At 42.5% G+C, this 71,161-nt stretch overlaps 2 protein-coding genes across 5 annotated transcripts; one reads left to right on the top strand and one right to left on the bottom strand.

Annotated features, from left to right (window-relative positions):
* Nucleotides 1–11,514: 11,514 nt before the first annotated feature.
* On the top strand, nt 11,515–41,990 carry RAB1A (RAB1A, member RAS oncogene family). The gene is made up of 6 exons (XM_019437979.2): nt 11,515–11,753; nt 29,550–29,622; nt 34,049–34,144; nt 37,935–38,030; nt 39,562–39,693; nt 40,178–41,990. The coding sequence occupies exons 1-6, from the start codon at nt 11,731–11,733 to the stop codon at nt 40,373–40,375; spliced, it is 618 nt and encodes a 205-aa protein (XP_019293524.1). The 5' UTR covers nt 11,515–11,730; the 3' UTR covers nt 40,376–41,990.
* On the bottom strand, nt 33,172–68,095 carry CEP68 (centrosomal protein 68). Of its 4 annotated transcripts, XM_053890745.1 has the most exons (8): nt 67,952–68,095; nt 56,857–57,262; nt 53,712–55,235; nt 51,946–52,068; nt 49,439–49,535; nt 45,919–46,091; nt 44,949–45,018; nt 33,172–40,130 (listed from the first exon to the last, which is right to left on the bottom strand). In XM_053890745.1, exons 2-7 carry the CDS (start codon nt 57,217–57,219, stop codon nt 44,995–44,997), a joined length of 2,304 nt encoding a protein of 767 aa, XP_053746720.1. In that variant the 5' UTR covers nt 57,220–57,262; nt 67,952–68,095; the 3' UTR covers nt 33,172–40,130; nt 44,949–44,994. The 4 variants fall into 4 exon arrangements, with proteins under 4 accessions (XP_053746720.1, XP_053746719.1, XP_053746717.1 ...); XM_053890744.1 differs by lacking the exon at nt 33,172–40,130 and having other exon boundaries at nt 41,834–45,018; XM_053890742.1 differs by lacking the exon at nt 33,172–40,130 and having other exon boundaries at nt 41,834–46,091.
* Nucleotides 68,096–71,161: the final 3,066 nt, after the last annotated feature.

The raw sequence follows: 71,161 nt of genomic DNA, 5'->3' as shown, positions 1-71,161 counted from the left end.
CTCAGTGCAAAGCCCAATGTGAGGCTCCATCCCATGCCCCTGGGATCATGACTTGAGCTGAAATCAAGAGTTGGATGCTCAACCAACTGAGCCAGCCAGGCACCCGAAGCCCATCACTGTTATACACATATTAGAATATAAGTGACCAGGGGTGCCGGGGTGGCTCAGTTGGTTAAGCATCCAACTTCAGCTCAGGTCATGATCTAGTGCTTTGTGGGTTTGAGCCCCAGGTGGGGCTCTGTGCTGACAGCTCAGAGCCTGGAGCCTGCTTGGGATTCTATGTCTCCCTCTCTCTGCCTCACTGCTGCTCACGCTCTATCTCTCCCTCTCTCAAAAATAAACATTAAGGGGTGCCTGGGTGGCTCAGTCAGTTGGGCGTCCGACTTTGGCTCAGGTCATGATCTCGTGGCTTGTGGGTTCGAGCCCAACGTTGGGCTCTGTGCTGACAGCCTGGAGTCTGCTCCGGTTTCTGTGTCTCCTCCTCTCTCTGCCCCTCCCCTCCTCATGCTCTATCTCTCTCTGTCTCTCAATAATAAATAAATGTTAAAAAAATTAAAAAAACATTTAAAAATTATTAAAAAGAAAAAAAAAAAGAATATAAGTGACCAGAAGACTGTGACTTGCTTTTCTATAGGGCTTATTTAGAAGCTTCACTCACTCAACATTTACTTAGCGCTTAAAACATCTTAGGCACTATGTAAAGTGCTTTGAAATATGAATATTTTTTGAAGAGCACTTTAAAATCTTTGTCCTGGAATGCCTGGCTGGTTCAGTCGGTAGAGCATGTAATTCTTGATCTTGGGCCGGTGAGTTCAAGCCCCATGTTGGGTGCAGAAATTACTTAAAAAAAGAAAAGAGAAGAAAAAGAAAAGCCTTGTCCTGAATATATTCTATTATGGAGCAAGATGACTGATGACTGATGACTGTGTGTTTAATATAATTAACTATTTATTAAAATATATTTTTTGATTTGGGGGTGCCAGGGTGGCTTAATGGGTTGTGTCCAATCTTGGATTTGGCTTAGGTCATGATCTCAGGGTCATGGGATCGAGCCCCATGTGGGGGTCCACACTGAGTATGGAGCCTGCTTAAGATTCTGTCTCTGTCTCTGTCTCTCTCTCTCCCTCTGCCCCTCTTGCCCACTCATGCGTTCTCTCTCTCTAAAATAAAAAAATAAAAAATATATATATTTGTTGATTTTATAAACAAACACTAGTTATTTATAGAAAATCTGTTATGGGCTAAGCGCTGGAGGCACCAAGTAAAAAAATCCTCAAGATGCCTAATGGAAAGCAACAATATTCATGCCAACAGAGTGTTGAGGGGCTCAGCAGTGTGGTGGTGGGAGTTCAGAGGAGAGAGGGATCATGTCCTGGGTGGTCAGGAGAGAGTTCATGGAGATAAAGGAGACTTTAAAATGTACCATTAGAATGGACAAGACTCTAAAATGTACCTTCCTGGGGCGCCTGGGTGGCGCAGTCAGTTAAGCGTCCGACTTCAGCCAGGTCACAATCTCGTGGTCTGTGAGCCCGAGCCCCGCGTCGGGCTCTGGGCTGATGGCTCGGAGCCTGGAGCCTGTTTCTGATTCTGTGTCTCCCTCTCTCTCTGCCCCTCCCCCGTTCATGCTCTGTCTCTCTCTGTCCCAAAAATAAATAAAAAACGTTGAAAAAAAAATTTTTAAATGTACCTTCCTTGGAGGAAGAGAAAAAGGAGCTATAGCTCAGGGCTAGATGCCCAAATTTTGAGGTGTCTTTGGAGACAATTTTGAGGCGTCTTCCACAGCAGTTGTTTTCACAAACATCACCTTCCTTTAATCATCTTAAAAAATATAGGGGACAATGCTCTGTCTCTCTCTGTCTCAAAAATAAATAAACGTTAAAAAAAAACTGTTAAAAAAAATATAGGGGACAAGGATGACAATGAGGTCTTTCCTCTCAGGACATAAGTATTACAGTTGGAACAATCAGAAAACAACAGAAGATGATAGGGAAGGAAAACACTGGACTGAATATAGTCAAGTGTGGTTCAGCTCTGGCTTGCTGGAGGATTTCTGGGAGAGATTAGCCTTCGGTAACTAAATCCAAAAGCCTCTCTGATTGAGATCAGATAGGTAGGTGAGAGCTGGGGAAGGTCAGGCTGTGAGAGGTGAGCTCTGAAACAGGTTCAGATAGGTGCACCGAGCCCTTAGTCACAGGTGTTACACTCGTCTGTAATGGTTCTGAGACCTATTTAGGGAATTGTTTTTATCTGATTATTTGACACACCTGTGGCGTGGCCCCTGCCCTGCCATTTGCTGAACACTGTGGTGACCTTGGCAGCACCTTGACCTGAAAAATATTCCAAATTGGGGACAACTCCATGGGAGGTAGAAGTCAGAGAACTAGCTGTGCAGACAGAGGTTCTTTTTGGAGTGTTGAAGGTCTGGAGTTCAACATCTATGGCAGGCATAGCACATTTTAGCCAGTCCTTTCCTTTGCCCTTTCTTCCTGCTGACCATGCCTGTGTGGACTGGAGTTTCTTATCTATTAGGCTTTGACACATTGTTCTTCTTTATGGAAAGATGGACTGAGCTTTATTTTTGGTTGAGAATAAAAGAAAAAGATTTGAGTAATCCTAGAGCTTACTAATGAGGCAATTCTTTCCTGAGGACCCAATCAATGAATATGTTGGATATTTCTTAGGTATAAGGCACTGTGCTAAATGCTGGTGGGGAGGGATATAGAGTTGATAAAGGTGTGGTCCCCGCCCTCAAGGAGCTCATAGTCTATCTGGGAAAATAAAATATATACATACAAAATTATAACTAGGGGCATCTGGGGAGCTCAGTCAATTGAGCATCCAACTCTTGAGTTTGGTTCAGGTCTTGGTCTCACAGTTGTGAGATTGAGCCCCGCATCAGGCTCCACGCTGAGTATGGAGCCTGCTCAAGATTTTCTCTCTCCCTCTCCCTCTGCCCCTCCCCACGTGTGCATGTGTGCTCTCTCTCTCTCAAAAAAAATCATAATAGTATATAGAGCTGTCTAATAGAACTTTCTGTTCTAATAGAACTAATGATGGAAATGCTCTTTAATGTGTATTGTCTAATATGGTAGCCACTAGCCTCTTGTGGCTGTTTAGTACTTGAAATGTGGATAATGCAACTGAGGAACTGACCTGAATTTTTAACTTAATTTTAACTCATTTAAATAGCCATATGTGGATCATGGCTTCTGAATTGGATAGTTTTGTATGAGGTATGACATGAGCACTAACAAAAGAGCTGAGGTAGATAAGAGAAGACGAAGGTCATCTACTTCAGGTTGATGTGGACAGGGAAGGCTTCCAGAAAGGGGTGTGATTACAGGTGGTCCTTAGGAATACGTAGCATTCTGAGAGAAGAATATGTAGAAGATAGCACTAGCTTCTGGGAACTTTCTCAGCACTGTTGGGGGTACCAGAGAGTAAATATGGAACAGAGTAGAGTCCTATTTTGGTTTTCATTCGTCTATTGTGTTAAAAAGATGGTTGGATTTTATGAGGCAATTGTCTCTCTTTCGTGCCCTTTGACATTTCCTCTCCAGGGGTCTGAGCAAATAATCTGAAGGGCAATGTGAAGAGCACGAGAATGGGAGTCAGGAGACATGGGTTCTATTTCTGCTGTGTCATTAACTCACACACGAATTTAGGTTTGTTGTCTAAAACGAATCAAGGTTTCTTTACTAAATGTTCTCCAGGTTTCTGTCCTGTGCCAGTGCTCTCTGATTCCTGTTATATTTTAGTGGAACAAAATGGTGCAGTCCAATGTCACCCAACTTAAAGTCTTGTTCAGGGTGGAGAATGGAACTCGATATGGGGGGTGGAGGATATATGGATGCAAGAGTCTACGGCCTCAACACCCTTCTGTTTTGGAGGAGCAAAGCAGAGGTAAAGAAGTAGTAACCTCACTTCTAAAGTCTCTCACCCCTAAGGTAATAGGTGTGGAAAGGTGGAATAGAAGAGGGAAGCACCTTAGAGTGAAGTAGGGATGAGTTTAATGTATATTGAGAGTATATATTTGGGGTAAGATTGGGTATGGGAAGAGGGTGTCTGAAAGAAGGGGGTGGTGGTAGCTGGGAAGTTCAAGTCCTGGAAACATTTTCCAACTTTGCAATTTCCCCTAAGACTTTTCGCCATTGCTGCCTGCAGATCAAATGTGGTACATTGGAGCCACTGACATAAAGAAATGTTTCTTACACAATCACTGGACATCTTAAATGCAGGATTCTGTCTTTGACAAAGGCTCTCTTTGACCAAACTCTAGTCAGGCTCCTTTGAGCCCTCTTCTCAAACAGGTCTCAACCTTGGCTTATAAAAATGACTGACTCTCAGCATAAATGATTTTATCTGCTCCCATACACTAAGAGATTTGAACAAACACCAGGATAGTTTCTAACTGCTGAAGGCCATGTCTTTGGGATGACCCAAGCCTGCCTGAGAAAGCTCAGTGCTGCCTGAGGAATTTATTGTTTGTTCTAGGCAAAACATGGTGGCAGGGAGAGAGGTCTCCAAAACCCCTTTTAGAGTAGTCACTTTAGAAAGCTTGCTATTATAAATCCTTCCTTGCTTCCTGTCTCTTGGAAATGCAAACATTCAAGGAGATAACTCTCACTCTCAGCCCAGTGGGCACTGAGGACCTTGCTTTAATTTGCACTGCTGCTTCCTGTCATAAAGATGCACAAAGTTTGTCTTCTGGATAAGTGCCAGTTAACAAACGCAGATGGCCTAGACACATGGACTAACCCCTAGACATGTGTTAACCCTGTTAACACCTCTCAGTGCTTTTTCCTTAGCACATGCCAGCTTTAAAAAGTGTAGCTTTTATTTTAGTGATGGTGAGTTCAGTTCACACTGGGCCTTTTTCCAACTATTGCAATTGTTGTTATTGATGAAGTCTATTCCTCTTACCACTTTAACTTTTGTCTAGTTTTGTCTTTTTTTTTTTTTTTGGTTTGTTTGTTTTGTTTTTTTTAAGTGTATACATTACTCAGTGCTCTTGATGATAAGTGTACTCTTTAATCTCCATCACTTGTTTCACCCGTCCCCCAACCTCCTTCCACTCTGGTAACCATCAGTTTGTTCTCTCTAGTTAAGAGTCTTGGGGGCCCCTGGGTGGCTTAGTCAGTTCAGTGTCCAAATCTTGGTTTTGGCTCAGGTCATGATCTCACAGTTTGTGGGATCAGGCCTCTGTTGGATTCCATGCTGAGAGCATGGAGCCTGCTTGGGATTGTCTCTCTCCCTCTTTCTCTCTGCCCCTCTCTCACATATGTGCATGCTCTCTCTCTCACTCTCTCAAAAATAAATAAACTTAAAAATTTTCTTTAGAAAAAAGTCTGTTTCTTGGTTTGTCTCTCTCCCTTCCCTCTGCTCATTTGTTTTGTTTCTTAAATTTCATATATGAGTGAGATCATTTGGTATTTGTCTTTCTCTGGGTGACTTATTTTGCTTAGCATTATACTCTCTAGCTCCATTCATTTTGTTGCAAATGGCAAGATTTCATTCCTTTTTATGGATGAATAATATCCCATTGTATATTTATACCATCTCTCCTTTTCTTTTTTAAGGTAGACTTCATGCCCAGCACGGAACCCAATGGTGGGCTTGAACTCAATGCCTGAGCTGAGATCAAGAGTCAGATGCTTAACTGACAGAGACACCCAGGTGCCCTGATATACCACCTCTTCTTTATCCATTCATCTCTCAGTGGACTGTTGGGCTTCCTCTATAGTTTGGCTATTGTAAATAATGCTGCAGTAAACATAGGAGCATGTATCCTTTTAAATTAGTGTTTTGTATTTTTGCGGTAAATATCCAGTGGAATTACCAGATCATATGGTAATTCTATTTTTAATTGTTTGAGGAACCTCCATACTGTTTCCACAGTGGCTGCACCAGTTAGCATTTCCACCAACAGGTAAGAGGGTTCCTTTTTCTCCACATCCTCACCAACATTTGTTTCTTGTGTTTTTGATTTTAGCCATTTTGACAGGTGTGAGGTAGTAGCTCACTGTGGTTTTGATTTACATTTCCCTGGTGATGAGTGATGTTAAGCATCTTTTCATGTGTTTGTTGGCCATCTGGATATCTTCTCTGGAGAAATGTATGTTCATGTCTTCTGTCCATTTTTTTTTTAATGTTTATTTATTTTTGAGACAGAGAGAGACAGAGCATGAACGGGGGAGAGTCAGAGAGAGGGAGACACAGAATCTGAAATAGGCTCCAGGCTCTGAGCTGTCAGCCCAGAGCCCGACGCGGGGCTCGAACTCACGGACCGCGAGATCATGACCTGAGCCGAAGTCGGCCGCTTAACCGACTGAGCCACCCAGGCGCCCCTGTCCATTTTTTAATTGGATTATTTTTTGGGGGGGTGTTGAGTTGTATCAGTTCTTTATATATTTTGGATACTAACCCTTTATCAGATATATCATTTGCAAATATCTCTCCTATTCTGTAGGTTGTCTTTTAGGTTTGCTGATTGTTGCCTTTATGGTGGAGAAACTATTTATTTTGATGTAGTCCCAAAAGTTTATTTTTGCTTTTGTTTCCCTTGCCTTAGGAGACATATCTAGAAAAATGTCGCTTACAGCCAAGGTCAGAAAAATTACTGCCTGTGCTCTCTTATAGGATTTTTATAGTTTCAGGTCTCATATTTAGGTCCTTAATCCATTTTGAGTTTATTTTTGTGTATGGTAAAAGAAAGTGGTCCAGTTTCATTCTTTTGTACATAGCTGTCCAGTTTTTCCAACACTATTTGTTGAAGACACTGTCTTTTTCCCATTGGATACTCTTTCTTGCTTTGTTGAAGATTAACTGTGGGCTTATTTCTGGGTTTTCTATTCTGTTCCATTGAACTATGTGTTTATTTTTATGCCAAAACTATACTGTTTTAATTACTGCTGCTTTGTGGGGCACTTGGCTTGCTCAGTCAGAAGAGCATGCAACTGTTGATCTCAAGGTTGTGCATTTGAGCCCCACGTTGGGTGTAGAGATTACTTAAAAATAAAATCTTTAAAAAATATCACTACCACTTTGTAATATAACTTGAAGTCTGGAATTGTGATACTTCCATCTTTGTTATTCTTTTTCAAGATTGCTTTGGCTGGGGCACCAGGCTGGCTCAGTCGGTAGAGCATGTGACTCTTAAGCTTGTGAGTTCAAGCTCCACGTTAGGTATGAGCCTACTTGAAATAAAATTAAAATAAAATAATTCTATTTAAAAAGTGCTTTAAAAAAAGATTTCCTTGGCTATTCAGGATCTTCTGTGGCTTCATACAAATTTTAGGGGTGTTCTAGTTATGTGAAAAAATGTTGGTATTTTGATAGGGATTGCATTAAATCTGTAGATTGCTTTGGGCGGTGTGGACATTTTAACAATATTTCTTCTTCCAATCCATGAGCATGGAATGTCTTTCCATTTCTTTGCATCATCTTGAATTTCATTCATCAGTGTTTTACAGCTTTCAGAGTATAGATCGTTCACTTCTTTGGTTAATTTATTCCTAGATATTTCATTATTTTTGCTGCAATTGTAAATGGGATTATTTTTTTTCATTTCACTTTCTGCTGCTTCATTATTGGTGTATAGAAATGCACTATATTTCTGTAGATTGATTTTGGATCCCGTGACTTTACTGAATTCATTTATCAATTCTAGTAGTTTTTTGGTGGAGTCTTTACGGTTTTCTGGTTTTGTCTTTGACAATCGTGTGTGTGTGTGTGTGTGTGTGTGTGTGTGTGTGTGTGTGTTTGCTGATATAGAAGGGGAACAATTCCTGGTCATTCTAGCGCTTCTACACCAGGGCAGCTTTAACTTTGCCCTCAAACTGCATAGCACTGCCAGTCTTCCACCTGCACCCTCTCCAATGCCCCTCTCTTCTGTTCTCTGGCTTTAATTGGGGCCTTGGTTTACATGCTGGCAGGTAACCTGGATGTCTCTGAGTCACTTTTAGCTCCTCTCCTCCCTCCACACCTTCAGGTTCTATTCTCTCTGGAGTCTCCTCTCCTTCCATTCTGGATGCAATTTGCCCTAGGTCAGGACACATCATCTCTTGCCTAAGTGAATCTAATTACCTTTTAACTAATGTCCCTATCTCCAGTCTCCACAGAACTCCAAAGTGCTCCTTTTAGAACACTGAGCTGGAAAAAAAATAATAAATAAAAACAATAAATAAATAAATAACTGAGCTGATCACTTCACTTTCCTTCTCAGAACTTTTCTTGGCTCTCTCCATGACCTATTGAACAAAGTTGAAACTCCTTAGCAGGCATTTGGGGGCCCCCATTACTTGCTTTAACCTAAACACCTCCTCCCTTTTCTACCATGGAAACTGTGATTTCTATTTCTTAAACATGTGCATCTTCACACTTCTAGGGTTATGCTCACATTCTTTTGTCATTCTAGGATAAATGGCTCCCTCTCCCCCATTTCTGCCAATAATCAGTATTTTATTTTTTTCAAGGCCTGATTCAAATGTCACTTTCTTCATGAAAACATTCCTAATAGTCTGAGTCAGAATTGTTTCCTTCCTCTGTACTTTAAGCTCATATCGTTTTTTTGAAAGTCAGGTTCATAACTGAGATATAATTTATACACAGAAAAATTCACCCCTTTTAAAGTGTATATTTCTATGAGTTTTGACAAGCATACATAGTTGAGTAACTTACCATTACCACAATGAAGTTATAGAGTATTTTAGTGAAACCAAAAAGTTTCCTGTGTTTCTTTATAGACAATTCCCTCCTCCCATTCCTAGTTCCTGGCAATCACTGGTCTGTTTTTTTTGTCCTTATGCACCTTATATCGTTTAAATAGCATTTCCCCCTATAGGCTTCATTTGTGTACACATCTTTCTTTCACTGGGTTGTAATCGCCTTGCAGGCAGAGAGCTATAATCATTCACCTTTGCATTGCTCATGGTTCCAAGCACAAGTTCCAAACACATTCATTATGTGCCAGGTCACAAATATTTGATAAATGAAAAGGCGAAGAAAAGGGAAAGAAAGGAAGACCAGAAGAAAGGAAGGAAGGAAAGAAAAAATAAAGGAAGAAAAGAATGAGCCAAAGAATGGACAAATAGGCCTAGGAGAATTCTGATTCAGCAGTGGGGCAGTTGACAGGGTACACACTAGTTTAATGAATTATTCTGACTTCTTAATCCGAGCTACAAAAGCAGTTAAACACCTAAACATAAAATATATTGAAGTTTGAATCAGCAAGACAGACACTCTAAGTTTGGGAAGGAAGTCTTTTTTTTTTTTTTTAATTTTTTTGAATGTTTATTTATTTTTGTAAGATAGAACGACAGAGCATGAGCAGGGAAGGGTCAGAGAGAGAGGGAGACACAGAATCCAAAGCAGGCTCCAGGCTCTGAGCTGTCAGCATGGAGCCTGACGCGGGGCTCGAACTCACAAACCATGAGATCACGACCTGAGCCAAAGTTGGACACTTAACCAACTGAGCCACCCAGGTGCCCCAAGGAAGTCTTAATGTAAGTGACCTAAGTTTTGCTAGTGGGTAGGAAACAACCACCCACCAATCCCAGGCTAAGCTGTCTCTGATCTCCTTGCATATCACACCATCATAACTGAGATATGAGATGTTTTGTTCTTAGTGTACAGCACATGCACTTAAAACTTCCGAGGGAGTTAAAGGAAGGAGAAAGGTAATGCTAAGCAACCCATAGTCATAGTGTTATATGCTTTATACTGTTTTATTTAATTCTCACAACTACTCTCTCACTGAAGTTAAAAGTAAGTAGGAAGTAACTCTTTGTTGGGAAAGGAAATAGATAATTAAAGGAAGTTTAGGGGTATACTTCCAAAGGAAGGGGCAGGTTAAAAACTATTTTTAGTTCAGGATAAGTTCTTTGCAGTTGTTCTTCTGTGAAATCACAATAAGCAAGAAAGGACAAGAGTCCAGGGTAATAAACTTTTTTTTTTTTTTTTTTTTTTTTTTTTAGGTCTATCACTGATCAGCTCAAGGTACTTCTTTCTGCTGGTGTGGCCACCATGTTCATTGCTGAAGCCAGTATGATGTGAAGGAACTCTAGTGTGCTATTTGATGAGGTTGTCAGCTGAGGCAACATGGCAGAATTTTGGGGCTAAGGGGTATAGTTAGTAAGTGGATAATAAGAACTGCCTTCCTTCTGTATTACGGTGTCATGGGAATTTAAAGTGATTTTGCAATCGCTCTTGGGAGATAATTTTCTTGGTTCTTAGAACAAGTTGGAAGATAAACTTTGGACAATGTATTATACTATGCCCTTTGCAATTAAATAACCCAAGATAATACGTTAAAGTTTAGTGGAGATTTAAATTCCTGAGCTGATTGAAGAGTTAAGACTATTAGGTTTTTAAAAAGGTTAATATTACTCCCAGAGTTTCTAGGCATTATGTAGTGATGAATTGCATGTTTCCATCGCTTATTATTTTTCTATCTTGCAGAACAGCTCAGCATTAAATAACAACTAAAATTACAGTTCAACCTCAAGCCTTGGGCCAGAGCAGGAAGACCTTGAATTTCTGGCTGACTTTGGGCTGCATCGCATCCACGAAAAGTGGAACCATTGAAAATTAAGGGTTTGTTATGGAACTGCTGTTTCAGGAAGATAAATCTGGCTGCGTTTGCAAATGTCTGGGACAAAGAAGAGATAGAGGCAGTCCACTTGGAGGCTACTGTAACATCCAGGCTGAGGTGATCAGAGCCGGGGTGTAAAGGAAATGGTAAGAAATGAAAAAAGAAAATAGTGTCTGCAACCAACACTAGACGATAAACAGACCCAGTAAGGTTGGGTGAGTGAGGAAGTGAACTGAAAGAACGGCTCCGTGTTCTCCAGAGGCCCGAAGTTGTGAACAGAGGCCCCTCAATTCCTCTTCCGTCCTTAACGCGGACGTCCTGGGATCAACTGGAAAGCTCCAGCCTCAGGCTGGTCAGGCCAGCAAAAGGCGCATAGGCGGAAGGACCCGCCAGGCGGACCCGCCAGGCAGATCCTCCAGCCTGCCCGTCCTCGCAGCCTCCGCTCTAAAGCAGTCCCTCTGGTTTCTACCCTTCTCTCCTCACCTTTGGGAGTCCCCAGATCACCCCCCACCCTCATCCTCCAGCCTTGGCCGGCACCGCCCTCTGTCCCTCCCCTCCCCCTCCCCCTTGGGGGGCTGACTCGTCCGGCTGCCACGTCTCACTGATGACATCACCAGGGCCGCTCGGTCTTAGCCAATCCGCTAGGGGGAGTCCGAGCGAAGTCCAAGCCAGCGAGTCAGCGGGGCGGGGACCAGGGAGGGGCAAGAGGGTGGGGAGGTGAGAGAGTGGGGAATGGGGCGAGCGACAAGCTCTCAAGTACGCATGCGCCAGAGGCGCGGGGTGTGGCGGGAAGTTGAGTCCTGGTTGACACACCGCACCGTCCATCTCCAGCTCCCGCTGTGGGTTCGAACTCTCTTTCCCGGCGTCCCACGCGGTGCGGCCGCCCTTTGGGCTGTGTAAAGACCCCTCGGTCTAAGGCTTTCCTATTTCCTGGTTCGCCAGCGGCCATTTTGGGTGGAAGCGATAGCTGAGTGGCGGCGGCTGCTGATTGTGTTCTTAGGGGACGGAGTGGGGGAAGACGTTTGCTCTCCCGGAACAGCCTATCTCATTCCTTTCCCTCGATTACCCGTGGCGCGGAGAGTCAGGGCGGCGGCTGCAGCAGCAAGGGCGGCGGTGGCGGCGGCGGCAGCTGCAGTGACATGTCCAGCATGAATCCCGAATAGTGAGTGCAGGAGAGCACCGGTCGGCTGGGTCCGTGGGCCTGCTTGGAAAAGCTTAAGAGGGGCGAAGAGGGCTGAGGCGGGAGTGAGGGCCTCGGCCAGGGTGAGGTGAGGGTGGTAAGGCAGGAGATGCTGGTGGCCCGGAGTCGGGCCCCATTGTCTGACGGAAGAGGGGTGGCCGGGGGGAGGGGTCGGGTCGGAGGGGTGAGCCGCCCGGGCCTGGACCGGGTCTGGTTGGAGGCCCTCAGTGCCGGGCCGGTGCAGAGGAATAGTCTGTTGAGGGGGTTGGGGAGTTTGGGAGTCGGTGGTGGGGCGGCGGGAAGGGGTAGTTTCTCGCAGAGGCCAGTGACTTTTGAAGGAAGACTTATTTTTAAGGGGGGAGAGGATAGACTGGGAGAGCTGTCCTAGAGGGCACTGTCAGACCCTGCGCCCGCACTCTGCGGAGCTGTCAGAATCGTCAGGGTGGAAACCTGCTTTACTTGTAAATCTTGAGCTTGTTGGCTCTTTCTTTCACTCTCCCGGCCAGGCTGCAGGTAATATGGATGCTTTTCCCACTGCGTGGGATTGAGGGGAATGAGTAGATGGTGAGAAGAGATTTTATTTTACATTTTTAGTTTAGTTTTGTTTTTTTAACTTATTCCCTGGGGTTCTTCAAGAACTCACGGGGCCCATTGCCTTTTTTTTTTTTTTTTTTTTTTTTTAGAGGACACTCAAGTCATTTTGTCTTGTGTAGGTCGAGAAAAGAAAAACAACTAAGACGTAGGAACATTTTTCTGATGTTATCAAACTAAAGGAAGACTGCTGTCAAGTTGAAAGAGAAACGAATGGGCTCTATGATCTGTAGGTTTTGGATTACCTTCTTGAATGCTCGAAGATAGGGAATGAGGTTCCATGACGTGTCATGAAAAGTTAATGCATTTCTTTTTCTTACTCAAGAAGTCACCACAGCATATGTGACACACCTGGCACCTTTCCTGGGAACTGGTGTTCACTTTTCTTGGGAAGACTTCTTTGGGCTCTCTTTAATGGCCCTTAAAAAAAAAAAGTCCTCCTTCAGCTTACATATATAAATTAATGAATGGAGGAGATTTAATTGGTGTTCTTCAGCATCAGAAGGCTTTGGGGTAGAGAGGGAATTTTTTTTTTTTAAGCAAAAGTCAGTATTTTAAAAGTTGACTTTATTTGCTTCTTTGGTCAGTTAGTGCTAAACAGTTCCCCTAAAAGGTCTACCCATCAGTTTAGCTGACTGTCATGTGTGTGTCACATGGTTCTTGCAAAATGCATTCTGACTTCAAGTTTTGTAATACGGTGGTTTGATGCTGAAATGTCCCCTTTTGCACTAAACAGAAGCCATTCTATTTCATTAACATTTTACATACTTTAAGAAATTGAGGATCGTGTTCCCATAGTGCCATGTTTGCTATGTTGGCAGTTTTTAATTTCTTTATCAGACTCCTAGGACAAAGTTGGTTTTGCACATTTAGGGAGAGTTGAACTTGAGGATCCTAATTTGGTGGTTTTCCTGGCAACAATAAAGTACATGGATTTGTCACTTTATGGAGACCTGTAAACCGTGTCCATTAGGGGAGTTCCTTCTATTTGCTGAATATATTTAGTACTATAAATAGATTTTGAAGATTAGTTTAACAGAACCATGACAAATTATTTGGCCTCTGAATTTGTTTCTCCTTCTATAAAATAGGATAGCAGTCAGTATTCCTATCAGGGTAGTTGTGAGATTCAAGTGTATGCAAAAGAAGAGCACTCCAGGTGGTGTGTGTCATGTCATTATCATGTGTGACATTCTAGTAGTGCTAGGATTTAGGAATATAATCCTTACCCTTAAGGAGTGTATAATGGAATATAGAAAATGGTTTGGTAAATGCCAGTAGAGTTCATTCCAGATGTGCAGCATGGATAGGAACAACAAGAGTTCACAGGAGGGTGGAGGGTTGTGGTTGGGCAGTTGGGTTCAGGAAGAATTCATAGAAAAGAGGCTTGTGAGAGAATTATTAGCAGTAGATTTAGAGAAGCTCCAGGGAGTGGGGAGGATTTTTCAAGGGAGAAGAAAGAAAAATGGTTAATAAATGGCAATGATAGTAATTCGTAAGTAAGTGCCAAACCATCCGTTAGATTAATGATCTCAACAGGATCAAACCCAGAAGTCATTTTTATACTTTTTCTGCTATCGAGTATGCCCGTAACTGGCCAATTAATACTTCTAGTCTAGACTGTGTCTAATAAAATAGGAGTTGGGAAAACCTTTGAAGAGCATTAGTGAAAATTACTTGGAGAGGAGGTGATGGGTATTTTATTAGGGAAGGTCACAAGGGCAAGCAGCAAGCAGATTTTTAACAATGTGACTTGCGTTTTTTCTTTTTGTCTTTAATGAAGTTAACCATCATAAAAGTAGTTAATGAAAAATCGGAAAATAGAGAAAAGAACAAAAATTCTTATAAGTCTATTTACTTTAGTACCTGTTCTAAACTTTAAAATCTTTTATTTTTTCTTAAATTAAAACTTTTAATGGGTGAGTGCTTTCACAATTCTATGGTGTTGTCTTAACAGCTTATACTTATAGCCGTATATGTTAGGTATAATATACGTTACAATACGTGTGTATTTTGGCATACACATATGTTGATGTGAAAGGGTAGAACACTAGATAATGTTTAAAAGTGCTCTCTAAATATTCCTTGTTTTTGGTTTATCATCTAATTTATCTTATTCCTTTTAGAAACTTTTAAAATCTGCTTCATGGGCGCCACTGAATTTGATAAAATGAAAATGGGTTCTTGATAAAAGAAAAAATTTGGTTCTCTCAGAAGGAACAGGGTTTTTTTAGATTATTGATCAACATATAAGATTGCCTATTGCAATCTTATATTACTTATATTACTTTATGATCTTTTAGTTGTAAACTTGGTTTGGGAGGAGGAGAATGAGAAATATAGCAGCCAAAGATTAAATTTTAAGCTGTCCCTTTGACTACTTTCTACATTATTTGGCTAATATGGGAGAAATGACAATCCTGGGTTATCTTTATGGCAGAAATTAAGGGTAATGACTGATTTGTGAATTTCAAGTACAAACAAAAAGAAAAAGCAACTGGAAGTGGAATCTGAATAGTGGGAAAAGTAGGTGAAAAGATCAAATCCTTCTTTTTTCTGGAGATCTGAAGATTTTTTGAGCTAGGTGGTGAAGCAGGCAGTGATTATTTCAGCACACTGGTTAAGAAATACTTAGCATTATTGTCATACCAGAAACATTTTTTTCTAATCCATAAGCTTTTGGTGGATTTTTTAATGTCAAGAAAACCATTTTGGCTACTTCATCTGTAAGGAGTGTGTTAAGAATAAAGTGTGGGTACTTATCATGGATATACCAATTAACTACAATAGGAAGGACTATAGTCGTCTTCTTGGATCACCTGTAGTTCTTTAATGTAGAAAAATTTTATAGTGGGGACCCTGGGTGGCTCAGTCGGTTAAGCGTCCGACTTCAGCTCAGGTCACGATCTCATGGTCCGTGAGTTCGAGCCCCGCATCAGGCTCTGTGCTGACAGCTCAGAGCCTGGAGCCTGCTTCGGATTCTGTGTTTCCCTCGCTCTCTGCCCCTCCCCCACTCATGCTCTGTCTCTCTCTGTCTCAAAAATAAATAAACACTTAAAAAAAAAGTTTTATAGTAAATGCCTTGTTTATGTTTTAACACGGCTTCCGAATGATGTTTGAGATCATGGCTCAGGATTTAATCAGTCTTTCAAACTTTGCTCTTCTAACAGGAGACTAATAATAGTAGACTTAATGAACATTTGCCTTTTGCTTTCTTTCTTTTTTTTTTCTGCCTGCACTTTTAACATAAGAGTTTGAAAGTAAAAGCAACTTAATATGTTTTGTTATCTGACAATAATAAGTATGTCATAATTGGCTTTCATACACTTTTTTTTTAGAACTTTTTTTATTAGAAAAGAAATCAATTAAAGTAAGTTGCCTTTTTTTGGTTGTCTTGATGAGTTTTGGGTGGTGTTGGTAATGGTTTGAAAAATTCAGAAAAGTTTAAAGAAGAAAAATAACCAGTATTCTCACCATCCAGAATATACTTTCTTAATTTCTGTAGAGAATCAGCATGTGTGATTTTTTTTTGGGGAGTGTGTTTCCGGCAGCTATGTAGAATCTACAGCATGAATCTTAAGAGTTTTGTGTGAATATATGATCTTGTCAGGTCATTTGAAGAGAACTGAAATTTGGCATTTAATATTTTTTTTATCATTAAGTTAAAATGAGAATTTTTGACAGTTTCTTACATATTCCAAATAAAAATTTTTAAAAAATATTAAAAGATGAAAGAGCTTCAGAATCCAGTGTTCTCTTGAAAACTCTTTAGTTGACTTTTAAAGAGAATTTTGCTTTCTAATTTTGTTTCTTGGATATTTCAGTCTTTTTTATTCTGAAAGCAGTCTTAGTAATTTATCTATGTGCTACCATTTTGTTATATTCACATCCTACTAGCAATCCTTTGTGTGCATGTATTTCTTTCCTTGGCAACTTTTGACTATACGTTTAGGATAGTTTTACTATTTGCCATTGTAGTAAAGTTTCATTTTTGATAATTAATAGCTTTTTTTTTTTTGCTAATGTTATCTATTCTTGTCTGTTTCTAATGTATGAAAATATTTAAGGTCAAGTAAAATGCTTTTTAAGGTTTCTGAGATTTAAGGTTTGCTAAAAAAATACTTTGAGTGTTTTAAGATGAAAATAAACTAAAAATGGATATAGAATGCCAATGCATGAGGTATTTTAGATATGTAGCTTATCAGCTTTTTACCACTGTCTGAGCTCAACTTTGGAGTTTCAGTAAAAGAGGCAAAATGCCTCCCCCCTTCCCCCACCAAGGAGAGAGGCATGGTCAGACTACTCCTCTCTTTTCCTGTAGAAGGTGGAGCTGAGATTGCTTTTTTGATGTCTAGAATACTATTTAGGGAAGAACACCTAGGTCTTGGCTTTTCTTTCAAACTGCTCTGTGAGTGTTTCAGATAATAAAAGGGTAATGTGGGGTGATATTTGGAAAAAAATAATAGTCCTGAGGAGCGAGAGAACAAGTGTTGGTTTGTTGAGAAATGGGGTACAGAGGAGGAGTAGGAAATGAAGTTTTCCTTGGTAGTTTTGTGACTGGTTGGCTCAGTTGCTAGGAGCACTCTGCTTTATTAAATCCAAGATTGTGATAGGTTCTGATTAAGTTTACACTGTTCCCTGTTTGTAGATTTCCTAATTCTGACAGGTGGTGTTCATGTAAACGCCTTTGTTTATAAGGGGGACCACTCTTTGGAAACATCTTTTTTTTAACAGAAGCTACTATTTAACGAGTGCTTACTATGTGCCAGCCACCTGGCTTCGGGGGCATTTTTTTTGCAGTCTGTGCTTCAAACTAGTGAGCAATTACATAAATTATGTAATTGAAGTTTTCTATGAACAGTGATAGATTCAACTTGTCTGAATATATTTCCTTTGAATAACAATAGTACTTAAATGGAATTATTCTTTGTTTTTTTCACTCTGCCTATAGATATTTTCCAATAACTTGATTTAGGGCAGTTATTCTTTTTTTGTTTTGTTTTTTAATTCCAGTTAACATATATTGTTATATTAGTTTCAGGTGTACAATTACACCTGCAACAGTTCAGCACTTCCATACATCACCTGGTGCTCATTACCACAAATTCACTCCTTAATCCCCATGCTTATTTAAGCCACGCTCCATCACCCTCCTCTCTGGTAACCATCAGTTCTCTATAACTGAGAGCCTGTTTCTTGATTTGTTTCTCATTTTTTTCCCCTTTTGTTTTGTTTCTTACATTTCAAATATGAGTGAAGTAAGGTATTTGTCTTTCTCTGACTTACTTCCCTTAGCATCATATGCTTTAGCTCCATCCATGTTGTTGCAAATGGGAAGATTTCATTCTTTTTTATGTCTGAATAATATTCCATTGTGTATATACACACACACACCCCACATCTTTTTTGTCCATGGATCAATCGATGGACACTGGGCTGCTTTCATATCTTGGTTCTGGTAAATAGTGTTGCTATAAACATAGGTGTACATGTATCCCTTTGAATTAGTGTTCTTGTATTCTTTGGGTAAATATAAAGCAGTTTTTCTTAACCCATTTATTATGGTCATGTACCCCTAGGAGCATTTGATGAAATCTGTGGACATGCTCCCTTTGTGCATACATACTTACAACATTTTGCATAAAAGTGCATGCTGTTTATACTCAGTTTAATTTAAAGTCTGGTATTGAGCTAATTAGCTTTAAAATGTGAGATTTATTTGGGTATGCTTTATTTTCGTGAACTATTCTGTGCTTTTCTTCTCTTTTTTTTAAAATGCTACCTTTCTGTTTCTCATTGAATTACTAATATGAGTTGTTCCCAAGAGCCTTGAAACAGGCACATGAAGTTCACCGAACATTAGTGTTTGCATTAAGAACAATAGATCATTTCTGTAGTATCTTTACTACCTCAGTAAAGGATATAGTTAGGATAATGCCTAGCCAAGTGTGATATAGTCTTAAGTGTTTGATGAAACTTATACAAATAGTCGAATAGCTAGGTTTATAAAAGGACATTTGAAGCAACTTTGTGAAATACACACTGGATAATCATTTAGTGTTTTATTTGTAGATTGGTGGCTAGCACCTGTCTTCATAAAGACCAATTGGATTCATCACTTACTAAAGCTAATGAAGTCTGAATTGTAAAATTTACCATGCTTTTTTGAGCCAAGCTGACTTATTTTCTACCAACACAAATGTTCTAAGTTAATTTAAGCAGTGAATCACACTTTACTTTGTATTTGGTCAGGTCCTGTGTACTAGTTCATAATCGTTTGACTCCTTCTGATAGGTTTTATATGTATGACTTAACTTAAGGTTTTTATCATCTGAGTATGTAAAATACATCACTGAAGGAATATGGTGTGATAAAAAACAGCATTTGGAGTTACAAACCCTAGGTTTAAGTTCAGATTGACACTTACCTCTGCAAGTCATTTATGCGTTTTTAGCCTGTTTCTTTCTCTATAAAATGTGATTAGTACCACCTCAGTTCTGAGTCTCAAGAGTAAACTGTACAGTGCTATAGAGATGTTATTTGACATGTATATTCTAATAAGGGATATTAGACTATAAATGGCCAGTGGTTTCAGTTTTAAAGCTTTTCTCACACATGATTACTCATCACCCAATTAGTCTGTTTTTGTCTACTTTAACAATTTTCTTAATACAAATTTAAAAAAAATCTTCTAGTAAATGCATACCTATGTGTGTGTGTGTGTATATGCATGCACACACACACAGGGGTAATTTCAACCTTACAAGAAAGCTTGGTAAAGAAAACAGCCAGCCCTTTCTCTGTCATTAGTTAGAATATGCTAGGAGTTGGGGCAGGGGATGGGGGGGGGGGGTTTGATTGTGAAAGATGGACTCTGCTCGCAGGTGCATACCAATTTGTTAAGAAGATGACTCATGGGGGCACCTGGGTGGCTCAGTAGGTTAAGCATCAGTTAAGTGTCCCGCTCTTGATCTCGGCTCTGGTCATGATCTCTTCGTGGGATGGAGGCTGTGTGTCAGGCTCTGTGCTGGTGGCATGGAGCCTCCTTGGGATTTTCTCTCTCTTCCCCTCCCCAATCCATGCTTTTCACTTTCGCAAAATAAATAAGTTAACTTTAAAAAAAAAAAAAATGGCTCATGCTCAAACAAGTATAATTGGTATCACAGTATTATCACAGATTAAATCTTGTGATACTTTTAAAAAATAGCATGGCAGAATAGGTGATACAGAAGATTTAAAGAAAGGGCTTATGATTTCTATCATTAACAGGAAGTTTTACTTATGTTTTATTTAGCTGGAGAGTAACAGAGTACTGAGGAGGACTCTCCAGAACCCTTGATGCTAGTCTTGGGATGTAGTCAAGAGCTAACAATTTGAGTTGTCATCAATAGCCAGAAATTTTATTTATGTACATTCTTTCCTTCAGTCCTGTGAAGAAATAGTGTCCTAGGTTTATAGATGTGGAAACAAAGGCAGAGGAGAGTTTAATGGCTTGCTTAAGGGCATTCAATAAGCAGCAGAATTGGAATTTTAACTCAAGGGCCTGTGATTTCACAGTCCTAGTATGCGGTTTCCAACTTACTGTGTGTGGTTAACTCTAGAAATTTAAAATTTGAGCCAGTTAATTAGGCGACTAACATTTTTGTGGTCAGTGTCTTTTAAAATTTATGATTAGAGAGGTCTTTTTAAAAATGTTAAAGGTTTGTGAAATACATGTTACGAGGTACATATTATGGTCTTTGACTTTCTCTTTCACATCTTGGGTTGGTATTTAAAGCTTCCTTAGGCTTGAAGTCAATTACTGTATCCATTCTCAGTTTTTCTACCCTCATGACTATTCTTGAATATTTATACTTGGGGCCTTGGAAGTCATGGATGTGTTTCTGTGAGTAAAGCAAGTGGAGCAGAGAACTGCCTTTCTTTTGCTGGAGAGGGCACCCTTGCTGCAGGCCATGTTACTATGTTGTGTGTGCTAGGCTTTGGGAGTTGTGACTGGTGTGATCATAGTACTTATAACTGTTAGTTGGTAATTTTTAAACCTTTATTTTAGATTATACTAGTAAATTCCTGTGGTATTTTGTCACCATCATCTGAACAGAGGGTTTGGATAAATAGCTTTAAAGTTTTTGTCAAAGCTCTTAAAGGTTTTCGTCAGGTTACCTAGCGGTTTGGAGGGAGGAAGGAAAAATAATAATTGCCACTTATTGTGCTTCTGTAATGTGCCAGATACTGTGCTACAGGTTTTAGAGGCATTTTTTTCTAAATCTGACAAGAAACCTAAGGTAGAGGGTGGAGCTTGAATTCAAATACAGGTCGTTCCAGCTCTAAAACCCGTGCAGGCTTTGAAAGGTAAAAGAAGTAGAGGATATTTACATCTCCTCCCTGGCATATTTTTCAGCAAATACTGGTTACATAGGTTGTAAGACCTATCTACTTTTTTTGTCCTCTTGTATGACTTGCCGCTTTGTTTAGAGCTACCAAAGTTTCCTTCATTTTCAGAATTCCAACTTTGAATTTTTGGAACACTTCTAAACTGAGCTGAAATGGAACCTGGAAAATTAATTTATTGTCTCTAAATATCAAAGAAAAACGTGTACTTTTATGAATAGCTCATGGGGACAATTTTTAAAAAATTGCTTGGGTATTTCGTTAAATTTGGAAGAAAGACTGTTGTACTCTGAGATACTTGATGATTACTTTGACAGTGCTTTTGTCCATAGCTGAAAATTTATTTTTTATTGTTTTTAAGTTTGTTTGTTTATTTATTGAGAGAGAGAGAGAAAGAAAGAGTCCTAAGCAGACAACGCACTGTCAGTGCAGAACCCAGTGCAGGGCTTGAATTCCCAGACTATGAGATCATGATCCAGCTGAAAACAAGAGTCGGACCCTGGTGCCCCTGTTTTGTTTTTTATGTAGTTTAGTCTTCAAAGTAATATGTGCTTTATAAAATTCAAACAATGGAAATATGTGAAGGAACTAAAAGTTTTTACCTCTTTTCTCCAGCCTGATGGTCAATTTTGAATTGTTTTCTGTGGAGCATACTTAAAATGAGTGAAGGGGAGCACCTGGGTGGTTCAGTTTGTTCAACGTCCGACTTCGGCTCAGGTCATGATCTCACAGTTCTTGGGTTCTAGTCCCACATGGAGCTCTCTGCTGTCAGCACAGAGCCTGCTTCAGATTCTGTCCTCCCCCTTCCCTGCTCAAGCGTGCGTGTGCGCGCGTGCGCTCTCTCTCTCTCAAAAATAAAACATTAAAAAAAAGTGAAGAAGAAAAGTTGATGTCAGACATAGTTAACTGCAGCCCAAGTTTTTATTAATCATTCCTTACCCTAGAGTCTAATAGAACAGTGTATAGTTTAATAGTGAATTAAAATTTGGCCACTGTGTCATAATATCATAGTCCTAATTTTGTTTTAAATTTTTTATGTGAGCTTAGGTTATTTTCAAGTATGACATTTATAAAAAAAGGTAGAATAACATTCCTTTCATGCAAGGGAATTTGCTCTGGATGAAAAACACATTTACTTTCCACTTAACTTTTAAAAATAGTAGGCCTTTTCTAAGATATAGGTGACATGAAGTTTGTATTTTGGGAGTACTGTGTGGATAAAAACGACTTTATATTATAGCCAATTGTTTTGCTTTTGTCTTTTCTTCCTAGGTATGTTTCCAGAGGGTGGAATATTGAAAGTTGTGTTAATGTCAGTCAGCTTTCTCTTACATATGACCTATGTTTGGTAATCTAAATTTTATTTCATACAAGAAAAATGTTTATTCTTATTTAATCCAAAAAATTGACTTCATATACTTGTGGCTATATTGGGAATGTGCCAGTGCTATCTTGACTCTGCTCTACCTATTTAGAAATCATTTATGTTATGGTAGTAATGCTGGATGAACTTGCAGAGGTGTTAAGTCTTTGGAAAAAACCTCTGGTTAAAACTTTTCTTCCTCTCAAATAATTTGTTTTTTGTTATAAGAGTAATATGTATTTATTGCAGACTGTGAAAAAAGTAAAGAAGATATCAGTTGTAATCCTAAAATTTAGAAGTGTCCATTTTCTCCCAAATCTTTTATGTATGTGAACATTTTTTAAAAACAAAAGTGGGAAATGAATTATACTAAACAAAATGTAATCTTTTCACAAGTGTTTCACATAAACAGTCTCTACAGGTTTTAGAATTCCCAGTAGCATTTTATTTTATTTTATTTTTATTATTAATGTTTATTTATTTTTCAGAGACAGAGAGAGCATGAGTGGGGGTGGGGCAGAGAGAGAGGGAGACACCGAAACTGAAGCAGGCTCTGGGCTTTGAGCTGTCAGCACAGAGCCTGACTCGGGGCTGGAACTTGGGAATGGCAAGATCATGACATAAGCTTAACCAGCTGAGCCACCCAGGCACCCCTCCCAGTGGCATTTTAGATTCAGACATAAGTGGATTCATCCCTTACTACGCATTTTATGTACAGTGTGGTAACTTCATGAGAAGGAAACCACTTTACCTAAGTAGAATTTTGAACCAAAGTTTGTAACTTGTTTAAAGTATAATCATGTTCTCACGATAGGGACTTTTTTAAAAATACAGAAAATTATCTGTTAGTGCTTGCATGCAAAAATGGCAGAGGTATCAAGATTATATTCAGATCATAAATAATGGAAATAGAGAATTTCCAATATTGCTGAAGTAGACCATGAATTGACTTACAGGAGATAGTGAAAGAATTTTTTTTTCAATCACCGTTATCTTTGATGCCCCACCACCCATTTGTTAAAAAGGCTGTTTATTTCCCTGAATCTGTCTCTTTCTATCCAGCCTTAATCTGTCAGTCTACCTTAACTGTCTTTGCTTTCTCACTGAATTATCTCCTGTTTAAATTAAAATGTAATCTTTGCTCATGTTAATATAAGTTCAAGCAGTTCAAGAGTTTTCTCTAATACTTGTGCCTCAAAAGCAGCTTTTAAGTCTTTATTTTGTAGATTCCAGCAAGATTTCTGATTTGTTGATTTAACTTGAGAAAACACAAAATATGTCTCTCTTATGTTTAAAAAATAACAGCTAGCTTTTCTTTTTCTTAAAAAAATTTTTTTTAAATGTTTATTTTTGAGAGAGAGAGACAGAGTGTGACCACAGGAGAAACAGAGAGAGGGGGAGAAACAGAATCTGAAGCAGGCTCCAGGCCCCAAGCTGTCAGCAGAGAGCCTGACACGGGGCTCAAACCCACAAACCAGCCCCACAAACCGTGAGATCATGACCTGAGCTAAAGTTGGATGCATGATCGACTGAGCCACCCAGGTGCCCCAGGAGATAGCTTTTCAAAGAGATTGTTATTCTGTGCCCATTTCACTAATGTCCTCATGCTTAGTGTTTTTTCAAAAAATAGTTTACTCCTTCCATCTTTGTATTTATCCTGTTTTTATTTTTTTATTATGTTATTTTTTAATGTTTATTTTTGAGAGAGAGAGAGAGAAAGAGAGCGCGCACAGGGGAGGGGCAGAGAGGGGAGACGGAGTATCTGAAGTGGGCTTTGTGTTGACAGCAGAGCCCAGTGTGGGCCTTGAACTCACAAACTGAGATCATAATCTGAGCTGAAGCCGGACGCTTAACCAACTGAGCCATCCAAGCGCCCCTACTTTGTGGTTTTTTAAAAATCTTTTTGTTTTGAAATATATTTATAGAAGAGTTGTAAGAATAGTACAGAGAATTCCTGTATATCCTTCACTTAGCCTCCCCTAATATTAACATCTTGCATACCAAAGTACATTTATCAAAATTAAGAAATTAACATTGGGGGCGCCTGGGTGGCTCAGTCGGTTGAGCTTCTGACTTTGGCTCAGGTCATGATCTTGTGGTCCATGAGTTCGAGCCCCGCGTCGGCCTCTGTGCTAACAGCTCAGAGCCTGGAGCCTGCTTTGGATTCTGTGTCTCCCTCTCTCTCTGACCCTCCCCCGTTCATGCTCTGTCTCTCTCTGTCTCAAAAATAAATAAACGTTAAAAAAATTATAAAAAAAAAAGAAATTAACATTGGTACATTATTAACTAAACTACAGACTTTTATTGTAGTTTCTCCAGTTTTTCTCTTAATGTCCATTTTCTATTATAGAATCCAGTCCAGGATACCATGTTGTATTTACTTGTTATACATGTTAGCCTTCTTCAGTCTGTGTTTTTCTCAGTCTCCTGTTTTTCATGATCTTCACACTTTCGAAGAGTGCTATTAGATATTTTGTAGAATGTCCTTCAGTTTTAATTTGTCTGATGTTTTCTCATGATTAAACTGGGGTTATGGACTTTGAGAAGATACCTTAGAGGCGGAGTACTGTACTCATCACATTGTATCAGAAGGTACATGAAATCAGCGTGACTTCTTACTGATGATATTCACCTTAATCAGTTAAGGTGGTGTCTGTCTGGTTCCTCCATTGTGAAGTTACTATATTTCCCTTTCCATACTCTTAGAAAGCAGTCTTGAAGAGCGCACACTCAACAGAAGGGAATTAAGTCCATCTTCTAGATGGAGGAGTATTCGAAGAATTTGTGGGCAAAGTTAAAGCCACCACAGTAATAAATATTTGAGGGGACATACTTTGAGGCCATGTATATATCCTGTTTCTCCTTAAAGTTTCACCCCCAAATTTTAGAATTCATTGTTGGATTTTACCTGCAGCAGTTATTACTGTGGTGATCTATTGATGATTTTCTACTTCTCTTATTCCTTCTACATGTATTATTTGGACTCCTATAAGGAAGATTGATCTCCCAGTTATTTATTTAATAATTGATACCAGTATGAACTCATGGTTGTTTATTTTATTCATTGGCCTATAACCCAATACATGGTTTATTTTGTGGTTCAGGTTATTCTTCCTTGGCCAGTGAGAGAACTTTCTGTTGGTTCCTGTGTCCTTTTAACATGCCGTGTCCCCATCCATTTTTTACCCCTAGGATTTTGCCAAAATGTTAATCAAGGATGGCCATAGATCTTCTTCAGTTGTGTCTCACAACAAAAGAGACCTGATTAAAAATGCAAATTTAAAATGTTCTCTGGTCTCTTAGCACATGCTTTGTAAAAGGTACAATGCCAGATTTTTGGATATACAGATGAGTAAGTTAGTTTATCTTCATACTCACAGGTATGTCTGTGAAATGAAGGGAATTAAGGAAATGGATTTTCTTTTTTTTGAGAGAGAGAGTGAGAGTGAGTGTCTGAGCAGGGGAGGGGCAAAGGGAGAGAGAGAATCTTAAGCAGGGTCCCATGCCCAATGTGGAGCCAACCAGGAACCAGGGACTTGATCTCAGGACCATGAGGTCATGACCTGAACTGAAATTAGAGAATCTAATTTAGAAGAATGTGGTGATTTTGTAACTCTATAGATTTCTGAACTAGAATAATCTATTTTTTTTGCACTCTGGTCAAAATTATATTGTAAACTGAAAATCCAAATTCTTGGGGAATAAATGAAAACACATTTGCTAAACTGTTCTTGACTCTATACCAGAATTGTCACCTCGTGCTTTCTAGTTATAGATTTTTGTGTTTTTGTCAGCATTTTTACTGTGTTCTGTTTTGTAAATTATAGTTAGAGAAATATCTTTAAGCAGTCTCGAATCTCTGAATTCTCTTGAACATTTGGTATATTAATAATTTAGAAATAAGCTACTACAGTAGTAGGTAATTTTAAATGTTCCAATGCAAGTAACGTGCTATTGATCGCACTCTCCAGGTATGTGTATTCAGTAAGAGGAAGAAGTTTGTGAGTTTGATTTTGTTTGCCATTCTCCTCCAAGTCTCTTGTCATGTTAGTAAAACTGGAAAAAGTTTTTACTTTTTCCAGTGATTAGCTCATTGCAGAGAAGAGTGCTCAACTGTTCATATTATTTATAATAGCTGTGAACTGTAAATTATCAGAAACTCTTAAGTTAACTGTTTTAAAATAACACTGTAAAAGTTAAAAAGAATGTGATAAATGAAAAAGTTGATTTTTAGAAAATTAACTGTTAATTTCTTTTAACCATAATGTAATTTGTAACACACTTAGGAAGCATTCTTGTTTTTTTCCAGCCTTATGTTTATGCTGAAATAGAGAAGGTTGATCTTTAAGGTAATGAACAGTATTCAGGCAACATTTGTGGCCCAGTGCTGTCTTTTATTGTAACAGGGTCCAATACAGCTGATTCAGGGGGTGTTAATTGAGTGTTCACTGGATGCCTGGCACTGTGCTCTGGGAGATTGGTGATTTCAGGGCATTTGTTGTGTCTAAATTTCTGTTAAAAGCTAAGTAAAGTAGTATCAGTGGTGTGATTATTCTTGCTAACTGCAATGTAAATTGTTAACCTGTACTCATTGCTAATGTTCATCATTCTTAAGAATTTATTTGGTCTTGGGCGCCTGGGTGGCTCAGTCAGTTAAGCATCCGACTCTTGATTTCAGCTCAGGTCATGCATGATCTTGCAGTTTGTGGTTTTGAGCCCCATGTTGGGCTCTGCATTGACTGTGCGGAGCCTGCTTGTGATTCATTCTCTCTCTCTCTCTCTCTCTCTCTCTCTCTCTCTCTCTCTCTGCCCGTCCCCTGCTTGTGCACGCATGTGCGCATGCTCTGTCTCTCTCTCTCTAAAAATAAATAAACTTAAATAAATTTTATTTGGTCTAAGCAGGATGTCAGTAGTACTAACGTCAGTTCAGTATTATTTATTATGGGTAAATTTTACAGTCATTATTCCCTTCCCCTCCTTTTTTCTTTAGGATCTCAAACTGGAAAGGATGTTAATTATTTATTAGTTCATCCTGTGCTTAAATCCCCTTTATGACTTAAGAGCTTCTTGTTTCCTTCTATGATTTTTATTTTGTTGCTGAGTAGGGCACTTTGGATTTTTTTTAATTTTTTTTTTTTTCAGATATAATTAGGGACAATAAGTGTACTATGATAACTTGGTAAAACTAGAAAAACATTTTAGGTAATACATAATCACTGTGTAAACCTAGGTAGCAGTTGATGGATATCTACAGAGATAATCATTTCTGAACGTTTTACATATTGCTTACATTTAAATAATTGTAATCTAAATTTAAATTGTGATATTTGGGTTTCACTTTAAGTGTATCATTTTTTAAAATTTTATTTTTTAAATTTACACCCATGTTAGCATATAGCGCGACAATGATTTCGGGAGTAGATTTCTTAATGCCACTTACCCGTTTAGCCCATCCCCCCTCCAACAACCCTTCTAGTAACCATTTGTTCTCCATATTTAAGAGTCTCTTATGTTTTGTCCCCCTCCCTGTTTTTATATTATTTTTGCTTCCTTTCCCTTGTGTTCATCTGTTTTGTTTCTTAAAGTCCTCAAATGAGTGCAGTCATATGATATTTGTCTTTCTTTGACTGACTGATTTCGCTTAGCATAATACCCTCTCGTTCCATCCATGTAGTTGCAAATGGCAAGATTTCATTCTTATTGATTGCCCAGTAATACTCCATTGTGTATTATATATATACATACCACCATACATACACCACCTCTTTATCCATTCATCCATCGATGGACATTTGGGATCTTTCCATACTTTGGCTATCGTTGATAGTGCTGCTATAAACATTGGGGTGTGTGTGCCCCTTTGAAACAGCACTTCTGTATCTTTTGGATAAATACCTAGTAGTGCAATTGCTGGGTCATAGGGTAGTTCTATTTTTAATTTTTTGAGGAACCTCCATACTGTTTTCCAGAGTGGCCGCACCAGTTTGCATTGCCACCAGCAGTGCAAAAGAGATCCTCTTTCTCCACATCCTCACCAACATCTGTTGTTGCCTGAGTTGTTAATGTTAGCCATTCTGACAGGTGTGAGGTGGTATCTCATTGTGTTTTTGATTTGTATTTCCCTGATGATGAGTGATGTTGAGCAGTTTTTCATGTGTCAGTTGGCCATCTGGATGTCTTCTTTGGAGAAGTGTCTATTCATGTCTTTTGCCCATTTCTTCACTGGATTATTTGCTTTTTGGGTGTTGAGTTTGAGAAGTTCTTTGTAGATTTTGGATACTGACCCTTTATCTGATACATCGTTTGCAAATATCTTCCCATTCTGTCGGTTGCCTTTTAGTTTTGCTGATTGTTTCCTTCGCTGTGCAGAAGGTTTTATTTTGATGAGGTCCCAATAGTTCATTTTTGCTTTTGTTTCCCTTTGTAAGTATCATCTTTTAAAATCACAAAGGACAAAACTGAAAATTATGAATAGATTTTCTTTAAAAAAATCTACAAATTCTGGATTTTTTTTTTTTTTTTGAAATTCTTAAAGGAACACAGAAGTAGTCCGAGTTAGAAAGGAGATATGAGGGACTGGGCAGTATGGAGGCCATCTGGTCCAGGAAGGAATCCTGCTCCGTGAAGGAATCCCTGGGGCTGGTTTTTTAGTTAGTCCTGGCAGTTTCATATACATAAATAGAACCTAGCTTTCAGCATTTTCTGAAGAATGCTTTAAATATCAAACTTAGAATGTTGGTAAAGTATGTTGACAGAAGCAGCATTTGATTTTACCAATCTCATCTAAAATACTTTTATTTTTTTAAAGTTTATTTATTTATTTTGAGAGAGGGCAGGGGAGGGGCAGAGAGACGGAGAGGGAGACTCCCAAGCACTGATAGTGCAGAGCCTGAAGTGGGGCTCGAACTCACAAACCATGAGATCATGGCCTGAGCCAAAACCAGGAGTCAGATGCCTAACCAGTTGAGCCACCCAGGTGTCTCTAGTCTAAAATATTTTTAATACAGGTTTCAGAAGTTAAATGATTCTTTTTTTTTTTTAAGGGTAGAATTCCAGGCGGATGTTAGGAAAGGAACATAAAAACCCCTTCTTTGGAGGATTGCTAAGAAATAATGATCTGATCTTGGAATTTGAAGGAGAGATTTATGTTTCATAAATAAAGGAAATTATATTTCCTTTCATTCTTTCCTTGGAAGTAGAAGTTCACTGATAGAGATCACGGGTGGCATTGCCTGTCTTACTTTTATAGAATTGTGTCCTATTCAGTGATTCATGAAAAGGGCTTTTGCTTTTGGTTGCAGTTTTGGCTTCTGAAGCCATTCACGGGCTTTTCAGGAGTCCTCAAGTGAGCTATTATTCTTGGCTTATATTTTGGTTGTAGAGCCTACAGTGCGGTATGCATTTTATTAATGTGATTTTCTTTTTTTTTTTTGCAGTGATTATTTATTCAAGTTACTTCTGATTGGCGACTCTGGGGTTGGAAAGTCTTGCCTCCTCCTTAGGTTTGCAGTAAGTTGAAATTGAAATGCCTTTAAAGAAGTTTATGCTGTGTTTTCTAGGTAGTCAAAGGATTAAACAATTTTATTCAGAATAAAGTAGTTCTTCCAGAATTTATATATTTGAAAGTCTCCAAGTATACATTCCCAGTGATATGTTGGACTCTTAGGCTCTTGATTTTAAAAGAAATTCAGCAAAGTGTGATTATAAAGTTAGAATGTCTAACGCTCTTGGTAGAGTTCAAATAGTTGGCTTGTGTTTAAGTGACTTGATGAGAAATGAATCTTCAAGTAAAATTTTAGTAGGATAAAAGAAAGAGTAGGGCCTGGTACACTTTTTTTTTTTCTTTTTTCTTTTTCTTGACGATGGCATAGTCTGTATGCTACACTTCACAAACAGATATGTAACTTTGAACCTACTGAATAGAATCCACAGTCTTCCATAGTCTTTATCAACTGCCTTCAAATTTAGCTTGTTTTCCTTCTCACTGTTTAGGTCATTGGTTCTCAGAGTACGGTCCAAAGACCCCTGGGGATCATCAAGACTTTCTCAGAGGGTCCATGAGATTAAAACTTTTATCTTAATAATACTAAGCCATTAGTATTTACTAAGTAAGTATTTACTTAGTATTAAGACAAAAGACATTTGCCTTTTTCACCGTGTTGACATTTGCTCTGATGATGCAAATGCAGTGGTGGGTTAAACCTCTGGTGCCTTAGCACCACATCAAGGCAGTGCTAAGTGCCAAACTGTACTCTAGTCAAAGTATTTACTTGTATTTACTCATGGGATGGCGGGGCGGCAGGGGGGTCAGGGGGTGATTTTCACTTAAGAGTGTCTTTGATGAAAACAGTGAAAATGATTAATTTTTAAAAGTCTTGACCCTTGAGTATTCTTTTTTAAATATTCTGTGTGAAAAAATGAGGAGAAATATAAAGCACTTGAACTGCAGACTGAAGTATGTTGGTTGTCTTGAGGAAAATAAAAACACTTGTATAGTTGTTTGAGTTGTGAGCTGAACTAGCTCCTTTTTTCTTTTTCTTTTCACTTGTTTCTTATTTGAAAGAACAGCTGACAAACTGTAGTTATGTAGAATTTGGTGGTATTGGGCAGACATTTTCTCCAATGTACTGAGACTGTCATTTCAAGGAAAATAACTGATAGCATTTGCTGTATGTAATGAAATTTAAGCTTTCAGGGGAAAATTAGAAGTTTAGAAAAGTTGAAATTCACTGTGAACTTGACAGCATGTCATACTTGACTTTTCTGATTGACAGTATTAATACCACTTAAAATATATGTTATATATATATGTATATATGTATATGTGTATATACATATAAAACAGTTAATGAAACCAAGGAACCAAGCTAAAGAGCCACCTATGTTTTATTCTAAGGAACTACTAGAATAGAACATAGGTGGCTCTTTAGCTTGTGTGAAAATATTTCCTAATATGGAAACAAATCAGGAAAGAAAAGATTATTAATTTGATTGCATTAAAATTAATATCAAGCACTTAAAAGTGTTAAAAAACCAGTGATACTAGCAAAAAAATATACATGAGGGGATATTCTCAATATATAAAGCAAATGTACATATTAGTATGAAAAGGATATTTGTCATAATGGGAATATGGGCAAATAACATGAGTGAGCAGTTCACAAAAGAAGAAATAAAAATTGACAAAAGTTCAATTTTATTTGTAAAGACTTTAAAATTAGGTAGTACTTTTTATTAAATTGGCAAATATTAAAATCAGGAATCATCCATAATAGTAAATCAGCAATCCTGGGTATGTGGGAAGAATCTGGCATCTCTTGATGAAAATGGTTATAGCCTGAGGTGTCTGTTTCAAAGAAAATCCTCTCTGGGATGCCTGTTGATCTAAGCCACGGGTTTCAGTACTACCCACCTACATGGTAGCATTTAAGCATTTAAGAGAATACTGATTCCTGGGCCCCTAGAATACAGATGAGCTGCAAAACGTATAATAAAGAAATGTACAGGGACACCTGGGCGGCTCAGTCGGTTAAGTATCTGATTCTTGATTTCGGCTCAGGTCGTGGTCTCTGCAGTTTGTGAGTTTGAGCTCTGCATCGGGCTCTGCACTGACAGTGCGGAGCCTGCTTGGGATTCTCTCTCTGCCCCTCCCCTGCTCTTGCACACTCGCTCACTCTCCAAATAAACTTAAAAAAAAATGTATAATAAGCTATGGGAGCACAGAGGGAAGAAACTCTAAGAATTGGCCAAGGAAGTTGAGGAATGTTTTGGCAGTCAGTATTGCCTGAGCTCAGAATTGAAGAACGAATAAAAATTGTGACCCGGGGACTGGGGATTAGGAGGTATGCAGAGAGAGATGTTGAAAATTTGGACAGAAGGAAGAACATGTGCAGTGGCTCAGAGGCATGCAAATAAGGCACATGTAGGGATTTATAAGAATTCTAACAAAGCATTCGTAAGTATTTCCAACAAAGCATCTATCATGTAGGAGTGCTAAGTGAATGTTCATTGCGCTCATTTTGTTCTCTGTCCACTTTCTGCAGTATCTGATGTTTATTAGACAATCAATTAAAAACAAATAAGATTTTTAAAACGTTTGTTCATTTTGAGAGAGTGTGCACGAGCTGGGGAGGGGCAGAGAGAGGGAAGAGAGAATCCCAAGGAGGCTCCATATTGTCAGTGTGAGCCTGATGTAGGGCTTGATCTCACAAACCGTGCATGTCTAAAAACTGGACATTTTGCGGGGCACCTGGCTGGCTCAGCTTGGTGGAGCATGCAACTCTTGATCTCGGGGTTGTGAGTTGGAGCCCCACATTGGGTGTGGAAATTACTTAAAAATAAAATCTTAATGAAAAACTGGACATTTTATAAAGTAACACTGCCATTGTGAGCTTACAAAATGAATAAATATCCCAGATTGTCTCAGAAATGTGGTGTCACAGTTGGTTTGAATCAGGATTCAAGCATGTTCTATACATTCCATTTGGTCGTTTGCTGCTTCATCTAAGTTGTTCCAACCTCCTTTTTTATTTATGTCTTTTACTTTTTGCAGAACCTGGGTAGTTGTCACATAGATTTTCCAACATTTTAGATTTGTCACTTTGCTTTTTTGTGGTGTCTTAAAACTTGTTCCTTTATCCTTCTTGTTACAGTAATTGGAAGCCCCAGAACCATGCTGTTTTTATGGTAGCTATGAGCCCCATGTAGTCACTTGAATTTAAATTAATTAAATATGCATAAAATTTACAATTCAGTTCCTTGTTCTCCATTAGCTTAGTGGTAACTGTATTGACTAGCAGTTTGTAGAACCTTTCCATCATCAAAGAAAGTTCTGTTTGACAGGGCTGCTCTTAATAGATTTAGGCCCATCTTTGTTGGCAGAATACTTCATAGGAGTTACCTTGTGCTTGCTAAGATTCTTCAGTGGGTTTAGGTGGTGATAGCTTGATCTCTCCTTTCACATATCTTTTCACAAACATTTTCAGTTAAAGAGAAAAAAAAAAGTTTTGTTTCCATTCTAAATAAAATGTCATGGCAGATACTTGAGAAAAATAGGTGTTAATTTTAAAAGTTTATTGAGTTAAACATTGTTCACGCAAAAACTTGTGCATAGGTGTTCATAAAGCAACATTATTCGTAATAGCCAAAATGTGGAAACAACCCAAATGTCCATCAACTGATCGATGGATGACAAAATGGCTTATATCCATACAATGAACTATGCTCAGCCATAGAAAGGAATAAAGTACTGGTACATGCTAGAACATGAATGAACCTTGAAAGCTTTATCCTGAGTGAAGGAAGCTAGACATAAAAAGCCACATATACATGATTCCACTCACATGAATGTCCAGAATACACAAAGCCACAGGGACATAAAGTGGTTTAGTAGTGGTTTCTGGGGTCTGGGGGAGAGGAGGAAATGAAGAGTGACTGCTTACTGGGACAGGGTTTCCTCTTGGGGTGATAAAAATGTTCCGCAATTAAATAACGGTGATGGTTGCACAAGCTTTTAAAAGTCATAACTAGGAAATAAAATTGACTTCTACAAAAATGGAAGAAGAGAAGGACCTCCTTCCTTTGTGGCGAATATATTGGATGGAGGGTCACGGAGGGGAATGAGTGTTCTGCTGATTAACAACTAGAAACATCACTTGTAATCATTAAAAATATGAAACCTTTTTCTATATGATGTATGTAAAGAATTTGCAAACAGATGTTTGATAAAATTAAAGAACAGCTATTAAGAAAATCCCAAGAAGAAACTATTAAATAGTGCATTGTAATCAGAACGCAAACTGAGTATTGGGATGGAGTACCTGTTCTCAACATGTTATGCTTTATAAACTTTATCAACTTTATAGATAAAAGTTGAAATTGTATTTTCTTATTTACTTTATTGAACATTAATTTTATTAACTTTTTTTCCCTTTAGGATGATACATATACAGAAAGCTACATCAGCACAATTGGTGTGGATTTCAAAATAAGAACTATAGAGTTAGATGGGAAAACAATCAAGCTTCAAATAGTAAGTCATTTTTAGACTAGAATTTGTTTTGGAAATTATTTTGGTAAATTTAGAATGTATTTGTTATGATCTTCAGAATCTCATGTACCTGTGGTAGAGTGGGAGAATCAGAATTGTTTAGGTTAAAAACGTTTTCTCTAAGATTACCTTCCTAATTGAATTTTCTGTTCATAAAGCAGAGAAATACGTTTTAAGTCAGACTTGGTCCTAGTTCTTTTTCTTGTGTTTTTATCAGGGGGCGGGAGGAAGGGGGGTCTAAGTTGAAGTTTACCTTGTCCTAATAGTGAAAGTAGTTTGAGTATTTTCTGATGCCTTACCGTGCTGAATACTGTGGAACATTAAAAGAAACGTAGGAGAGGGTCTTCATATGTGGCTTAGATGAGTTTTATTTAGTTCTTTTGTATTTATTAGTTTATATGTACCAACTCTGTAGAAACAATTTTATTGGAAAGGAACTTAGCTTTTCTAACATGTTTCATAGCTCAGAAAATTAACGCCAAGGGATTTAATGACTTGCCCACAGTTACTGGCAGAACCGAGTGACTCACTGCTCCCTTTTTTCAGTATTTGGTGCCCTTGTGGCATCCGAGTCCGCTTATCCATCCTTCCATCCCCAACCCCGAATTAAAAGTAGGCAGTTGTGGTAGTTCAGTTATATCAGCTTTGTATGGGTCTGGGTACTGCCAGTGTACACATCAGTGGTCTTTAAAAACGTTAATTTCTGAGTATCTTTTGGTGTTGGTGTAGAAAACCAGTGACTGCTGGTTTTCTGGATTTGGAGTCAGAAAGAAAACTTGGATTTATTGTCTTCGTTCTGGTATTTACTAGTCAGTCGTGTATTTAACTCACTTCAACCTTTTTCAAACTGGGACTTCCCTCTTCTATGACCATGATGATACTTGATTTACTAACTCGTAAGGTAGTTGTGAGAACCAGACCCAGTAGCTCTGTGTATGTGGATACAATAATGTGTGCGAAAGGCCTTTGTGAAGGGCATTATGTAAATGTTACTGGTGATGTGACATACCCAAATAAATGGATGTTTGATTCCTTCTTGTTTTTTTAGTTGCTCCCTTTTCTTATCTGCCTTTGATAGCAATAGCTTTAAATACTTTCAACCAGTGAACAGATTACCTTCTATATTGATTTTTCCCATTGTATGTGGAGTGCCGACTTTATACTTGGTAGCACAAAGACTGTTTCAAAAAAGAAGTACTCAAGCCTTTAATCTAATTACTGGTGTGAAATGATTATGTCATGTATGATCACTGGTCTCGGTAAGCTTTGAATATCTATTTGTGAAACATTCATTTATTATGACTTTACTGGGCTAGAAGGCATCTTACAGGTCATTCAGTCTTCCTTTCATCTTCAGTAGGAATTTCCTTTTGCTCTCTGGTGCCCTTTTTTTTTGAACACTTCTGGGAAGCAGCTAGTTCTGTTTATAAATAACTTCTGATTGTTTCTTTATGTTGAGCTAAAGCCAATTTCCTTTAATTTCTCTTACTCCTCTGCCTTTTGGAGCTGCCTAAACACGATTAATTTGTTTTCTGTTGGCAACCTGCGCTCTTTAGATTGGTCTTATCACAACCTTCTACCTCTGAAGTCAGTCATTCCTTTCTGGAAGCATGCTTCCAGAACCTTTCACAATTTGGATCACTCTTGCATGATAGAAGTGCCTTTTATTAAGGTATGATTCCTAAAATCAAATATGAGATAAGAGTCTAGCCAGTGTGGGCTACATGGGCTAAGTTTTCTTTTGATTTGGACTCTGAATTTTTTTCCCCCCTCTCCTGCACTTCAGGACTCCTGCCCTTTCCTCATAATTAATCCATTCAAAAATAGATACGAGGTTACAGAGATGAAGGAAACAGAGCTCCATAGGAGGAGATTCCATTTCAGTGGGAGAGACAAACATGGAAAAATCAGTTACCCTGTGATTATGAGGGGTTATGAGAATTATATACTAAGGGTGATCAATTAGAGAGGACGGTAGGTACTGTTAGGATGAAAACTCAGGAGTTTTCAGAGTGGCAAGGAGAGCAGAAATTTTACTCTTTGGACGTCATTGCTTCGCCAGTCACAGTTATTTGTTAGCATTTATTCAGAAACAATTTCTTCCTTTTCTTGTCTAACTTTGCTATGTTAGTGAAAGGGCTGGTGGAAAAGGGAGCTAAGATTTTGTTGAGCAGCTTCTATAGTCAGGCTAGGCAGTTTATAAACATCAGTTCATTTAAACCTTTTAGCAGTTCTATAAGGTGATCTGTAGATGAGGAAACTGTTAAGTGACTTTCCCTAGTGTTAAATAACCAGGAACCTAGATTAGAGGTCAGGTTGGTGTGACTCCAAAGTTCTTGTTTCTCCATGGATATCCTGAAAGACTTTGAGCCTCCTTACTTACACAGCATATCTACATAGTCTTCTGCACGCTCCAGCTTAGTACTTTGGACAAAAAAGGTAATGAAGCTGTGGTGACTTTTTTTGGTTTGCCTTAGATTAACAGTTTTAACATCTTTTTTTTTTTTTTCTTTCTTTTTCTTACTGGAGCATGCTAAAGTAAATTACAGACATCATATTTTACTCCAAAAATACTTGAGTATGCATCTCTGTTTTACTATTTTCACCACTTTCACATCTAACAAAATTGACACTACTGCCATAATATTCTCTTAATATCCGAGCTGTGTTCACATTTCCCCAAAATTGTAACTTGTTTTCAACAGCCCTGTTTGGGCTGGCTCTTAAAAAAAGGAAGTGATTTCACTGAGTGCTCCTGAACCTTTAGTTTTGCCATTTAAGACACTAATGGAGATCAGTGTAAAACTCATGAGCTATATGATCCAAAACTTTACAGTTCCCTCCCTTAATTTAAAGGCTGTTGCATGTTAATCTCCACTTGCTTTAGGCATCAAGCCCGTTTTTGGTTTTTGTTTTCAATGGTAACAATTCCCATTTTGCTATTTCCCCATCAGTCAAGGTGTTATTTTTACCAGGTGCTTTTAGTGGGGTAGGTAGCTATTCTGATTACACACACATTTTAAGAAGATGTCATTGACTAGGAGCAATTCAAACAAACTTACTGTTTTTCTTAAAACCAAGGCTTTTAAAATCTAACCATTGAGTTTGCCTCTTGATATTTTTAACAATTAGTCTTTTAAACCCAGAATCTTAATGTAACATAAGCATTTGTTTTCATTGTTTGAGCCTATATGGTTGAAGTGTGGCAAATGGCTCTTAAAATGAGTTTTTTAAAAGTATTTAGAATCATCTTCTTTACATTGTTTTTCCCAGGACTGAGATAGTATCTTCCTGAGATGGTTAAAGTGCTATCGTGACTAGTAGTTATCTGAATTAGGTCCTTTCAGTGCTTTTCCATGAAGGTAAAATGTCCTAACAAGTGATTTTGTCTTATTTGTGAGAGTATACTGTTCAAGAGGTGTTAGGCTACTAGCTTTCCTAATCAGGTCAACCTGTCCGCCTTCATACTAAATGCCTTGCACAGTGCTAAGGCTGTAGGAAGGAATATCAAGAGAATGACATAGTCTGTGACTCAAAGAACTCATCGGGAGCATTACCACAAGCTGAAGTATTGGCACAACCTTTTCATCCTGAACCTTCAGGTATTTGGCAATTACCGTGCAATCTAGTAGTGTGAGCATTGAGGGTTAACGTTCCCATGTCAAATCTTGATAATCTCCAAAGCTGCGTAAACGAAACTGTTCTCCTTCCTGCCCTTTCCCCACCTCTTATTTAATGGAACTGTTTGGATTTCTTGATTGTTTTATAATAGTGGGACACAGCAGGCCAAGAAAGATTTCGAACAATCACCTCCAGTTATTACAGAGGAGCCCATGGCATCATAGTTGTGTATGATGTGACAGATCAGGTAAGTTCCAGGAGGAAGTCGTGTTACAGTGACAAAGTAGGAGGTTACTATTGGATAAATACCAGATTCTTTTACTTTGTGTATTTGGCATCAGTATTATTTATAGCACAGAATACTTTGTCCACTCCCAAATAAATGAGTCACATAAAAAACATTTATTTTAGAGGCACCTGGGTAGCTCGGTTGGTTGAGTGTCTGACTTTAGCTCAGATCATAATCTCACAGTTCATGAGCTCGAGCCCCACATCAGGCTCTCTCTCAGCTGTCAGTATGCAGCCTGCTTTGGATCTTCTGTCGCCCCTTCCCCCCACTCTTTCCCTCTCTCAAAAATAAAATAAACATTAAAAAATACTTATTTTAAAGCAGTACTTTAAAAAAGAACAACAGGTATATTGTTACTTTTCTCCCCTCTGTTATACTAATAAATTGACCAAAATTTTGTATTTTCCTTTAGCAAATAGAAAACTTAGTAATTGGTTTTACATTTGCTTGCAAGGGACTCTGTTTATATTTATTATGGACTAATAACTGATCATTTTGACAAGAGTTCATAGGGAGCTGTGGATTGTTTGGTGTATACTGTGTTCTTGGTTTTAGCAATTACTAATTACTTAGCAGCAATTTGCTAGTAATTTAGACCTCTCAGAGTTGCCAAAAGCAAGATTAGAGATCTCTGCGTCTGCAGGTGGTTCAGAAATAGGATGAGCTAGAGGACGATTCTTTTAAGAGGACCAGGAGGATCTAAAAATTAGTTGTTACAAGAAGGTAGGAAGGAGGGTGTAGAGAAGGTGTGAATAATGTGGTCTGAGGGCCATCATTGTTCTTTTGATCAAAAAGAGAATTTCAGGGTCTTTTTTTTCTCTCAAAGTATGAAAAATAAACTTTGAAAATTAGGATTTGTTTTTCTTGCGTCAAATGTTAAGTCTCATCTCAACTATGAAATCATAGCTAATTAGGAGATAACTAGAATCATAGACTTTATAGAGTCCATGCCATTAGAAATATTGGGGAAGTAGTATCAACAGGAAAACAAAGAAGTGCTAATTAAAAATGTCTCTAGTCATTACCATGAAATACTTAAATAAGAAAATCTCCCTCCCCTAAATAGGTTTGTGGGAAAGGAAACAAGCATCTTTACCTTGGACTCATTTATTTAATAATACCTTTTGACATCTCTAGTATTAATACTTCAGGTAGGCTCTCTTGTTCATAAACTAAAATTTGATCAAATGTCAAAACACAAGATTTTATAGGTGCTTTTAAGTTGTTTATTCCAAAACAGATCTGACTGCAGTTTAATGGTGAACTGTATTTCCCTCCTTTAAGCTTTCACATTCTAATGTCTTATGCATATATGTATAGTCATTGTAATATATCACTTCACTTTCTTCCCAGCACTTTAGTTACTGTTTTGTAGCTAGACTTGTCTACTTCTCCTCAGGCCGGGAAAGACACTTCTGTTTTTACGTGCTTATTTAGAGCAGTTGTGTCCAGACTGTATGATCATTCTTAAAAATGTCTGTCTTCTTAGGAGTCCTTCAATAATGTTAAACAGTGGCTGCAGGAAATAGACCGTTATGCCAGTGAAAACGTCAACAAGTTGTTGGTAGGGAACAAATGCGATCTGACCACAAAGAAAGTAGTAGACTACACAACAGCAAAGGTATGTTTCAAGTTTGGTTTTTCAAACTGCATTTGAAGGTGTTCAGTTTGAATTATTTATGTATGGGTATGGAGTCCCACAACAGCCACGACCATTTGCAGCTTTTAAAATACGTGCACTGGAGAGGCATCTATCTGGTGGCTCAGTCGGTTAAGCACCCAACTCTTGATTTCTGCTCAGGTCGTGATCTCATGTTTTGTGAAATTGAGTCCCGTGTCAGGCTCTGCACTGATAGCGCAGAACCTGCTCGGGATTCTCTTTGTCCTCCTCTGTCTGCCCCTGCCACACTTGCCTTCTCTCAAAGTAAATAAAAACTTTAAAAAAATAATAAAATACGTGCAGTAGCATATGCTGATAATGGCAGTTCGCGTAGTGTCTTTTCGGATTCAGCAAACTTAGTCCTTCCTTCACTCCCCGCTTCAGATGACAGAAATGCACTAAGTGGAAGAAACTTTGTGTTAATTAAACCTTACTATTCTCTTAGGAATTTGCGGATTCCCTTGGAATTCCATTTTTGGAAACCAGTGCTAAGAATGCAACGAATGTAGAACAGTCTTTCATGACGATGGCAGCTGAGATTAAAAAGCGAATGGGTCCTGGAGCAACAGCTGGTGGTGCAGAGAAGTCCAATGTTAAAATTCAGAGCACTCCGGTCAAGCAGTCAGGTGGAGGTTGCTGCTAAAATTTGCCTCCGCCCTTCTCTCACAGCAATGAATTTGCAATCTGAACCCAAGTGAAAAAAACAAAATTGCCTGAATTGTACTGTATGTAGCTGCACTACAACAGATTCTTACCGTCTCCACAAAGGTCAGAGATTGTAAATGGTCAATACTGACTTTTTTTTTATTCCCTTGACTCAAGACAGCTAACTTCATTTTCAGAACTGTTTTAAACCTTTGTGTGCTGGTTTATAAAATAATGTGTGTAATCCTTGTTGCTTTCCTGATACCAGACTGTTTCCCGTGGTTGGTTAGAATATATTTTGTTTTGATGTTTATATTGGCATGTTTAGATGTCAGGTTTAGTCTTCTGAAGATGAAGTTCAGCCATTTTGTATCAAACAGCACAACCAGTGTCTGTCACTTTCCATGCATAAAGTTTAGTGAGATGTTATATGTAAGATCTGATTTGCTAGTTTTTCCTTGTAGAGTTATAAACGGAAAGATTACACTATCTGATTAATAGTTTCTTCATACTCTGCATATAATTTGTGGCTGCAGAATATTGTAATTTGTTGCACACTATGTAACAAAACAACTGAAGATATGTTTAATAAATATTGTACTTATTGGAAGTAATATCAAACTGTATGGTGATAAGTATTGTTTTAATTCTTATGGTTAAAGGGAAATAGAGCCTTGCATTATACTCAAAACAGCCATTTGTGTGTGCAACCAGGGCACTGTAGACCTATCTTAGAGCAGCATCCAATATGCTTTTCAGATAATATATCCAGTAAATGACCTAGGGAGGCTTCTGTGCTGTATAGGGATTTAACCAGGCTAAGTGGTTCAGGGAGACTAAATTATATGGAAAACAAGTTTAGAATGTATGCTGTCTAGTCTCTTATCTCTGATCCTTCTCGAAAACCATTTGAAACGGCTTCATCGATCAACATTTTTGTTAATTCTTCTGCGGTAGAGGTGAAAAGCAGCACATTTTTCCTAACTGGCAAGTGATCAGACTAATGTTGTGTGCTGATACTGTTTCTTCAGTGCTCTGAGTCAGATGTCAACTATCTTATCCTCCACAACTGTATAATTTAGGTTGGAGGAGAGTTAAAGCATTAAAGTAGAAAGCAGGAAATTTACTATTGATTGCCCTAATTTTAGGAATCATATCCCTAAAAATTAACCAAGAACACAAATGCAGGGTGGGAATGATAAATGAAAACTATTTATTTCAGTGGAATTTTGCACATGTGAAAAATTTTGTTAAAGAGCCTAAGGTTTGTTTTTATTGTGGGGAACAAAAATCTTTTGCTAACGATGGCATTTTGAGGTGGTAAAGTCAGAGATGGTTTCCTTGGGGTTGAAATAGCAGCCAAAACATTGTTAGGCGCTTGGGATGTGGCTGTTGGCAACACATTTTACGGTGGGATCTTTAATCCAGTGATAAAATTTTAACTAAAAACAAGCCAAAAATGATAGGTTTCTTTATTTTCACTGAACAGGCAATTGAAATACATGGTACAAAAATAAGTGGTAAGATTATTGTAAAATGAAATGGACAGAATATTCAATTTAATTTTCCATCTGAGAATTTCACAATAAAATCATAGTTTACTTTGTATTATAGATGTGCTTGTTGGATCTATTCATCCTCGCATAAGGCAACTGAAAAATCCCTCAAGTTACCAACAGTTATGTGGGTGAAGTTGTGTTTTTTTTCGGAAGTTTGTTTTTTGCCTTACTGATACCGTATAGAGGGGGAAAGAATTCAGAAGCTATTTCCTAGAACAGATGAAGAATACAAATGTTAGTGTGATGCTGTGCACTTCAGTTTATACAGCAAGCTGTTCCAACTGTCAGCTTACTGGTGAGCTAGCAAGAAACATTACATGAACTTATTTTAAGATGTAAGCATATTTACATACTTATTTAGGTCTGAAAATCTAGTGTTCTTTCCCCCACAGCAGTCAAGACTGGGCTTCCCGCAAGATGTCTCCGAGTACAAACGCTTCAAGTAATAATTTGTTCATTTAATAAGGGGAATTCCCACTTGTCATATTTTAATGTCAGTGGCTTCCATGAATTAGCTATGGGAGTAAGGGAAGTGTTCTAAGCCTGATTGGTTGCAATCTCTGGGAAGTCCTTGCAGAACGATAGCCATTCTGGCCTGAGCAAAATGTCCCGTTCTTTGACTTGCGACTGAAATTGCCTTTAGCATGCATGCTGCCACTGCAGCATCTTTTAGGTCAGCCCTACTTTATGTCCCCAGTTAAGCTGAAAAACAGCCCCGTATTGATACTGTCTCCTATCTGCAGATGAACCTAGCCACGGAGCTGCAACACGAACCCAGGGCTCGAAACCGCCAGTCCAGCTCTTAGTACTACCACTTGCCCGTGGACTTCAATTCTACTGATTTAAAGGGACTACTAGGAAAGTTTACGACAGGTAACTATGGCTATGTCAGTGCAAGCTAACGCTGTCCTTCAGGCTCATGTGTACCAACTGCAGTCGGTGCAGTGGCCAGCCGGGCTCTCTGCGTGTCTGACCCCGCCACGTTTGCCCATGGAAATGCTGCTGGCAGCACCTTCCTGGGATGAAACGATTTCAACCTGAGTCTTCAAGGTGGTCTTAAACTGCTTATAAGCACTGCTAAAGACATAATTCATGGTTCTGTTGATACTCTTCAGTGGCATTCATAGCCAGGTCCCGAGTATCTTCAGTCACACCTTATTTCAAAGGAGATAAACAAAAGTATCTTAGATCCTATTTCTAAGTAAAGTAATACTTTCCTGGGAAACGGGTTATTCCGAAATAAAATACTCTGAAAATTCCTGTCAGGTGAAGCTGGTAATTACTAGGCTGGATGGGAACAGAATGGCATACTCAGCATTCAGTTGCTGTATCGTTGGCCAGTCTGTTTCTGTAGGGTTGTCATCTTAGGTTTTTTGGTGAACCTAATAGAAACTGTCTCTCATATACTAGCAAATAAGTGGGTTTAATGCCTCAGGGCTATCCCGTAACACTCAGTAGAAAGGCACGTACCAATTTTAGCCACAAAGAGAAGAGAAAATAGATCAGTTCAAGAACAGAGGCCATTAGGGGCACCTGGTTTGGCTCAGTTCATTAGATCAAGGCCCACGTCCAGCTCTGACGGTGCGGAGCTTGCTTGGGATTCTCTCTCTGCACCTCCCCTGCACATATACTCGGTCCTTCTCTCAAAAATAAATAAACATTAAAAAAAAGTAAAAGAACAAAGGCCATTAGACATATCTGTCGTTCCTAAGGAAATTTTACATATAGAATTATTTGCTCTGGAGGGGTTTTATCTTCTTAAATCTCACTATGGAACCAAGATTAAAGGCCTGAATTTCTTTTAAAGAAGGTAATTTTGTATTAAATGTTCTGTTCTGAGGAGTATCAGAAATCTCATGAGAATAATTGTTCTAATGTCACCTTTAGATTTAAAATGATCTGTGCATTTTTTATAAACATAAGCTCTTCCTTTCTTAAAAGAACCCTCCTCAAATGAGAATCTGGAAGGAGTTTGAAGAAAGATGTTTAAGTGCAAAAAATCCTTTCCATAAGTCCTAGCCCACTGTAACGCTACAGATACGGGGGGGGGGGGGGGGGGGACGGACAGACATGCTTTCTTCCGTGTTCATTCATGGCACAAGAGAAATGTTTTAAAGGTTGTTTTTTGTTTTGTTTTGATTTTTTGCAGAATTGGTTACCAGCAATAGCTGATCGTTTTGCTTTAAAAAGCTTTACAATTGATGCTTTAAATGGTTGATCCATAGATTTCTTTTTTTCCCTATCAAGTTACAGATCATGCAACCAAACATTTCCCTTTTTTCCTTCCCTACTGACCGCACGCCCTTTTCTTCCCTGATCTTGGACTGTTCTTCCAAGACAGAGTAGGAATGCGTGGATAGATGCGTCCTCCTAGAGGTGCCCTTTAGGTGTGGATAATCAGGTCCATAGTCTTGCAAAGCTCAGTAGCAGTTCCCTCTGTCTGACACGTTTTCCTTTAAGATCTTAGGCAGGCAGACGGAGCATTACTAGGCCCCCAAGATAACTTAAAAGGTGTCCTAACAACCCAAAATAATTTGAGAACTATTGATTTGGAGACTTAAAGTCTCTTCTAAAATCTTCAAGGGGGATTTATAAACCTAAGCTTAAGTTTATGAAAAGACTCAAGTTCCTGGCCAACCATTCAGTTTTTTCAGTCTCCTGGGTCTTCTGGTATGCCTGAGAATTCCACGTATTTGGTACCTTCTCTCTCAAACGAACCTTCTTTAAATGACCTTTGTATCAGGTAGACTATTTTAGGAGCTCTGCTCTTTTTAGCTGGATTGAAGGGGATGAAAGGCCTGTAAGCCTTATTAGCATTATTTTATCAAAAACTGCAAAGCCACATGCTTTTGTTGAGAAGCACCAAAAGGAAAACCTTAGTTTGGAAGGATTCATTTAAAATAAAGATAGGAACTCAATAGCCCTTACTTCAGGGAAGAGAAAGGCATTTTAAAACTAGTTACATTAGAGTTAAGTTCCCCCTGTGATTTCAGCGTTATAAATGGCTCTTACAAGGGCTTCCTGAAAGCTTCCCACCAGCCAGGTTTTAGCCGACAGATTACATCTCTGCCTTAGAAGATGCCTGAAAGAGAAAGAGAAACATTTTTACAGGCAGAATGCAGCAGAGGAAGAAAGGACACCCGCAGGCACTGTGTTCATTTTAGAACTACAATGACTGTTGCTCAGATTTCCTTGATGCAAGTACAGGGCCTCCCTGTCCCAAGTGGACACACCTGGATTTTATCCTTTACTTTCACAGTGAAGTCTTACCTAGAAGGTCTGTGAGTGACGCACCACATTTTGGTTGCGGGAGAGGAAGTTTCAGGGAAAGCAGGTTGGGCAGTGGCGGCCCCACACTGGGCACGAACCCCCTCTGCTCTCAGCTCCTTTTCCCTATCATTCCCTGTTGGACTTTCCCAAAGATGAAAAGAAAGTTGTACTGTTAAGTCTCCAAGGCACGTTACCCCACCTATCCCCTAGCCCTTTTTAGAAGGGAGTTTGCAGAGATCATTGTTGGGAAGGGAGGGGTGAGGATTTATCAGTAAGTTGCTTGAAGATGGGCCAGAAGAGCCTCCAGAACAGGCAGCCTGAGAATGGCCCTCTACTGGAGACGCACACATATAAAAAAGTAGGCACAGAGGAGTTCTGCCACTGTTGTCTTTGAGGGGTTGGAGGTGAAGGGACTGCCACAGAAGTGCGAGCATGGGGCACCCTAGTCCTTAGTGGGCAGTGGGGATGAAACGGAGTTAATGGAAAGCACCTCAGTGAGCCAGCTTCCCACAGGAAGACCCCCAACCTTCTTCCTGGCAATGGCAGCATCTCCCTTTTTCAGCGTCTGGGTCTTCTAGCATCTCATTGTTTCAGTCACTCTTGGTTCAACAGTCTTCAAAGAGACAGCCAACCTTTAGAGCAGGAGCTCTGTACCCTCACCTGGCACTGGGGTCCAGTGGACACGTTTTCTTCTCTCGGGTTGCCTACTCACCAGACTAATCCCCTTCACGTCGGTGCTCCTGTGCGCCACTGGCGTGTTGTCAGGGATGAGGGTGCAGCCGGCCAGCATGTCCAGGGAAGCTAAGATGGCATCATACAGGCGATCTGCATGGCTCTCCAGCTCACTGGGCTGCTTCGAGATCCTCCCGAGGACATCCTTTAACACTAACAAATGAAGTTCAAAGCATTTAAGCCAAAAAAAAACAAAAAACAAAAAAAAACCCCAACACCCAACATGTGTGTTTTGGAAGAATCATATATAAGGGTGCAGTGTTTTACACAAAACAGGAACGTGGCAATAGTTTCAGGATGTCCACTCTTTTTAACGGTGACTCTCTAGGGACTGGTGTTTGTTGTGCTGGAGAATCTGTGTTGTGAACTTATGATTAAAGCGGAGCAAAGAATCTCACTGGCTTCACTCTGGATTTACGTAATTCACCAAAAGGCACAGAAACAGGGTGCTCTGGTGACTGGTTATCATCATCTGACCTTTAGAGTTAAGACACAGGGCACACCCAGACCCTACGGGGCAGGAGGCTTAAATGAGACGAAACAATATGCCAAGATTAGGACACTGGGCCCCGCTGCCAGGTTCCTAACAGCTTCTACTGGCTGGGGAACTGTTACTTGGCATGTATGCAGCTAGTCTGGGAACGTATTTGGGAATGCTCGTGAACCTTTTGTGGGCCCTAAGCGAACAGACTTCAAAAGAAAATTACCTGAAAGCAGGCTAAGTAAGACAAGAGGTTAGTAAGGCCAAGATTTCCTCCTACAGGCCAAGTGTTCATTTGCGGAAGGGATAGGCTAGGTTCAGAGTGCATCACACACAGCAGGCTTGTTTTTCTTTGAGAAACCTTATTTCCTTTGTGAAACACAAAGGCTGCTTTAGCTTCCTGAGCCTTTATCAGCTGTGTTAACACTCTCTCTGGTTTCCTGCTACAGCTGCAACATCTGCCAGCAGCGGAAGGGAAAGGGGAAGCTGCGTATCTGCAGGGGATGCTGGCAGACGGGTGGCAGGAGAAGGGACATAGGCTCGCTGTGCCGAGATCAGGCCCCCGGGGAAGCCACATGAGTGCCGTGTCATCTGGGCGGAGTGCCGTCCTGGCGAGGCCCAGCAGAGGAGTGCGGCCAGGGTGCACGGTACAGCTCGTCTATAAGAGCGACTGGGCTGGATTTTCCCCTCCAGACCTTTGCTCAGTCCTCCTGTGTGTTTGTCAGAATTCGGGGACCTTTATTTTTTTTTTCTAAACATTTATTTTAGGATGTTAGAGTATTTGGTTGGGGCCAAGTAAAAGGAAAGCTGGGAGTAAGAATGAAGTAATCTTTCCCAGTAAGACTTTCCTGTTTTAATTGAACACATACACACAGGAGCCTGAATCGTCACTGCTAAGGAGTGTGGGCTCCAGAAAGGACTGGCGACACGGGCACCCAAGCACTGAGCCTAAGCGCAGCGAAAAGCCAGCTGCCCACAGGGAGGCCTCGGCAGGAGGCTGAGATGGACATTTCGGAGGGGGAGTTAGTTTGGTTCTTGTCCCTACAGTTGCACTGGTGATTGCAGAAGGAAGCAGGCCGTGAAACTGGGTAGGAGTGCTTGTGCCCAGGCTCTACGGACTCTGGAGGTGCGCCCCACAGAGAGCTAAGCAGTCCTGCACATAGCTGGAGAAACCCTGTGCACGTCTAGGGGAACTTGTGATGTTCACACGACACCAAAGTTCCTCATTAGTCCAAGCCAAGGACGGGAGGGGCAGTGTGTCAGTCTTAAAGAGCCTGCGCATGTATCTGAAAATCACAGAAACCCCAAATGCCTTACTTTGGCAGTAAAATACCTTTAGACTCCTTTTGAGACAAGGGCAAAGTGAAATGTTATTACAGATTAAGCACCGAGAACTATTACTGGATTGGTTTTTAAATGAAGGTCAAAGAACCTGTAGTTTTTTAAGAGGCCCATTGTTCCATGCGGCCTCTGGGAGAGTTTCCTGGTATGGAGGGCTTTCCCTTCCTGCTCAGGCCCCTGCACTTCCAGACACAGCAGCGGGGGAGTCGGCAGAAAGGGGTTTGAGCCAGGCTGCCACTCCTTGTATGGTCTCAGGCAAATTCACAACTCCGAGGTGAGAGTAAGAAGAGTACCTATCTCACGAGGCTGGGATTAAATGGGAAAAAAAAATTGGTACATTAACTACTTCACAGTGCCTGGCACACGGTGTTCAGCACGATGCTGATGTAACTACATGCAGCAGAGCAGGCTGACGTACTGAATTCTGCCCCCGTAAAACCCAAAAAACCCTAGTGCAAGAGCCAAAACAAAGGCCTCCTGAGGGCAGGGGATTGCCAAGGGCTCACATAATTCACACTGGATAATCCCCGCCAGAAATCCTTCAGTAGTTCCCTGTCCCATTGAAACCCTTCTGCCTGTTCACAGCTTTCAACCCTGGTCATTTTTCTCCCCAGGGGAAGAAATGTCTGGAGATATTTTGGGTTGTCACAACTGGAGAGGAGGTGCTACTGGTATATAATGGCCGAAGGCCAGGGATGTTGCCAAACATCGCAACACACAGGACAACCCTCCTCACAAAGAAAGTATCATGTGGCCCAAGATGTTGATAATGCCCAGGTCGAGAAACCGCCCTATACCGCCTGCCTAACATGCACCCACCGCTGCTGGTCAGGACAGTGCCACCTCACTGCCTCTCGAGCCCGAGGGCCCCGCCCAGCTTTGACAATGTGGTCTGTTCCCGGGATAAACCACACCTCACTCCAAAACTGAGGCATAATCTACATGGGCTCTTTTAGCTCTTGGTTGTTTAGTCTTCTAGGAAATGAGGGGCTGCTTTGGCGATCCATCAGTTCTCTGCTTTAAAGCTAGCATTCCCCACCTCATCCTCCCCCTCCCATCTGCCCTCAGCAAGGGCAAGGCCGACTGTAAATCCTTGCACCCTGCAGGCTTAGGCATACTCTTAATGTCTGTGACCTCACATTTTCCTAAGTGGGGAGCCCATCCTACAGAATGAACTTGAGCTTACTTGGTATACCACTATCCACCTGTCCCTTTCTCTCATCAATTCACTTCTTCCCTTAGTCTGCTCCCTTAGAACAGACTGGCTGCTCTCAGATGCTGAAACAAGTCTCCTTCAAGGCAGAACACAAAGCAGATAACCAGAGAGGGGTCCAGCCTGTGCTGGGATAGGAACGGAACCCCTGAGGGCTCCCTACTGTGTATATCCTAACAGAGAACCAAAGACCGCCGGATTAAAACCAGCACTCCTGTGCAGGTCACTACCAGGAAAAGGTAAAAGTGTGTCACTCTTGCAGGCTCCAGGCCTTCTACTCAACTTACCTTTCTGACCGTGACTGGTTCCCCCTGTGGCCGTGGGGCAACGACAGTGGGAGGGCCGCAGCCACAGGAATCTATGGCAGTTGGGGAGAGGGGGGTCTTTACCAGTGACAGTGTGGCTCCCTGGACCTGCTGCCGAGGGATGGAGCGCGGGCTCAATTCAAATCTTCAAGCATCTCACCTGGGGTGTTATCCAACAGGCACTGAAGAAGAATCTCCCCTTTCTGTAAGACACTCTCAGTCAGGGACTGGTGTTCATCTATATCTTTCTTAAATTGCTTAAAGCATATGAGAAAATAAAGAAAAAAAGCTTCGTTACTATTGTTCTATAAAACTTACTCAAAATGATCCTCTGCAAAGGTAGTTCTATTCCCCTCTCACCTGGAAGACAAATCCACTCAATCTTCAGAATTCCCCAAGTAAACAGTACATTAGTTTAACTCTCCCTTCTTTGATTCTTTGAACCCAAAATACATACAGAGTCAATCTTTTCTTTTGTTTACAGTCTGACAAAAGAGTTTTCTTTTCCCTGGCAGAGCCTGGTTCATGAACAGCTTGGGGGGCAGGGGTTCTTTTTGTTATACCTCACTGGGTTTTCTTTAAACTCACAACTCACTATGGGATTCTCAAAACACAATGTCTTCTATTCTAACGGACCTGGGAAGTGAGAGCCACGTAAGAGGTGCCTCGACCCATTTCTTCCCGGAACGTCCTACTCTGTGCAGACCTTGGGGAAGGCATCAGGGAAGCTGTGAGTCTCCCAAGTAGCTGACTTTTTTTCTCCTCATGGGTACCAAGTGTTATTATAGCCGACTGTTTTGATGTTCCTTTAACGCTAAGACGTGTAAAGCCAAATCCATGACAACCTTTAGTACAGGGTACAGAACTTGGTGGTTCACATTCTCAAGTTATCGTTTTACTCTTGGATTTAACCATATTCTTTAGTTTTCTTTTGCCCTAATACCTATGCTGATTATTTTATTCTTTAGTATTCTCTAGTTTATATGCTGCCATAAACCTACCGTGTTAAGACAGAGAGTGAGACAGAGTCACAGTAACAACATGTGGACACACACACACTTGCTTGTATGAGCTATCTAAGCGGGGGGGGGGGGGGGGTCAAGGCAGCTCATACATATTCATGAGTCCTGCACCATTCTGTGTGGGGAAGGGGCTGACAGAGCTGTCGTGCTTTATGACACAGCTGTGTGGTGACACAAGAGGGACAGTCTTCACTGACTTGTGAGGGTTAACTCCCAGCTCAAATCTCAGTTCTACCCACAAAACAAGACAGCTGCTCTGGCCAGCCTGGAAGGTGAGGCAGAGAAGGATAGTGAGGGATACAATGGAGGGAATGGACTTGTTCTACTTGGCACTTGCTCTGACGGGGATGGGGCCGAGGCACTCTGGAGAGACCACCCAGATAATTCTGAGGGCAACTTCCAGGCAGTTTCCTCTCCCCACAGCGGTACTGCCCCTGGACCCCCAAGGGGTGAACCCTGCTCAGCTACACAAGCACACTCAGGAGCTGCGCGCAGAGGGCGCTGTCACACTCAGCCTTCTCCTCCTCCCTCCAGCACACTCTGGTCAAGGAACTCAGGGCCACCTCTCTCCACACAGCAGGAAGTAGCACTCCCACTAAGGCAGGACAGCTGGCTACCCAGTCGAGGCCCCTCCCTAAATTTTACTCGGCTCCAAGCTGGAACACCAAAGGCCTATCCTCCCTCCCGCCAGGATGTGCCGGGGGCTGGGTTGGTGCTACTCTGGCTGAGGCAAGGGTCAATAACATCTTCCTCTGAAGGCACTTGATTAGGTTACAGAAATTCAAAGAACTGTCTCAGAAAACCCTTTCGAGACTAGCATCAGGCTCAGACCACAATTCCTAACTACCTCTGCTCCTTCAGAAGAGGTTAAAAATGCTTGGCCAACCAGACAGTGCTACGGGCCTCTGGGTAGTTCAGTCAAGGTTAATGTTATACTTTGCATAACTGTAGAATTGATCCTCCAATTCAGAACACTTCTGAGAATGAAGGGGGAACCTGTTGATAATTATTCTAGAACAGGCACAAACTATCATTCCAGATACACCTGATCTAAAGTCAAATGAACCAGAACACACAGAGACGTTAAAAATAACGGAACCTTAATGAAAAAGAGGCAAAAAACCCCCAAAACCAAAAAACCCCAAAACAAAACACACAGAAGCAAATTCCAGTCAGTGCTTTCCAAAAGAACTTTCTGTGATGATGGAAATGTTCTATCTGCATTGCTCAATATGGTAGTCACTAGACAAATGTGATGCCCAGACACTTGTGGTTGTATCTAGTGTAACAGAAATAGGAATCTTTAATTCTCCTTCATCTGAAGAGCCACATGTGACTGGTGACTCCGTGACTAGTGCAGATCTATACTTAATCCCTGAGACATTTGGAAAATTACATTACAAATCATCCCTAAGGATATTAGACAGAGGATGAATAGATTTTCTCCAAACTCTTCTTGGCCTGGGAGAGAACTACATTTTGCAGTTTTTCAACAAAAAGAATTTGGAAAAGACCTCTGATTAGATTTCAGGTAGAACAGTCAATTGTGCCGTAACATACCGAGTATCAGTTATTTGAGCTTTTACTTTGTAATCAAGTACTTAGCCACCACTCTGGTGGCTAAGAAGCCAGGACCACGTATTACCCGGTAAAGCTGCAGAGAAGACTTGAGACCTGTAAGATTGGACTTGGATGGAATCAGGTGGTCGGTAACATCTGCTATGTTATACAGCCAGCGGATCAGCTCTTCCAGCTGACAGCAGAATGTCTGTAGGCAAATAAAAGAACACATGGTGTTACTGACCAAACTGCTGTTTACATTTGCAATCCAAGGGATTCTAGGAGAAAGACTGCACTTTGCTGGAGCGTTCCCTCACTTGAGGGGTCACTCCCCTCCCTCCCCCCAACCTGTTCCCACCCGGACTCCAGACCTCTGCCAGCGCAATATGAAGAGCCCCACCTTGGCTGTCTCCCCTCAGCCTTCGTGACAGCAAAAATGACAGGCTGAGAAAAGCCTGCTCTGCACGTGAGAAGAGAGCAGCTAAGGGGAGGGGCCGTGGACAGGGAATGGCCCAAAAGCATGCCAACCACGGAAACCAATTCTCGAGTGAGCACCAGTGCTAACTTTGTTAACTGTCCCTGAGGAAAACAGAAGATAAATGACTATAATCGCGACTAACTTGAACCTACGGCAGGAAACCAAGTGAATTACAACTGCTCGTCCCTGTTCTGTTCTCACAATGCCCAGGGCACCTGGCTCCTAGACTCCTGCTGGCCACTCACCCTAGGGAGGCTATGAGCCAAGCACTTTGCCTCGCAGTATTTCAGTCTTTTATCACAAAAGAGGCACATGCTAACATTTGTCCTACCTGCTTCACGGGACAAATGGAAACATCTGCATTGGCTCATTGGTTCAAGGTTTTCCAGCCACCTGTGCTGCTGTGTGTGTGCAGTGTCCATGCGCTCACCCAGGACACAGGCCGTATGTGGGACTCTCCATGTGCAGAGAGCCACATACCTGAGCGTCCTAGTGTCAGGGACTATACAAAGCCCTCAACAAGAATTATTTCACGTAGGGGCGCCTGGATGGCTCAGTCGGTTAAGCATCCGACTTCAGCTCAGGTCATGATCTTGCAGTTCGTGAGTTCGAGCCCTGCATGGGGCTCTGTGCTGACAGCTCAGAGCCTGGAGCCTGCTTGGGATTCTGTCTCCCTCTCTCTGCCCCTCCCCCACTCGCACTATGTGTCTCTAAAATAAACATTAAAAAAAAAAAAAAGTTTCATTGTAATCCATACAACATCCCTGAGAGGCAAGGCTCCACATTTTACAAATGAGCAAACTCAAAAGACTAAGCTGAAATTCCAAATATGGCAGTGTTATGATTGAAATTCAGATCTGCCTGATGCTGACGACCTCATTCCACAGGGTATTAATTCTATCTCCAGAGAGTCATGAGTCCACAAGAGGTTTGGTGATCAAAATGTCTTAGGAAACAGTACATGAAGTGACTCTAACTCCGAAGTGCCACCACTTTATCAAACTGAAGCTCTGAGGAGTCCTGCAGTCAAGAAAGTCATTTACCATTGTTTAGTTCAGACAATCGAGCCCGGACCTTTTTCGTGCAGAATACCTCTTAATCCTCAAGGTCAAGAGCTCTAGGAAGCAGCCAGGAGTAATGGTTAAACTTAGGCTCCAGCCCTTGGGTGGGCAAGTTACCTACCCCTTCAAGGCCTTTCTCCCAACTGTGAAATGACAACAATAGTCCTTATCGGGCAGAGGTGTGAGAATCAAGTAAACTAAGGCACAGCACAGTGCCTGGCACATGTAAGTGCTCAAGGTCACTAAATTTGATTCCCCGTGCACTGGCAGAAGAGCTCCCTCTAGGCAAAGCCTCTTGAACGTGGAGTTTACCTTCACACACTGCACGAGTGATTCTTTTCCGGGCTCTCCTTTCCCAGGAGGCTGCCCTGCAGCATCTAGGTCTAAGAACGCATGCCGATCCCACACAGCTGGCAAAGAAGAGTGTGCTCTCAGGGGTCCAGAGGAGACTCCCAGGGCCTGGCTGTTCCCCAGACCGCCTTCCCCTGCAGAGCCCCTTGCATGGATGAAGGAGCAGAGCAAACGGTGGTTCTGGCCCTCAGGGCCCCTGGACCCTCTGAGGGCAGCCTCAGAAGGAAGCTGGCTTTGGCTAGAGTCCGACGGGAGGGAAGCTGGCCCATCGCTGTCTGACACGTCGAGGGAGGTCTGCCCTTCGGCAGCCCCCGTGGGCAGGGTTACCAAGGTGGGGATGGAACCTAGATGTGAAACTAAACTAGAAACCTGCGTCAGCCGAGCGGGCAGGGCGAGATACTCGTCATCACTTTCCACCTCCTCTTCTGGTTTCCATCCAGATTCTGTGCAGGCAGGGTGCCAGACACCCTGGCTGGCTCCCTTCTCTCTCTCTGTCCTGGGCAAGGGCCACCCTCTCTCCCATGTCCTCCGCTGGGGAGAGCCCGCCTCAGGGTGCTTGCCCATGGGTAGCCAGTCCTTCGCACCCCTCGGGGCTGGCTCTCTGCTCTCCCAAGGAGCATCCCTACCGCCCGGGGCTCTGGGGGTAGATGTGAGCTGGTTACAAGACGCCAACCCCACACTGCCCTGCTTCTGGGGTATGCCAGAGGACCACCGCCTAAGGCTTGGCTCTCCGGGCCTAGAGAATGGCAGGGCAGAGGCCTCTGCTGATGGGCAATTCTGGGAGCCATTAGTGGGTGACTTCAGGGTGCTCGCGGGGGAAACAGAAAAGCTATCCAGGTCTACACCTGAGTCCTGTAGCACAGGGTCAGCCAGCACGTGGCTGTCAAGGTGCTTTGGGAGGTGAGGCTTGGGCCTGAGTGGGTAAGTATAGTCCAGCAGGTCTTCATACTCTTTATTCGGGTTCCAGAGTGGGGAGTGGCGGTCGGGGGAAGGAGGTAAGGAGTCTGGAAGCACACAGGCCCAGTACTCGGCCTGGAAGGAGAGGCGCCTCTTGCCCAGCCCAGGAGCATCAACCCCAGAGGACGCAGGCTGTGGTGACCACTGGAGCCGTGGCACTGACCCCACAGAGGGGGCTGAGTGGGGCATGGCCAGCTCCAGGGAGGATGAGACCTTGGCAATGGAGCAACTCTGAGGTTCCGCCTTCTCCTGGTGACCCTGGAGACTGCTGCCCGGGGAGGAGGCAGAGACGCTGCGGCTGGAGAACTGAGGAACAGCCGTCCCTTGGCTCACCACAGACCTCCATCTTGTCGGGAAAGGGAAACCTGAGCTGTGAGGCTGCTGGCTGAGGTCCAGAGCCCGTGGCGACTCAACTGGGGACGGGTCATCTTCGGTATCAGCATCATGTCCTGAGCAGAGACCTGTGGCTCTGGGAACAGTAAGAGTCTGAGGTAGCTCCTCCGAGGCAGAAAGCCTGGTCTCCTCCATCTGTAATGACAGAGGGAAGAAAAAGCAGTCAAGTAAAAGCAAAGCAAACCAAATTTCGTTCTTAAAGGACAACTTTGGAATGTTCCTTGGGGGCCTAGACGATATTCAGGAAAGGTCTTGAAATTAGAGTCTGCTATCCGATGCAAGAACCGGACAGCGTGCGGCTAGTTTCCGGCACGGAAACTCTGCGTGCTCCGGGAAGCAGACTGCCCTCCCCAAACCGATCTCGCCCTCTGGCCTCCATGCAAGCAGAGAGCAGGTGCAACTCCGACAGCTCTGTCGTGCTACAGAGCCCGCCACCTAACTTCTGAGAAGCGCATCCCGGGCAGAAGAAACCTCTGACTGTGTGAAGGAAACACATCCAAACCAACGGGCAGGGATCCACCAGGCCACACCCTGCTCCGCTCACACCTGCGGGAACTGAACGCTGGCAAAGCGAGTCACGCGTTTCAGCCTCTTCCCTCTGAGTTTTTAATCTGCTCAGTGAAGAACCTGCCCCGGGGGAGGCGGGATAGCACACCGGTTAAAGGCGTGGGCTTTGGAACCAGACAGACTCGATGCCAACCCCTAACTTCCACCTTCCAGATGTATGACTTTGGGCCTCACTTCCCTCATCTGTAAAACGGGGATGGTAACGGTACCACTTCCTCAGGACACGAGGATGAAAGGAGCTCACATGTGAAAAGCACAGGGTAAGAGCTCAACAAACAACAGGTACTACAACAAGCAGCCCATTTTTAGTAAGCTCACAAAATAGCCCATTTCTATGTTTGCTTATGTGCTTCCTGCCTCACTGAATCTCTCACGGGTGCCCTGAACGTCCCACCACCCCTGGTTCCCAGGCAGATGGGTCCAGTTTCTGTTTTCTCCCAGACAGGCATACTCAGAGCATCCTCACAGGACAGAACTGCATGGGGGCAGTATTCAGCAGCCGAGGCCAGAGTGATACTAACAAGATCAAAGCCATTCTGTGGAAGGCCTTGGCAAGCAGAACATAATAGGATGCCAGAGCCGGAAGGGACAGATCATTCAGGTCACCTTCCCAAGGCCCTCACCTTTCTGAGGGCCTGAAAGACTTGGTGATACGTCTGAGGTCACAGAGTCAAGGAGGACTCCTTGATCCATGTGACTCGTACTAGGCAAGGCTTCCCTGCAGTCAGGGAGGCGCAAGAAATTCTTTCCCAAGGACGGTGCCGCCTACTACGGGGGCTCCAAGCCTCTGCCAGGTTCCTTGGGTCCCAGGGGATCTAGTCTCGGAGCCCACAGCCCTGGACCCAAGTCTCCTCAGGGCTCCCCCTGAAGACTTCAGATCACCAAGTCAGAAACAAGACACGGCCCCGTGGTCTAGCCCTCTGGGCAACAGATCTTGGCCATAGCATCCCCAGTCTTCACAAGGTCACCAGTCACACTTTTGAGGAACAGGAGACACTGTGGACAGAGTCCCCAGGGCCCAACTCTCCAGGTGAGCCTGTAAATCAGAAATCATCACACCCAGACTCCCTTAAGTCCCCACCTTGTACAGAAGCTGGGAAAGCAGGTAAGAGGGTGAGAAGAATGCTAGAACATACTGCCAAATGACCACATTAGTTAAATCTAAAGTCCCATTTGCCTTATCACCTACCTGGCTTTCCACAGAGTGCAAAAGGTCTCCAGTCCCCGGGCCAGCAGAAGGAAGCAGGCAACCAAGAGCAGGCTGAGATCTACCAGCTACTGGCTCCCTTCTGGTGTTGTTGGCCTGTGGCTGGTAGGCTCCAGAGGGGCTGGGGCCAGCCCTGTCACAGCAGGCAGGGGCAGGTAGCCTCTCTGTTCCCCACACCGGGGATGCAAGCCCTCCCTCAGCTTCCAGGTGTGGTGGCTGCTCCTGCTCCCTGCTCGTGAGCCCTGGGGTGTCCACTTCCTGCTCCCTGCAGCTCCACTGCCCATAGGACAGGGCCTTGGTGTCTGCGGGGGCCTCCACCTCCGCCTTTTCTTCTCCCAAAGCCATTGAGATGTCACTAGGTCAGTGTTCCCCTGAGGCCTTCAGCTCTCTACAAAATGGGAAAGAAAAAAAAAAAAAAGATGTATTTTCTGCATCTGTGTCCAGGAAACCTTGCTTTTTAATGATTAAGACAGACATTTGCACAGTGAAGGAAACCACCAACAAAAAGAAAAGGTAACCTACTGAATGGGAGAAGATATTTGCAAATCGTGTATCCTATAAGGGTTTAATATCCAAATATATAAAGAACTCATACAGCTCAATACCAAAAAACCAAATGATGTGATTTAAAAAATGGGTAGAGGACCTGAATAGAGATTTTTCCAAAAAAGACACAGATGGTAAATGGACTCATGAAAAGATGCTCAACATCACTAATCAGAGAAATGCACAGCAAAACCGCCATGACAGGGCAGCCTGGGTGGCTCAGTCAGTTAAGCATCTGGCTTGATTTCGGCTCAGGTCATGATCTCATGGTTCCTGAGATGGAGCCCCCTGTTGGGCTCTGCATGGACACCAAGGAGCCTGCTAGGGATCCTCTCTCTCCTTCTCAAAATAAATAAACAAAACATTTAAAAAAAAAACAAAAAACAACCATGACACATCACCTCACACCAGTCAGAACAGCTAGAACAAAAAGGACAAGAAATAACAAGTGTTGGCAACAAGGTGAAGAAAAGGGAACCCTTGTGCAGTGTATGTAAATTATTGAAACTGGGGCAGCCACTGGGGAAAACAGTATGGAGGCTCCTCAAAAAACTAAAAATAGAAGTACTAGATGACCCAGTTATTCCACTTCTGGATATTTACTGAGGAAAACTGAAAACATTAATTTGAAAAGATGCATGCACCCCCATGTTTATTGCAGCATTACACGGAAACAACTTAAGTGTCCATCCATAGTGAATGGACAGAGAAGATATGGTGCATACATACAATGGAATATTACCAAGAATATTCAGCCATAAACAAAGAATGAGACTGTGCCATTTATGACAACATGGATGGACCTAGAGGGTATTATGCTAAGTGAAAGAACTCAGAGAAAGACAAATACCATATGTTTTCATTTATATGTGGAGTCTAAAAAACAAAACAACAACAAAAAGAAACAGACTCATAAATATAGAGAACTAGTGGCGGCCAGAGAGGCGGCGGGTGGGGTTGATGGGTGAAATAGATAAAGGGGATTAAGAAGTACAGACTTCCAGTCATAAAGTAAGTAAGTCACAGGGATGAAAAGCACAGCATAGGGAATATAGTCTATAATATTGTAATATAATCTATATACTGAAATAATGTTGTATGGTGACCATACTTATCCACTTATTGTGGTAAGCATTTTGTTAAGTATACAATTGTTGAATCACTATGTTGTACACCTAAAACTAATATGTCAACTATATTTCATTAAAAAAAGAAAATTAAGGACAACCTCTTTCCTCCCTCCCTCTCTCCCTGTTTTGGCCAAAGAAAAGAAAGAACAAATGGTGTCTATTTCCTCTGAAGAGAACACAGGTCTGGCTTTTCCTTGGCCCCAGAGCCTTCCAAAGGGGATGCAGGAGCAAACCATTTTGTCCTCTGCTTTTATATGGCCTGTACCAGCCCCAGCACCAGGTGCCCAGGAGGGTCAATACAGGTCCAAATCAGAGACCAGGCTTAAATCCACATTTTCGTCCCCGTCCCTTTGGCCTAGTGCCACTGGGGTAAGGGGCCCGGCCTGGGCCCTCCCTGGGCCAGCCCCACGACAGTTCTTTTGCTGCAATACTCCCATCAGCAGGCAGCTCTGGCCTGGCTCTGACCGCTCTGCCGTAGGGAACAGCAAGTCAGGGCAGGCTCGGGGCTTGGCTGAGCCCAGGGTCTTCATACAGTGCCTGCTTTTGCCTGGCAGAGGAGGCAGGACCCTCTCTCAAAGCACAGAAACCACATCCCAGGCGGTGGAGCAGGTAGCGATTTATTCCTGCCAGAGAGAGAGCAAGCAGCAGCTCTTCTCCCACCAGCTCGGGTTATGATTAACTCGCACTGAGGGAAATCCAGGTGGGTGACAGTGGTAATGGCCACAAAGCATGCATGCATATGACAGTGAGAGCCCTGGGCCGGCTGGCGGGCAGGCAGGTAAGGGACAACCTGGGCGAGCACTCACGGAGGGAAGACGGAACAATCTGGGAGCTGAAAGTGAAATAGGCCTGTTCCAGTAAGAGCTTCAGGGATTACAGACAGAGACTAGCTCCCCTCAGCCTAACAGTATACGCAACAACTGCCCCTGGGGGCACCGGTGGACGGGGCCAGGCCAAAAAGCTGGAAGGAGGGAACGACTCCCAGAAGATTTGGAAGGGGAACAAGGGAAGCAAAAGTGCCCAGGATTTTGGCGGTCACCTGGAATGCACTGGGCGAACCTCAAAGCTAGAACCTGGACAAAAATAGCCTTGTTTCCTCAGAGACCAGGAGAAGCAGTGATAGCAAGAGGAGGTGCCAGGAGGAGCGGGGAAGGCGGAGGCTGAAGACTGGGGCTCATCCTGCTCAGCTTGCACACCGGGGAAACCAGGCGGGGCACAGTTATGTCTTCAGAACACCCCGCCCGGTACTGGAAAAGGGTCCTACTCTGCTTGCCTGGGCACACGAGGCTCCAGACCCATTCGGAGGTGACTCTAAAGCAGAGCACACAATTCACATTGACTCTCTTCTCACAACCGCTGCATGGGGCAGAACAATTTTTTTGACAGGTAATCTGTGGATGAAATATAAAATGCACTGCAGATATAAGTCTCCTTCTGTCCTTGTCCCCATTCCTCACTGTAACAAGCTCCTGCATGATGCAGGGCATTAAGACACTGCCTGGCACACGGAATGTGCTGTGGGTCAGCTGGTGCCAACAGTGTCATGGGGGGAGTGTAGGGCACAGAATCAGTGTAACAAGTCACCTTACAGGCAACAAAGGAGTCCAACAGAGAGAGAAAAAGCAGCCAATTTCTCATATAACTCAAGCAAAATATTTACTACTAGATACTCCCATAAAAACAGGTAAACAGTCTCATTGATTCTGTACATAGGTCTCTCACTGAGCTCTTGATGTACATGCAAACACAACAATCTATTTCACCCTTCTCCCTCTTTTCATAAAAGTAGCACTGTACAGGACACCCTGTTCAGAACGCTTTCTTTCCTTTTTTCCCTCTAAAACACACACACACACACACACACACACACACACACACACACACACACACAGTATCTTGGACATCTGTTCTCAACAATACCCAGAGAGCTTCCTCTTTCTTTTACGTCACTGCCCAGTACCATAGTCCACCTTAAAAGTGTCACTGTCCCTTTATCTGTGAATACTGGGATTATTTCCAATCTTTCCTTATTACAACCCATGCATCAACGAACAACTGACCAAACAGAACCATCAAGGGCACACATCTCTTGCATGCATGCTAGCACGTGCACAGCAGAAACATCCAGAAGAAAAGCTGCTGAGGTGAAGGGTACCTGCACATACCTCAGCATACGTTACCAAGTGGCCCTCTAAGGCATGGCATCAATTTATACCCCAACCAGCAGCATGCCAGAGTGAGTTTCCCACGGGAGGCAGGTCCTCTTATCTTCCCTCACAGAGGGGGAGACCAAGGCTCAGAGAGATTTAAATCCAGGACTGTGTGACTCCAGAACCCAAGCTCTTTCTGAACCATCAAAGGCAACAAGTTACAAAGCAGAAAAGTACATGAAGGAGGGAAGAGAATGACAGGACAAAGAGATGAGTGACCAAGTCCTGTTGCAACATGTTCATGGAGCCACATCCTCACCTTGTGGCTAGTTAAAAAACTACACATGAAGCTGTTGACAGGCAAATTCTGTTTTCACAACTAGAGAAATACGTGGAGACCATGAACTGGGAAAATCTAACCTGTAACCCCCAACTTCTACTGTTGCTCCATTCCTAGAAACTCTCTCAATGGCTAGAGTCAGGCCTGATGGGTGGCTAATTCTCCCTCCACCAAAAGGGTGTGGTCTTGCAACGAGGGCTGAAATAAGATGATGCTGGGGCAAAAAAAGGGTGCAAATGATCGGTCTTTGTTTTGATGATGTAGTTTTAATTTGTCCTGTCTGGACCTCATTATTCAAAAAGAAGCTATCCATTTATTCTGGGGGGTTGGGAGTGGTGAGCTAGAATTATAAGCTACTTAGAAGACACCCTAGGTAACTTTCAAGTGTACAGACAAACCTGAACTAGGTTAACACTGTCGCCAGAGGCCCTTGAGCAACCAGGTAAGATGGTCTGAGACTGAATGATTTTCATGGAAACAGTACTGCATAAAAGGCAGGTTTATTTCCTCAGTCTGGATAAACAGTCTTTTCCTAATCTTACTTATTAATCTGCCTACCAAATCATGCTCTCCCCTTGGCTCCACAAGTTATGAGGAGACAGATACATGTGAAAGAAAAGATTTCAAAGTCTGTAATAGTGCATTTCAAGTTGTATATAAGATGCTACAGAATACAAAAGTAGAAGTCAACCGGGATAGAAATAATCAGGGAAAACTGAAAGTGATGACTGTTGGAAGCAAAGGCATTTTTAAAACATCAAACATGATGAAGTGGCCTAGAAAATGCACAAGTTTTAGATTTCTGAGCCTCAACTCCATCCACGCTTGCCAGGTGGGCAGCTGTAATACTGCATGAAGGTCCAGCCCTCATTTCTATAGCTTCATTACACATCATTTCTTCTAACTTTCTGGGGTGAGGACGGAGGTAGGGGTTCCACTTAGACACTTCCAATGAGAAGCAGCTTAACTCCTTTTCAAAGCACCCATTTCAAAGACCATTTCAAAATGGTCTGCTCTGGACCATGAATATGACTTGTGGTGTTGAACCAACACTGTCTCCCAGGTCAACAGCTTTACAAAACCTACTACTTACTCTGTGGGGGGCCTCCTTGCTCAGAGATAACGTATCTTACAGAGTTCCTGCGAGCTAGCCGGCCTCCTCCCTACCAGGGAAGAACCACAAGGTCGGAATGAGTGCCTGGAGCCCTCGGAGCATAGACAACGAACAATGAATTCAACCCTCCATCTGAAAAATCTGTACGTCCCAGAACTGCCCTGTCCTTGGCCAAACCAAGAGACAAACCACATAAGCTTCAGGATAGTGTAGCAACCACCTGGACTCTATTAAAATTCTTCATTAGTCTCCGGCAGAGGCCATATGACCTACCAGATATATATAATTAGGAGTGATGTAGGCTTGGCATCCGCTTGCCCTACAGTAAAAATACGCTCATACGTCACGTATGTGGCAACGCTGACTCTGTAAGCCTGGACATCTGACCCTTCTCGTGCAGCCCTGTCACAGCTGCCAGGCCTTCCTCCCACTCACTCCCATCCAGGATGGACAAAGGAGGGCTGGGAATTAGGGGGAGGGATGATGCCCCTCTCTTAACTAAACCATTCTGAGAGAGGAATGGTCAACCAGGGATCAATCCTCCTCCAATCAAAAAAGGACTACCTGCCAAAAAAAAAAAAAAAAAAAGACTATCTCCAGGACTCATTAAATCACAACCTCCCTCTGAGATAATCTGATTTATACCAACTTTGCCAGGGAAGCTGTGTACAGGCAAGGCCCATCTCTGTACCCAAGCACACAGCCAGCCACCTGTACCAGCCACGCAGACTACGTATTACTTGACAGAGCAAGCCCTACCAGTTTAGGGGCCAAAGGCTTCAAACTCCTTGTGTTTTCACAGGAGACCACAGGTATAGGCGGCAAATGCCATGCACACATTGCGGCAGAATCTGGCCAGAGAACCAGACAAAGAGGCTCTTAGTACTATTGCTCTTTCCCTAAAAACATAAAACTGCCCACAAGGAACAGGGGAGGGGGCAAGGTAGGATCCAACATCGTCAGGTTGCTGGAAAGCTTCTGGGGGAACTAATTTATGGGAGAAAGAAGCTTAAAGGCAGAAGCCAATCCAGGCGTGGGAAGCACCATGTTGGGGGTAAATATATATGTGGGGGAGGCCAACAAAAGGGACAGTCACAAGAGGCCAGGGCCTGCCTCAGAGCGGGGTGGGTGCCAGGAATGCTGTGGCTTTGAGCCACAGGTTTGAGACTGGGAGGTCAACAGCCAAGAGCAACCGCCATTCTACCTGCTCCTTCCCTGGCTGCTGAAGACCCCAAGTCCCTTAGTCCTCCACACCGACCCTGTCTTTCCCTGTGGGGCAGGTCACCCTGAGCGTCGCGTCCACCTCCTTTGAAGGTTCAAGCCAAGTGAAAAGGAAGAAGAGGTTCAAAGCTATGGAGGGTAAACGTGTTTCCCGTGATTGGTAATGGGCTGATGCCATCCTCAGGATGCTCGGGCACCAGCAGCCCCTTTCTTTTTCCTCCTAGGGCGACTTCCCTCTGTTCTGCTTAGAGTTAGAGACAGTCCTCCAGGGCCTGAGGAGGAGCCACTGGCTCCCTCTAAATCAATTTGGTGGGAGGGCTGTGGCCAGGCTGCTCCCCTCACTTTCTCACTCGCTCACTCACAGGCTGACTGGGACCACCAGATAGCCGTGCAGCAAGGCCAGTCTTCTAACTCATCAAGCAGGTCTTCAGAAGGCCTCAAAAGAGATGCAACTACCACACCTACAAGGAGCTTGGCTGAGCTCCCAGCCTCCTGTCCACTGGAACGCAAGCTCTCTGGCCTCCTCTGCAAACTGTCCCCATCCAACAAAACTCAAAAAAACTACAAGGATGTGGAGGACTCAACATGTTAACAACCGTATCCTCTATTCCCACCATAGAGCAGGCAGAAAACCAGCTTTCCTGTAACAAAAATCTCTCCTGCTGTCTAAGGAAGCTGGCCCTGGCATACAGGGTTGCAGCTCCAGAGGCCACTGCTTTTACTGTCCTGGGCATTTTCTGTGAGGTAGTCAGGTCACATGTATGAAGACTGATAACAATGTCACTCACTGTACCAAAGGATCCTCTTTTGGAGAAACCACTGGAGAATTCTCTGGTCTCAGTAACAAAAACAACTGTTTCACTGAACAGCCAGTTTGTTTTCACTTCATAGGTATTGGCAAAACTGATAAAATTTTCCTCTTTGCATTGACTACTAGGAAGCTCAGGGCCAAATCTGCAATCCTCCTCAAGCAAAAAGCTTAGGACAGAAAGGCACTCACCTTTTATACTATTCTCACCCCTGACTTCCTCCTACTTTTCTTTCAACCTATCTGCCTCAATTACTTTTATTGAAAAATCTTGTTATACTGAAAGTACCTTGGAATGACTTCTCGAATCATTTTTTGGAACAAAATATATCAACTGTTAATTGATATATTAATTATCAATTAATTAATTGATTATTAATTAATCAATTACTAACTAATTACTAACTCTGGTTAGTAGAGTTAGTACTACTAACTAACGCCTGGGGCGCCTGGGTGGCTCAATCGATTGGGCATCCTCCAACTCTTGATTTTGGCTCAGGTCATGATCTCACAGTTGTGAGTTAGAGCTCAGGCTCCACACCGAGTGTGGAGCTTGCTTGAGATTCTTTGTCTCCCTCTGCCTCCTCCCCCACTTGCATGCTCTAAAATAAAAATAAATAAATAAAGTCAAAAATTAAAATAGAATTGTTAAAAATAGAATAACATAATAGGAAAAAAAAAGATCGTAAATCCAAACCCATAAGGAAACATAATCTGTTTTTAGCAACACTTCTAAAAACCAAATGCAAGTACTTATGTTAGTACCTTTCTACAAAGTGTGGTCTGCAGACGAGCAGTATGTGCATCACCTCAGAGCTTGTTGGGAATGTAGATGTTAAAGTTCCACCCCAGAGTCTTGGAATCAGAATTTGCATTTGAGCAAGATCTCAAGCGATTAGTAATGTTTCAGGAGCACCAGGTTAATCAGTAAGCCTGTTTCAGCAGGCTGGAAAGGAACCACTACAGTGGCTTTGTAACCATTCACTGAGTGCTTCTCTCTTTTTTTTTTTTTTTTAAGGCTTTATTTTCAAGTAATCTCTACACCAAATGTGGGGCTCGAACTTACAACCCCAAGATCGAGAGTTGCATGCTCTACTGACTGAGCCAACGAGGTGCCCCAGTGATTGCCTATCTTATGCCAGGTACACTTGGGAAGGAAATTTATGATCCATGTCCTTAAAGTCTTTGCAATAGGACACTAGAAAAAGTTCACATCTGTGGCAGGTTTTTAATATAATAGCTAATTATAAGTATGTTACAGCTGGAAAGGCATATGCAGAAAGAACCGTATTCCCTAGAAAAGATTCAAGATTCATTATGCCTACATTAAAAACAGAATCAGAGACCAGAATTCTCCTGTGATAGTTACAAGTGAAAAAGAGACAGCATTTGTCTTGATGACTCCAAATAATTTAAGAGAAATCAACACAGTTCAAGGGGACCTCCAGCTGAAAGGAAATGTACAACTTGGCCTGCTTCCTGCCCCCAGAAGGTGGTACAGGAAAACCTGGAAGTGAGGCAATAGCCCCTAGGGGTTGTATCTGCCACCTCTAGGTCTGGCAAACAGGTCTAAAGCCAATGAGAAGGCTTCTTCCACTTTTCACAGTGTTTGTGAACAACTTCAAAGACAGGAGACAGTTTCTTCATGTGAACAAAGTTCTAAGAAAAGAAGCCACCCCAAGTCCATCTCCACAAGCTCTGCCATTCTGGCTGAAGCAATCATCCTGAAGATTTCCTGTTAGCCACAACAGGCCCCATCTGTTTTACTCCTCTGCTCTTACAGGACCATTCTGGGTATCAGACCACATTAAGAGTATATCAGCTCCTACTGCAGTACTTGGCCAAGTTATTATCTGGCACTTCATCAATCAATAGTGGGTGGTAAGGCTCTAAATGAATAACAGTCTCCTATGGAATACTTTTGCTATGGGGGGAAAATCACGAAAGGCTTAAGGACTTTTTAAAATCAAGCCACAGATAAGGACTAAAAGGCAGAGAGACCCTGAAGGGTCAAGTACTATATAGATACTTAATTCTAGTAAATCTATTGAAGTATCTGTTTATTTTTATCCTAACAACTGCTAACTGCTCCTGAACGTTTTCTTTGAGCCATGAACTATGCTAAGCACTTTATATCAATATCTTTTTTTTTTTTTTTTTTGGTACTAGTTTTTGAGAGAGAGAGGGAAGAGCACAGGAACCCTGGGAGGGGCAGAGGGAAAGAGAGAATATTAAGCAGGCTCCACACTCACTGTGGAGCCCTAGGCACAGCTCGACCAAGGGCCCTGGGATCATGACCTGGGCTGAAACCAAGAGTTGGACGCTCAACCAACTGAGCCACCCAGGCACCCCTATGTCAATATCTTATTTAATCCTCAGAACCCATGGAGCAGGTACTATTATAACTCCTATCTTACAGATAAGGAAGCTGAGGCACAGAGAAGTTAAATAATGTATCCAGAGTTAGTAACTTGGCAGATAAAGCCTGATTTGACTTAAGAGAGCCAGAAGTCAACAGCTTCCCTAACCAGTAATAATAACTGGTCCAACAAATTAAAGGAATGAAAATTTTTGCTTTGCCAACTTTTGGCTACACTGCTGTTTTTCTGTTTTCTTTTGGCTTCGTCCACTGAGTGCCTTCTCTGTTCCAAGCACTGTGCGAGGAGCTGAGGAAACCACACAACTTGACGCTTGTAAAAAAAAAGAGGCAATAGAAGGTAGCCTAAAGGAACAAGAGATTATTAGCTGTGGGGTGGGGAAGAGCTTTAAAAGCTTTTCAGAAGAGGTGAAACGGAGTTCTTTGCTCTTTTCAGTACTGAGTGGTCTAGCATTGACCCAGGTGATGGAGGCAACAGGATGAGAAGTGGTGACCTGTACTTCTTTTAACCAAACCCTAGGCAAACTGATCTAGTACATTTTGCCTGGCATTTTAACAACATCCTTCCCACCCTAGATCTGGGAGCTGTTAGGGTATTTATGAATACAGCGTATCGTGCAGGCCCCACTCCCCACCCCCCGAGGAATTCCCAGTGAGGTCCAATCTGCTCCCGCACTGGCAGGTTTCCGCTGATTTTTATTACAAACAATACACCGAACCCAACCAAATAATTACAAAGGGCCTGAGCATGTGCCTCCAGGCTGCTGAGAACACTTCTAGTGATGACAGCCGAAAAGGGTGGCCTTTCTAGGCAAAAAAGCAAGACATTTTGCGCTTTCCCCCTCGGCAGCCGGGGGCTGCTGCATTCACGGCACGAAGAAAGCATCATTCGTCTCCATCTTTCTCGTGGGAAGGGCCGTGAGCTAGTGACAGAGGGTCTCGGCGATAGCCCCGACCGGAGCAGCGCGAGCCCCTTACTCCCTGGGCCCCGGCGAGCGCACAGAGTAAACAGCACACGCCCGGGAGAGGCCGCGAGGGAAAGTGAATTCGCCCGGGGCCAACGAGACGCGCAGCTGCTCGGACCGGAGGATACGTGGACACGCGCGCCCCCTCGGCTCGGCCTCACCGAGCTCAGGCTTTTCCAACCCGGGCCTCCTGCCGCCGCGCCCCGCACCCGCCGGGCCGCCTGCAAGATGGAGGCGAAGGCAAGAGGCGCCCCTGCCCCCTGCCCCCCCCCCCCCCCCAGGGAGGCTTTGTGCCCTTCCCGGTGGGGTACTCGGGGCCCGGCGACGCGCCCAGCCCGGCCTCGCAGACCTGGAGCGACCGCTGGGCAGAGGGTCCGGGCGGGCGGGAGCTGCAGAACCCCGACCCCCGTGCGGGAAGCTGCCTACCTTGCCTCAAGCGCTTCGGACTCCCTGACCGGGCCTGCGGCGCCAGCAACACGACGCTGCGGCCCCGACGCGGGGGTCCCAGGTGGAGACCGAGGCCCTCACGCCTGAGCCCGCTACGCCCGGGGCGGGACCGAGCCCCGGCCACGCCCTTCGGGACCGCCCCTTCTCCGCGCGGAGGCATCCTTTGGCGCGTCGCGGCCAATCCCAGCCCTAAGGCTGGAGGCTCAACCAATATGCGACCTGTTCGAAAAAGAGCCCGCCCCTCGTGCCGTTCTGGCCTGTGGGAAGCCTGATTTTCGTGCAACCTTCTTCCCTCGCCTTCCGCGCTCAGGGGTCAGGTTCGCCTGTTTTGGGCGAGTCAGGTCCTGCGGGGGCATGAAGTCTTGGAGGTGTGTGGAAGGGTGCTCTTTCCCCGCGTGTAGGTCGCACCCTGAGTCACGTGTTCATTCATTCATTTTTGCGCAGGGCACGCGGCTGTGTTTCTGGAGCGCCGCCTCGGGGCGGGGCGGGGCGGGGGGGGGAGGGGGCGGTCTCAGAGTTTTTTTCTGTGCGTGTTCGCATTCGCATCTTAACACGCAGGCGTGTGACCCTGGCCCAAAAGGTGCCACCGGGCACCAGCGCGCGGGGTTGGGAGGGCAGTGTCCAGGACGAGTGGATGGGGACAGCTTCAGCAGTGAGGTGGGACCTAGGCAGGCTCGGAAAGTGTGGGAAGGGTTGGATAATGGGCCGGCAGACACTCAGAGGCTCTGGGAGCAGCCCGGTCTGATAGGAAATCGGTGATGAAGTCCGAGGGGAAGTGAGATCCTGATTGTGGAAGGCTATGATGCATCACCCTCGTCAGCAGTGAGACTTAGGAGTCTAATGACCCAGCTCTTTAGCGTCTACTGCCCAGCGGAATCCTGGGGCTTAGAGGAACTACCACCGTGGGGTAGGGAAGGGGTCACATTGTAACCCATAGACTTTTTCCTCCTTTCTGATCCTTTTGCATCAACAGCACTTTCGGCAATATGGGTTACATTGAATGCCTCACTAATTTATAAAACAGATCTGTAAATGTCTGAACCTCAGCTGTGGACAGCGTAATAAATTCCTTATCACGGAACTCCTGGGCCGCAGGCAGTTTAGGACATAAAGACTTGTTGGGTTTTCCTGAACCTGCCCTGATAGCTACAGGTTTTGTCTGAACCAAGAGTCAGGAACTTTTGACAGCAAAAGCAGAAACTAGCCTACAGATGGTTTTGTTTGGGCAGCACATTAATTTTATTTGCTTTTGGTTTTCAATAAAAATTTAAATCCCGTGAGCACCACTTGTGTATTAATGAACAGCCAGCCACTTCACACATTTGTTACCTGCTTGAAATCAGAAGGCATTTGCGTTTGTGACCCTTGGACTTCTCTGAATCTCCTAAGACTTCTGGGGGAGTCACCTAATCCCAGGGACTGAGACTCAGGTGTTTTCCAGCCAAGACACGTAGCTGGAAAGAGAACCGGGCCAAGTCCAAATAGGCAACCAGGTCAAGGACACCAAAATCCGAATGAAGGGAATGTGGAAAAAAATCACGGCCAAACGAGTAAGATCTCAAAAAGCCAAGTAAGTTATGGCTGGAGGAATTTAAGAGAAGCAGACTATGAGCAGAAAAGTACTTCAGAATTTAGCAAAAGACCAGGATAGTCCACCCACTGTGTGTCAGGTCCGAGCTTAGGTCCCCCTACCTTCATCAAGCCTCCCCTTAATTTCAAGGAGACCTGCACTGCCCCTCCTTTGAAATTTGCAGCACTTGGTGTGTGTGTACCTTTCCTATGGCCTTTATAATTTTCTACCCTGTATGGTTTACTCATCAATAAGAGGGGGTAGGATGGATGACTCCCAAGGTTCTTTTCAGCTCTGACATTTTGTAATTTTCTGTTGAGCATCTTTTGTTTTTGCTTGACAAGTAATCTTACCTTTGAGGAACCACCTGAAATCCCCTGAAAGGGGAAAAATGGATCATCACCTACAGATGTGGACTTGGGGGCAGATAAAATAATTCATGAGACTGAGCTGTCGTCTTTTGCGGAGAGGATGAGTGCCTTTGTTGTTGTTGTAGGAGAGATGGTTGCATTGGGCAGACTTAAGGATGGACTGTCATGGAGTTCCTATTGGCTACCCAGCATCTGAATATCCAATTTGGAGGGAGCCTCCCGTACCCTCAGTCTTGGAAGGAGTCCGGGCCTCTCCTCCCACACTAGAAGCCAATGGGTCTAGAGGAAGCCACGATAGAAACCAGAACTCTCCTTGCCTATTGGTAGCTAGAACACTGGTGCATGACCTAGAGTAGGACGAGCCAATGGTCCTGTACAAAACTGAGTCTTGAGTGAATAACTATTATCACAAGAATTGAAAAACAATTAATGGTGGCATTAGAAGTGCAAGCATGCACCCTAACCAGAGTGCTGGAGCAGCATGGCCTTGGCTCCCTGCACCCAAGTCCACATCTGTAGCTGAGCGTCCATTCTTCCTCTAACTTTCACCATCATCCTATCTCAGTGTTGTAGCAGTAGACTAAAATTTAAAACCATCACTAATATACTTTAAATACGATAATTAGGGGCGCCTGGGTGGCTCAGTCAGTTAAGCGTCCGACTTCGGCTCAGGTCATGATCTCACGGTCTGTGAGTTCGAGCCCCGCGTCGGGCTCTGTGCTGACAGCTCAGAGCCTGGAGCCTGTTTCAGATTCTGTGTCTCCCTCTCTCTCTGCCCCTCCCCTGTTCACGCTCTGTCTCTCTCTGTCTCAAAAATAAATAAACGTTAAAAAAAAATTTAAAAAAAAATATGATAATGAAAGGAGAGGAAAGAAAAGGATGAGAGGTAAAAAATCTACACTTGTACATAACACAGCAAGAAAAGAAACACCACTAAAGTGGTGTACCTCATCATAAGGCTTCATTGACATTGATTATTTCCCTTCTCCATTACCCATTCCAGGTTCCCCTTACCTTCAAGCTGGCCAGGATTCTTTACCCGATAGGGTGAACCAAATCTTTATTCTCGAGGAGTCTGCCCTAGTGGACCTGCCTGCATGTAGTGCAGTACCTTTCCATTAGCGTGTATCTCTGGCATGGAGTGATAAGGTGTCCCAGGAGATCTCCTAGGCTCTAGTCATACTCTTCCTGCCTCTGTCCCCTTGGTCAGGACCAGTCACCAGCCAACATTGTAGTGGCACGAGTGGA

The sequence above is a fragment of the Panthera pardus genome, unplaced genomic scaffold (genome assembly GCF_024362965.1).
Source record: "Panthera pardus isolate Hobbes unplaced genomic scaffold, ASM2436296v1 HiC_scaffold_25, whole genome shotgun sequence".
NCBI lineage: Eukaryota > Metazoa > Chordata > Mammalia > Carnivora > Felidae > Panthera > Panthera pardus.
The sequence above is the reverse complement of the archived record's forward strand: the minus strand, read 5'-3'. Positions and strand labels throughout refer to the sequence as shown.

Bases quoted from the DNA above. Each gene is read 5' to 3' on its own strand.
- CEP68 (XM_053890742.1), bottom strand. From the start codon at position 57,219: ATGGCTTTGGGAGAAGAAAAGGCGGAGGTGGAGGCCCCCGCAGACACC. The intron at 52,069-53,711 runs GTAAACTCCACG...ATTTGCCTACAG, and splicing joins CACTCGTGCAGTGTGTGAAG to ACATTCTGCTGTCAGCTGGA. The intron at 49,536-51,945 runs GTAATACGTGGT...ATATGCTTTAAG, and splicing joins CTTCTCTGCAGCTTTACCGG to CAATTTAAGAAAGATATAGA.
- RAB1A (XM_019437979.2), top strand. From the start codon at position 11,731: ATGTCCAGCATGAATCCCGAATA. The intron at 29,623-34,048 runs GTAAGTTGAAAT...TTTTCCCTTTAG, and splicing joins GCCTCCTCCTTAGGTTTGCA to GATGATACATATACAGAAAG. The intron at 39,694-40,177 runs GTATGTTTCAAG...CTATTCTCTTAG, and splicing joins TAGACTACACAACAGCAAAG to GAATTTGCGGATTCCCTTGG.